At 42.9% G+C, this 72,089-nt stretch overlaps 1 non-coding gene and 1 pseudogene across 1 annotated transcript; both read right to left on the bottom strand.

The window, feature by feature from the left end:
* Positions 1 to 27,016: 27,016 nt before the first annotated feature.
* Positions 27,017 to 27,528, bottom strand: LOC118021368 (annotated as a pseudogene).
* A 26,415-nt stretch (positions 27,529 to 53,943) lies between these two features.
* On the bottom strand, positions 53,944 to 54,049 carry LOC118021426. The gene has a single exon (XR_004682171.1). It is a non-coding gene; the product is annotated as a U6 spliceosomal RNA (small nuclear RNA).
* Between the last annotated feature and the right edge of the window lie 18,040 nt (positions 54,050 to 72,089).

Genomic DNA, 72,089 nt, shown 5'->3' with positions numbered 1-72,089 from the left:
TGTTTTTGTCATTGTTTCATTGAATGTGTTTTTGTCATTATGACCTAATTGTGTGTGTGTGTGTGCGTGCATGTGTGTGTGTGTGTGCTGTGCACTAGGTCTAGAGACCTAAAGTAGATTTACTCATTAGGAACTGGTTAACTGCTCTTGGCCAAGTTAAATAACATCCCTGGACCTTCTTTTCCTCATCTGAAAAATGAGGTAATCACACTGCATATTGGTTTCTTGTAGCCCTAATTTCTTCCTTAATCAGAGGGAAGGCCAGAGCACTGATGGACCTCTTTTCTTCTGAGGCGTGTCCATCACTGGACAGATCTCACTCCTGCAGTGATTAGTCTAGATCAGGAAACTTACATTTGCTTTAGAGAGTTTCTCCCCTTACTAGTGGAATAAATCTTCGACCCTGTGTATTGTTTTCCTGAGGCTGCTGTAACAAATTCCCAAAAACCTCCTAGCTTAAAAGCACAGAAATGTATTCGCTCATCATTCTGGAGACCAGAGTCTGAAATCGGTATCAGTGGGTGGAGATCAAGGTGTCGGTAGGCTATGCTCACTCTGAAGGATTTGGGCACAATCTCTTCCTCGTCTCTTCTGGCTTCTGGTGGCAGCTGGCCTTCCTTGACTTGTATACTACCCTAGTGTCTGCCTCCAAGGTCCCATCGGGTTCTCGCCTTCTCTGTGTGTGACCTCCGGCTGTGCTCTCTTTGCTCTCTTCCCAGGGTACTTGTGATTGCATTTGGAGGCTACCCTGATAATCCAGGATAATCTTCCCATGTCAAGATCGTTAACTGAGTCACATCTATAAAGAACTTCTTTCCTTATAACATTTACAAGTTCCAAAGGTCACAATCTGATATACTTGGGTGACCATTTTTCAACCCATGACACCACCTTATACCAGCCTGGCTAATGGCCATCGGCAAGCAAGGGAGAGGAGTGACTGCAGTGCCATCTCTAGCCTCTCTCTCATCATAGGTGCAGCCTTTGTGAAATCAGCCCCAGAGGGGGGTGCCGATAACTCCTGACAATCTTGGAGAAAAATGCACAGCACTTCCCCAGGCAAAGAAGACAGAGCGTGTGTCCACGGAGCTGGAGTCTGGGCTTCTTTTTGAGGGCGCCATGAAACCCACAATGTCCCAACTTCTTGACAGCTGATAAGAGACAGATAATCTGTTCTAAGAATGTTTTTTCTTTTGTTCTTTTCTCTTCTAGGTCACTGTCTAGAGAGAGGGTGTCATGGGAGGGAAGAAACTGAAGACCCAATGCCATGGACAACTCTTTTATTGTAAACATGGAGACTTCAGATCCAGATCTTATCAACCCCCAGAGCTCCTCTCCCTGCCCTCCAACTCCCTTCACATGGCTGAATGGTCAGATTTTTATTTTTTATTATTTATTTATTTATTTATTTATTTATTTATTTATTTATTTACTTGAGAGAGAGAATGAGACAGAGAGAGAGAGCACGAGATGGGGGAGGGTCAGAGGGAGAAGCAGGCTCCCCGCCGAGCAGGGAGCCCGATGTGGGACTCGATCCTGGGACTCCAGGATCATGACCTGAGCCGAAGGCAGTCGCTTAACCAACTGAGCCACCCAGGCGCCCTGAATGGTCAGATTTTTAATAAGCATTTTTGAATTGATATACATTAACTAAAAGTCCCAATCTCAAAATTTGCTGCCTGTATTTTTCCCTGTATGACATTGGGCAAATCATTACCCCTTCCTAGACTTCAATTTGCTCATTTGTAACTTGAAAGAGGATGGACAGTGAGGGCAGAGGCAGGAAGGGATGTCTAGTGTGAAAAAGACTGTATAATGTAGTGCAGAAACCCAAGCTTGAGAACCAGGCAGACTTGAGTTAGAAACCTGATTCTGGCACTCTAGTAGTCACCATGCTCTTGAGCAAGTTGCTTTTCTTCTCCCAAGTCCTGGCTTCTCATCTGTAAAATGGGTTAACAACTGGTGTGGGAGATTGTTATGGGTTGAATTACATCCCTCAAAAAGATACACTGAAGTCCTAGTCCCGGGTACCTGTGAATGTGACCTTACTTGGGAACGGGGTTAGTGCAGATGTAATTAGTTAAGATGAGGTCTACTAATAGAGTAGGATGACCCCTCATCCAATATGACTGGTGTCCTTATAAGAAGGGAAAAAGACACATGGGGAGAAGATGGTCATGTGACAGCAGAGGCAGAGATTGGAGCAATGCATCCACAAGCCAAGGAATGCCAGGGGCTACCAGAAGCTTGAAGAAGTAAGAAAGGATCCTTTTCTGGAAGCTTCAGAGGGAGCATGGCTCTGCCAACACCTTGATTTCAGACCTCCAGCCTCCAGAACTATGAGAGAGTAAGTTTTTGTTGTTTTAAGCCCCATCCCCCATTTTGGGGTCATTTGTTACAGAAGCACGTAGGAAATTAAGACTGTTGTCATGTCTGCTTAGGCTCCTCTTGCCTGTAATGGTTTCTTGGGCTTTCACTGCTTCAATGACCTTGACAGTTTTGAAGAATGCTGGTGAGGTATTTTGCAGAATACCCTTCTATTAGGATTTTTCTGATAGTTTTCTCATGATTACACTGAGGTTATGGAATTTTTGGAGGAAGACACAGAGGTAAAGTGGATTCTCATTCCATCATATCAAGGGTGCATGCTGTCAATATGATTTATGACTATGGATGCTGATATGATTTATGACTTGACCACCTGGCTGAGGTAGTTGGTCAGCTTCCTCTACTGCAAAGTTACTCATCCCTTCCCCTTTTCCTACTGTGCTCTCTGGAAGGAAGTCACCATCTGCAGCCCACACTTATGAGATGGGCATTGTACTGCACACCCTTGAGGGTGAAATATCTACATACATTATTTAACATTCTTCTGCATGGAAGATGTGTCTCTTTTCTATTGATTAATTTATTCAATCATTTTTCTGTGAGTATGGGCTCATGGATATTTATTTAGTACCGTGGATTATGATCCAACCCTATTTATTTTGTTGCTCAAAGTATTTCAGCTTGACCATAGCTCTTGCTTCCCATTAGCACAGCCCTGATCACTCTGGGATTTTTTTTTCCTTCCCAAGGACTTCCTTATTTCTGGCATATGAGATGCTCTAGGTTCATCTAGTATATTTCCTGTCCTGGTTCTAGAATCAGCCATTTCTCTAGGGAGCCCTGGCTTTTTTTTTTTTTTTTCTGAGGCTGGATTATTTTATTGCTAATGTATAGTAATATTCAAAAGGCTTATAAATAATGAACATACATTTGTGACTTAGGGCTATTAAAATGCTCAGCAACCAGTTCCAGCTAATCTGATTTAATTGACATTATGTCAGAGGTTTTGAAGTTCTTTTTTTTTTTATAAATTTTTTTATTCTTATGTTAATCCCCATACATTACATCATTAGTTTTAGATGAAGTGTTCCACGATTCACTGTTTGTGCATAACACCCAGTGCTCCATGCAGAATGTGCCATCCTCAATACCCACCACCAGGCTAACCCATCCTCCCACCCCCCTCCCCTCCAGAACCCTCAGTTTGTTTTTCAGAGTCCATCATCTCTCATGGTTCGTCTACCCCTCCGATTTCCCCCCCTTCATTCTTCCCCTCCTGCTATCTTCTTCTCTTTTTTTTTTTCTTAACATATATTGCACCATCAGTTTCAGAGGTACAGATCTGAGACTCAACAGTCCCGCACAATTCACAGCACTTACCAGAGCACATACCCTCTCCAGTGTCCATCACCCAGTCACCCCATCCCTCCCACCCCACCCCCCACTCCAGCAACCCTCAGTTTGCTTCTTGAGATTAAGAATTCCTCATATCAGTGAGGTCATATGATACATGTCTTTCTCTGATTGACTTATTTCGCTCAGCATAACACCCTCCAGTTCCATCCACGTCGTTGCAAATGGCAAGATCTCATGCCTTTTGATGGCTGCATAATATTCCATTGTATATATATACCACTTCTTCTTTATCCATTCATCTGTTGATGGACATCTTGGCTCTTTCCACAGTTTGGCCACTGTGGACATTGCTGCTATAAACATCAGGGTGCACGTACCCTTTCAGATCCCTACTTTTGTATCTTTGGGGTAAATACCCAGTAGTGCAATTGCTGGATCGTATGGTAGCTCTATTTTCAACTTTTTAAGGAACCTCCATACTGTTTTCCAGAGTGGCTGCACCAGCTTGCATTCCCACCAACAGTGTAGGAGGGTTCCCCTTTCTCCGCATACCTGCCAACATCTGTCGTTTCCTGACTTGCTAATTTTAGCCATTCTGACTGGTGTGAGGTGGTATCTCATTGAGGTTTTGATTTGGATTTCCCTGATGCTGAGCGATATTGACCACTTTTTCATGTGTCTGTTGGCCATTTGGATGTCTTCTTTGGAAAAATGTCTGTTCATGTCTTCTGCCCATTTCTTGATTGGATTCTTTGTTCTTTGGGTGTTGAGTTTGAGGAGTTCTTTATAGATTTTGGATACTAGCCCTTTATCTGATATGTTATTTGCAAATATCTTCTCCCATTCTGTCAGTTGTCTTTTGGTTTTGTTGACTGTTTCCTTTGCTTTGCAAAAGCTTTCTATCTTGATGAAGTCCCAATAGTTCATTTTTGCCCTTGCTTCCCTTGCCTTTGGCGATGTTTCTAGGAAGAAGTTGCTGTGGCTGAGGTCGAAGAGGTTGCTGCCTGTGTTCTCCTTTAGGATGTTGATGGATTCTTGTCTCACATTGAGGTCTTTCAACCATTTGGAGTCTATTTTTGTGTGTGGTGTAAGGAAATGGTCCAGTTTCATTCTTCTGCATGTGGCTGTCCAATTTTGCCAACACCATTTGTTGAAGAGACTGTCTTTGTTCCATTGGACATTCTTTCCTGCTTTGTCAAAGATGAGTTGACCATAGAGTTGAGGGTCCATTTCTGGGCTCTCTATTCTGTTCCATTGATTTATGTGCCTGTTTTTGTGCCACTACCATACAGTCTTGATGATTACAGCTTTGTAATATAGCTTGAAGTCCGGAATTGTGATGCCGCCGGCTTTGCTTTTCTTTTTCAACATTCCTCTGGCTATGTGGGGTCTTTTCTGGTTCCATACAAATTTTAGGATTATTTGTTCCATTTCTTTGAAAAAAGTGAATGGTATTTTGATGGGGATTGCATTGAATGTGTAGATTGCTCTAGGTAGCATTGACATCTTCACCATATTTGTTCTTCCAATCCATGAGCATGGAACGTTTGTCCATTTCTTTGTGTCTTCCTCAATTTCTTTCATGAGTATTTTATAGTTTTCTGAGTACAGATCCTTTGTCTCTTTGGTTAGATTTATTCCTAGGTATCTTATGGTTTTGGGTGCAATTGTAAATGGGATCGACTCCTTAATTTCTCTTTCTTCTGTCCTGTTGTTGGTGTATGGGAATGCCACTGATTTCTGTGCATTGTTTTTATATTCTGCCACTTTACTGAATTCCTGTATGAGTTCTAGCAGTTTTGGGGTGGAGTCTTTGGGGTTTTCCACAAAAAGTATCATATCATCTGCAAAGACTGAGAGTTTGACTTCTTCTCTGCCGATTTGGATGCCTTTTATTTCTTTTTCTTGTCTGATTGCTGTGGCTAGGACTTCCAATACTATGTTGAATAGCAGTGGTGATAGTGGACATCCCTGCCACGTTCCTGACCTTAGGGGGAGAGCTCTCAGTTTTTCCCCATGGAGAATGATATTTGCTGTAGGTTTTTCATAGATGGCTTTTATGATATTGAGGTATGTACCCTCCATGCCTATACTCTGAAGAGTTTTGATCAAGAAAGGATGCTGTACTTTGTCAAATGCTTTTTCTGCATCTATTGAGAGGATCATATGATTCTTGTTCTTTCTTTTGTTAATGTATTGTATCACGTTGATTGATTTGTGGATGTTGAACCAACCTTGCAGCCCAGGGATAAATCCCACTTGGTTGTGGTGAATAATCCTTTTAATGTACTGTTGGATCCTATTGGCTAGTATTTTGGTGAGAATTTTTGCATCCATGTTCATCAGGATATTGGTCTGTAATTCTCCTTTTTGATGGGGTCTTTGTCTGGTTTTGGGATCAAGGTAATGCTGGCCTCATAAAATGAGTTTGGAAGTTTTCCTTCCAGTTCTGTTTTTTTGGAACAGTTTCAGAAGAATAGGTATTAATTCTTCTTTAAATGTTTGGTAGAACTCCCCTGGGAAGCCATCTGGCCTGGGCTTTTGTTTTTTGGGAGATTTTTGATGACTGCTTCAATTTCCTTAGTGGTTATAGGTCTGTTCAGGTTTTCTATTTCTTCCTGGTTCAGTTTTGGTAGCTGATACATCTCTAGGAATGCATCCATTTCTTCCAGGTTATCGAATTTGCTGGCATAGAGTTGCTCATAATATGTTCTTATAATTGTTTGTATTTCTTTGGTGTTGGTTGTGATCTCTCCTCTTTCATTCATGATTTTGTTGATTTGGCTCATTTCTCTTTTCTTTTTGATAAGTCTGGCCAGGGGTTTATCAGTCTTGTTAATTCTTTCAAAGAACCAGCTGCTAGTTTCATTGATCTGTTCTACTGTTCTTTTAGTTTCTATTTCATTGATTTCTGCTCTGATCTTTATTATTTCTCTTCTCCTGCTGGGTTTAGGCTTTATTTGCTGTTCTTTCTCTAGCTCCTTTAGGTGTAGGGTTCAGTTGTGTATTTGAGACCTTTCTTGTTTCTTGAGAAAGGCTTGTTTTGCTATATACTTTCCTCTTAGGACTGCCTTTGCTGTATCCCAAAGATTTTGAACAGTTGTGTTTTCATTTTTTTTGTTTCCATGAATTTTTTAAATTCTTCTTTAATTTCCTGGTTGAGCCATTCATTCTTTAGTCGGATGCTTTTTAGCCTCCATGTATTTGAGTTCTTTCCAACTTTCCTCTTGTGATTGAGTTCTAGTTTCAAAGCATTGTGGTCCAAAAATACACAGGGAATGATCCCAATCTTTTGGCACTGGTTGAGACCTGATTTATGACCTAGGATGTGATCTATTCTGGAGAATGTTCCATGGGCACTAGAGAAGAATGTGTATTCCGTTGCTTTGGGATGGAATGTTCTGAATATATCTGTGAAGTCCATTTGGTCCAGTTTGTCATTTAAAGTCTTTATTTCCTTGTTGATCTTTTGCTTAGATGATCTGTCCATTTCAGTGAGGGGGAGTGTTAAAGTCCCCCACTATTATTGTATTGTTGTCGATGTGTTTCTTTGCTTTTGTTATTAATTGCCTTATATAATTGGCTGCTCCCATGTTAGGGGCATAGATATTTACAATTGTTAGATCTTCTTGTTGGATAGATCCTTTAAGTAGGATATAGTGTCCTTCCTCATCTCTTATTACAGTCTTTGGTTTAAAATCTAATTTGTCTGATATAAGGATTGCCACCCCAGCTTTCTTTTGGTGTCCATTAGCATGGTAAATGGTTTTCCACCCCCTCACTTTCAATCTGGGGGTGTCTTTGGTTCTAAAATGAGTCTCTTGCAGACAGCATATCGATGGGTCTTGTTTTTTAATCCAGTCTGTTAGCCTGTGTCTTTTGACGGGGGCATTGAGCCCATTTACATTCAGGGTAACTATTGAAAGATAGGAATTTAGTGCCATTGTATTGCCTGTAAGGTGAGTGTTACTGTATATTGTCTGTGTTCCTTTCTGGTCTATGTTGCTTTTAGGCTCTCTCTTTGCTTAGAGGACCCCTTTCAAGATTTCTTGTAGGGATGGTTTTGTGTTTGCAAATTCCTTTAGTTTTGTTTGTCCTGGAAGCTTTTTATCTCTCCTTCAATTTTCAATGACAGCCTAGCTGGATATAGTATTCTTGGCTGCCTATTTTTCTCATTTAGTGCTCTGAATATATCCTGCCAGTCCTTTCTGGCCTGCCAGGTCTCTGTGGATAGGTCTGTTGCCAATCTAATGTTTCTACCCTTGTAGGTTACAGATCTCTTGTCCCGAGCTGCTTTCAGGACTTTCTCTTTGTCTCTGAGACTCATAAGTTTTACTATTAGATGTCGGGGTGTTGACCTATTTTTATTGATTTTGAGAGGGGTTCTCTGTGCTTCCTGGATTTTGATGCCTGTTTCCTTCGCCAAATTAGGGAAGTTCTCTACTCTAATTTGCTCCATTATACCTTCTGCCCCTCTCTCTCTTCTTCTTCTGGGATCCCAATTATTCTAATGTTGTTTTGTCTTATGGTATCGCTTATCTCTTGAATTCTGCCCTTGTGATCCAGTAGTTGTTTATCTCTCTTTTTCTCAGTTTCTTTATTTTCCATCATTTGGTCTTCTGTATCACCGATTCTCTCTTTTGCCTCATTTATCCTAGCAGTTAGTGCCCCCATGTTTGATTGCACCTCCTTAATAGCCTTTTTGATTTCTACTTGGTTAGATTTTAGTTCTTTTACTTCTCCAGAAAGGGTTTCTCTAATAACTTCCATGCTTTTTTCAAGCCCAGCTAGTATCTTTAAAGTGATGATTCTGAACTCTAGATCTGACATCGTACTAATGTCCGTATTGAGTAGGTCCCTGGCAGTTGGTACTACCTCTTGTTCTTTTTGTTGATGTGATTTTTTCCGTCTTGTCGTTTTGTGCAGAGGAGAATAGATTAATGAGAGAACAAAATGCTAGCAGGGTAACAACGTCCCCAGAAAATATACTCTAAACAAATCAGAAAAGACCTGAAGCAGTGGGAAAAGAAAGGGAAAGAGAGAAAAAAGAAAAAAAAAAAGAAAGAAAAAGAAAAAGATAAAGATAAAAAGAAACAAAAACAGAACAAAACAAAACAAAACAAAAACAGAATGTGATCAAATATGATCAGGCTGGTATATAGATCAGTGCCACGCACTAGATTTTGGGTGTATTTTGGTCTGTTAGAAGAAAGTGCCTCCCAAAATTTTAAAGAAAGAAAAACTAATATATGTACAAAAATAAGGGTTGATATGATGAAGGGATGGAATATGACTGTAAAGATGGAAATTATAAAAAATTTTATAAAAGGAATTGATAAGAAGTTGTTTGAAAAAAGAAAGAAGAGGATTTAAAAAAAAAAGGAAAAAAAAGGGAGAGAATGTGATCAGGCAGGGGAGTAGAAAAAAACCATACACTAGAGATTTAGGGTATATTGTGATCTGTTAGAAGAAACTATCTCAAAATTTTAAAGAGAGAACAACTTATATATATATGCCAAAAATATGGGTAACTACTATGAAGGGATAGAATATGACTCTAAAAATGAAAAATAAAAATGTTTTTTAAAAAAGGGATTGATAAGATGTTGGTTGAAAAAGGGAAATAGAAAAATTCAAAAAGAAATAAAAAGACAAAAAGACAGTTAAAAAAAATTAACTTTAAAAGACTAAAGAATCATGGTAAAAAAGCCATGAATTCTGTGTGCAGTAGTCCCCTAGCGCTGGAGTTCTGCCGTTCTCATTGATCGGTAAACTTGGTCTTGGCTGGCTGTTCTCGCTGATCTTCTGGGGAGGGGCCTGTTGCCGTGGTTTCCAAATGTCTCTGCCGGAGGCGGAAGTGCCCCGCCCTTGCCCCCTCCCGGCTAAGTAATCTGCTCGGGTTTGCTCTCCGGGGCTTTTGTTCCCTGCGAGCTTTCCGTACAGCTTTGGAGGCGGAGAGTGAAAATGGCGGCCTCCCAATCTCCGCCCCGGAGGAGCCACGAACTCCGGGCCCCACTCCTCAGTGCGCCCCCAGAGAAAAGCCGTCAGTCACTCCCGTCTCCCCGGTCTCCGGCCGCACTCCGTGCTCACCCGGCCTGCGACCCCGCGCCTCTATCTCCGGCACCCGACCCGGGTGGAGTCTCCAAACCCCGCAGATGCCTGCGGTGCACTCCCGCGCGGCTCCTCCCGGGGGAGGAAGGTGAGTCTCCCCGGATCTGCCAGTTGTTGGGTCCCTGCTGGAGGAGCAGGGGCCCGACTGCGCCACGGATCACGGTTTATGCGAACCCCGAGCTGAGAGCCCGCGCCTGGGCTCCGCCTCTGCAGCCGGCTTCCCTGCTCCGATACCTGGGAGCTCTGCCGCCCTCAGGCACCCCCGGTCTTTCTGTGACCCCGAGGGTCCTGAGACCACACTGTCCCGGAGGGTTCCACCCCCCGCTTAGCCACCAGAGTGACGTCCCGCAGCGGAGCAGACTTTTAAAAGTTCCGATTTTGTGCTCCGTGGTTCTATCACTTGCCAGAAGCGGCCGACGGAGGCCCCTCCTCCGCCGTCTATCCTCCCGAATATCGCCTCGGATTCACTTCTCCGCACGTCCTACCTTCCAGAAAGTGGTCGCTTTTCTGTTCAGAGAGTTGTTGCTATTCCTTTCTTTGATCTCCTGTTGGGTTTGTAGGTGTTCAGAATGGTTTGATCCCCATCCAGCTGAATTCCTGAGACCAGACGAAATCCAGGTCTCCCACTCCTCCGCCATCTTCTGGCTTTTTGTTTTTTTAATTAGAGGTTGGTATTAGAAATCACTATGTGCTTGTTGCCACTAGTGTGTCATTGCTTCTGGTCCCCCTCAGCTGACAGAGCAAGGAAATATATGTGGCTTACTAACCGTGTTTTTCTACTTTGCTCTTCACTTTAGATTTGGTGCTTCTTGGATTCCTCCTCATTATACTCCTAATAGGCATCTAGCCCCTCTGGTTGTTGGGTCCATAAGCAGGAAAGGTCCTGGTAGAACTCACATAATGAATGAATCTGAATGGACATTCTTTCTTTATCTTATTGACCCACGTTTGTCAAGCCTGGATTCTCACATCCTCTCCAGTCCACCTCATAAGGTCCTACATTGGGACTTTGATTCGTGTTGCTCCTCTCTCCTAACATGCCTGGCTGGCCTTTGACTTCTGTTTCTCCACATTTTCCCCATTCTTCCAGGTCCAACCCAGGTGGTTGCACGGTGTGTTCCCAGTATCCTAATTCATCAAACTATACCCCTGGGATTGGCACACATTTTTATGAATGCTGCATTTCAATAAAACACTTACTTAAAAAGATATCTTTGATCCAGGTACAAGACATCAAAAACTTTGCTTCTGTGAGGTTGCAAATAATCTTCATGATACTAAAAATAAAACTTATTCTTATGCTTCAGTTAAAATATGTTGGCCTGTAAGAAACAGAAACCCCATCTCAAGCTGGTTTAAACAGGGACTTTATTACCTCAGGAACCAGGAGGTGGTGAGGTAGGCAACTTCAGGGATAGCTGACTTGGTGGCTCAGTGGGCTCTGGCCAAGTCCAGACATCAGTCACTTCCTGTGCTCCCCCTGAAGTGCAAGAGAACTTTCTAGCAACTTCCCCCTTTCAAAAAAATCTTCCCTTCACACCCCCTCAGGCACAATTGAAGAAGAGACGTGAGGAATCTTTGAATCTTGGTATTGGTAACAAGACTGTTGCTCCTTCCTGAGGAAGGAAAGCTTTTTTGGGGCTCTTCTCTGCCATGGCTTCTGATATTGTTGAAATCTGGTTGGAATGGCCATAAGACTGGTAGCCTGGACGAGGAGAAAGTGAGCAGTGAAGGGTCAAGCAGTGGCCTTTATGAAGGAGGGCTGCACCCCCCTGGTGCCCTGCGGGGATTATTATCAAGGGAACAGCTTCAGCACCCAGCCTAGGCTGCACGGTGGGTAAAATTGATCCTGGCCTCTGGCTCCCAGTTTTGAAGGTGGTCGAACAGTGCCAAGAAAGTGTTCTCTCAAAGCATTTAGCACCGTTCCAATTTTATATTTTCTTTGGTGATTAACTGGTTAATATCTTTCCCCCTACTCTGAGAGCTCCCCAAGAGTAGGGAACATGTTTATTTTGCTCAGCTTTCTATCTCCAGCAACCGCAACAGTGTCTGGAACATATAGGAGTTCAACACTATTGGCTGAGTAAATGAATATAGTCAGAAGGACATGGGTTTTTAGATCAAACCAATGTGGTTTCAATGCCCAACCCAGAAACACGTCAGCTTCCAGCTATGACAGGCTCACTTATCTTCTCTGAGCCTCTGAATCCCCCACCTGCAAAATGAGGATAATGCCACCCTCCCTTTAGAAGAGCTTCACACATGTTAGCTTTCCTCTTATTTTTCACTCCTCTGACTCCCAAACACCCCTGCAGGTTGTTTCTTTATGAATCAAATGGGAACCAAATGTTTATCTCATAGAATAGTTATGCAAATTAAATGAAGTAAAACGTGTAGGAGGAGGTGCTTTGTAAAAGCTGGTGTTAAAATTACAATAATCATCCTGTAAAAAGGAAGGTAGAAGAGCATTGAAGTCAGCGTCCACCTCACAAGATTGTGCATAACACACAAGACCTCTTACCCTGCAATCGATTTTGCTCTGTGTCATTTGAAGACCTGAGTAGCATTTTTGGGGGTTGATTTGCTGTATTTAATATTTTTTCTGTATTGCTTATATTTTTGAAATGTTCTGTATTCTTTCTGCTCTAGCATTTAGGGCCTCATTCCAGAGAGACTGCCCCTCCCTGGGCTAGCTAATGCCTCCAGGGAGCAGATGACTTCCCCTGAGGGTGCATCTTTGGTACACAAACCAACACGTCTGGAGCCCACACCCTCAACCATCACCTTCATCAAACTCTCCACACCAAGCCAGTATTCCCCTTGCCCTAAACCACCCCAGGGCCAAGTTCTAAGGACAACTAGGGACCATCCCCATAGCCTAGAGCCTGCTGAGGTTATTCAAACTATCAAACCCTAAGCTACTCAGGGCCTTGCGCCTACCTTACCTTGCACCTTCTGTCCTGGGAAAACCCCAGTAAGCGCTCTGGGCTGTGCTCTCCCCTCTCATTTCTTTCGCCTCCTGACTGACCCTGCTGCTTCTCTGTGTGGTCCTGCATGGTATGGTGTGTCTGCTGTTTCTTGGGATCTGTGAGTATAGACTTCCTCCTTCATGACAGTCATATCTGTTTCTACATCTTATCAGACTTGATTAACACAAATCCTGAGTACATTTTAACATAGAAACAGACACCAGAACCAAATGCTCTGGGTGGGGGTGGGTGCCTGTGTTAGAGAAAGGAAAACAAGAGAGCCCCCTCCCATGTTCTGAGAGGACACCCATGGCAGAGGCTGCCTGGACAGTGGGCTCAGAGCCTGGGGACCCGGCCTCGAGGATCCTCACAAGGCTGGGGCTTGGCCAGGGAAAGGTTCATGTATTTCATGCTTATACGGTGAAGAATGTCTATACCCCTCAGAAATAAGTGGAAGAGATATTATTTAATGCCCTGGAGACTTAACTAGAATCGGATCTGCAGGAATTTCCAGTAAAGGAGTCAGGAAAGAAAATATTTTGTTGAGTTCCTACATTGAGTTCTGTGCCAGGGACACGGCAGCCTTCTGGAGAAGGTGTTATTTAGCCTCATTTACAAATGGGGAAACCGAGGCACACAACAGTGAAGGCCCTTGCCCAGCTTGTAAGCGGTGAGACGAGCACTGGGACGAAAGCATGCTGCTTCAAGGCCTCCCCGACCCCAGCTGCCTGTTGTCCCTAGACAATAGTGCGATCTGTCAGACACGTAGGGACAAGGGAGCCCGAGGTCGCCCCCATCTTCTGGGTGTGAGAGCAGAAGTGTGATGAGGGAAGGCCCTCTACAATGCTCTCTGCGCTGCGTGAGCCTTCCCCAGGACGGTGGTGCAGAAACAAGGCCATGGCAACCCCTGTCCTTATCTGGGCTTTGTTGGGCCTTTTCCCAGGCTCTCCCAGGGAAGCCCTCCTCCTGCCCTCCCACTATGTAAGCCCATCTTGAAGGCAGGGAAGGCGCGTTCCGCGAGGGCCGTCGTGGGCCACGTGCCACACGGGGCTTCTCTTAAGTTTTCATCACCATCAGCAGGACTTGGCGGTGGGTTTTCCTATTCCGTTTTGCAGGTGGGAAAATGAAAGGAAAAGCATTTCACTTGGGCACCTGATGTTAAACACAGCCAGGAAGTAGTCGAGCTGGGCTCAAGCCGGATCCTCCCACTTCCCGTCCCAGTATGAACAACGGCAGAGCTGGCTCTGGCATCCGAGGGTCTCGGGGAGCCCGGGAGCTTCCCCATAGCCCCAGCGGCACTGCCGTGCTGCATTGGCATGCTGATGTTAGCCTCAGTTTCCCTGCCCAGTCCTGCCATTTCCTGCGGACTGGAGCCCTGTCCTGAATGCAGGCCCCGGTCCCTGACCTCCTCCTTAACTCCTGTTAAAAACAAAACAGTCGATATATTTATTTAATGCAGTGAAATGAGTGTTTGTTCATTTACAAAAGCCAGCCAGGCCGTCCACCAGTCCGGACAAAAAGAGTACCCTGAAGCAGACATCTGTGAACTCCCTCCAGAAGGAAGGAAGGAACAGCACATCTCTCTGGGAGGCTCCAGTTGTAGGAAACCCACACCGAATATGTCACAATCTGCTCCCCAGCATTCACAAAAGCACATATTCATTACGAAAGAAATACGTGTTTCTTGTAGAAAACCTAGAAAATTGAGAGAGGCATAAAAAGAAAATCCTATCACCCCACCACCTAGTATCTATGTATCTGTGTGTGTATTTACAAAGTTCACGTTATACTATTTATTATGTACTACAAAGTATATATATAGATACATACACACATAACTGGAGTTACACTGTTCATAATACTGGCATCTAAATGCCTTTTGTTAACATCCTTTCTAACACATAGTAGCAGCATTTGGTGGCAATCGGTACTTTACTCCAAGTTTGGCGTCTTCACAATCGCCGTGTTCGGGGATCCTTGGGCTCTTCCCCATATGCTACCGCGGCAGAAGGTCTAGGTTTAGAACTCGGCGTTCTGGGGGGGCCTCCCCGGTGATTCGGACACAGCCTGGCCTGCTGGGACCCCTTTTCGGAGCCCCCGGGGACCGGGAGCTGCGGTAGGCAGGCAGGAGTGGCGCCGGGCACGCGGCGGGGGGTTGGGGGGGCGCTGCGGCCCGTGGGAAGGGGGCTGACCGAGCTCCTCCCGGGTTTTCTCCCTGAGGGAATGGCAGAGCCGGCCTCCTGGCGTTGACATGGAAAGGAGCCCCCCGCCCGGGAAAGAAAGATGGATCGCAGTGGATAAGGCCTGGGTCTTCCTATGTGTGAGCTCGTTTGGGGGAACTCCTCATACCACATAGCGTTCACCCCCCACCCCCGTTTTTCACCTTCTGACTACTCCCCCCCCTCCCCGTTTTCTCCCCCTGTGAGCGGCTCTGATTATTTCTTTCATCCTCTTCAGCTCCTTCGCCACGGCTGGCCCGTGCGGCTCCAGCCGGGGGTCTGGTGTGAGGACAACCGGCTTCCCCACCTCCTGCAGCTGAGAGGCTCCCGCACAGGAAGGGCACACACACCCCTGGGGATGTCCGCTCTCACCTCCCCGCTGGGGCCGAGCAAGCGTCTCAGCCTTGCTGGTGGAAACGGGGCCTCAGACCTAGAGGCAGAATCTCAGGCTGAATCCAAACCTGTCTTTTCACAGGATCCCAGGCGATGCCTGTACACACTGGAGTTCGAGAAGCCCTGTCCTAAGGGGGCGCTTCTTCTTTTTTTTTTAAATTTTATTATGTTATGTTAATCACCATACTGTACATCATTAGTTTTTGATGTAGTGCTCCATGATTCATTGTTTGCGTATAACACCCAGTGCTCCATGCAGAACGTGCCCTCCTTAATACCCATCACCAGGCTAACCCATCCCCCCACCCCCTCCCCTCTAGAACCCTCAGTTTGTTTCTCAGAGCCCATAGTCTCTCATGGTCCTAAGGAGAAACTTCCTTCAAAGAGCATTGCTGCCCTACGCTCCAGGGTCTGATTTGAGGGATGAGATCACAGGCTGCAAGGGCAAGCAAGCCACTGAGACCTGGCCCTGCAGCTCTATTCCCAGTCTGTCCTCCAGCCTGGATTGGTCTGGAGACCCCAAGTTGAAGGGAAGAACACAAGCCGTTCTCCAAGGGGCAATGGAGACCTCTGGCTGTGGCGCCCCCTGGCTGCTCTGTTGGGGGAGAGTAAGGACCAGAGGGGACGGTGGCGTTGCAAAGGCTGAATAACAGGGTGAAGCTCGGATCCTAGCTGCTTTTGGAAAGACGGCCCAGTTCTGTTTGGCAAAGAAGCACAATGGCTCTTTATCGCTGGGTGTTACAGGATTTCAATAGCAGGAGGCAGCCAGACAAAATGCAAGGCATTGTGAGCAGGCCACGCTTTGCGCAGCCCCAAGTCCTATCATAATAGCCATTGTTCACACAGCCCCTGCCTGGGCCCACCTCCTTCCTCAGAAATACTGTGGGACAGGGACATGGGTCTATTAATCTCTTCTCAGGAAAAGGGGGGTGAAGCAGTAGTAAACTCTGGGGTCTGGGAGGATGGATGGGGAGGGGGACATGAAAGGGGGGAGCATGGGTAGGACAGAAGGTGACAGTGAGGGTTGGTTAGCGCATAGACCACGGCGGATCTGGGAAGGGATGTGGGGGGCAGGAGCAATTAGTGTTGCACTGGGGCTTTGAGGAGCCAACAGCAAGTGGAGGGCAGGGGAGGGCAGGGAAAGGCTGCTGCTGGCCCCCGCCATGAGACAGGATGTCAGGAAGACTAAGTTCAGAATCTGTGTCCCACTTAATGGCTACGTGGCTTTGGCATTTTGCGTACCTTTCCCGCGTCTTATTTTCCTTGTCTGCAAAATGCAGATACTGACATTTGCCTCAGGAGGGGATGTGGCAATGAAATTAAATGAAATGAAGCATAAGAAAGTACCTAGTGCAGCACTTGGCACAAATCATGAGTTCGGGTTCAGAAAGATGTTGTTTCCTGTTGCCTGTCAACGAATATACCATACGCTCAGCCCTGCCAGTTCTGTGATGCCTCTCTCCTCTGAACCTAAGAAAGGTTCAAAGCGTGATTCCAGAAAGCAGCACATGGGGAGGGGGCAAGGTAAGGCTGAGGGTGGTTAGACTACTGCAATCATCCCAGCGCTAGTTCATTATGGTCTGAGCTAAGGCAGGGTATGTGGGACTGGGGAAAAGGCAGTGATTTTAAACAGGATCTGATATCACCAAATTTGCATTTTAGAAGAATGACTTTCAAGCGCTGTGAATGACTGGGCCTGTATTTTCTCCCCTTGAATTATTTTATTGTTTCACTTGAATTGTTTTATTGTCCAGTCTCTGTCTGATTTTTGCCTTCACCCGTTAATGAAGGACACTTTCCCCCCTGCATTTGCCAGAGGGTGTCACTCGGCAACAGATCTGTCTGCTACCACACAGGGTGGTAAGATGGGCAGTTTTCTTCCCATGGTCGTCACCGGACTCATTTTCATGGAACCCTGCCCCTAGAAGCTAACTAGAAATTGTTCATGTGATGTCTGGGGGTGCTGAGGGGTGCAGCCCCCTGGTTCCTCCCCAGCTTTCCAGTAGAGGATGCTAAGGGGTTCCAGACCCCTTCTCAATTTCATTTCTGGCATTCCCCTAGGGCTTCTGAAATTTGCCTTTCTTCTGCTGACTCCTTGCTCTTTAATACAGGAAATTCACCAGGGATTTATTTAATAACATTCTAGTATGTGCACCAGATTATTTGGCCAGTTGGCTAGTTGAACTGTCAGTTTTAGCTTCCTCTCATTTGATTTCCTCACTAACTTCTTTGTTTTGGTGAGGATTAAGATAATTCAGTATATTATAGCTTCCGAAGTTACAAATTTTAAAGATTAAAAGTTTTTAGTAAAACTGGCTGAACTTTCTGCATTTGGAGTAGACGTGCCTCATTAGTTTATACATTCCACAGATTTCCGAGTGCCTCCTTTTCATAAATGAATTCTCTTAACTGAATGCGAGACTGTTTTGGACTCATCTTGGAACACAGGCTGGGATCACTATGTCACAAGGAGACCATTGAGCAGGGGGAGCCACTTGCTTTAGAATTTCTTAAGAGATATTACTTCTTGAAAAAGTTCCATTAATGTCCCTGGTGACCCTTTTCTTATTTCCAGATCAAAATCAATAGTCATTATTTCTCCTTGGGTGATAAATGGGAAATCTTCAGAAAGAAAGATGGCCCTCCTCTGCAGCTATAACAGCTATCATGGGGACTTGGACGTGTTTCTCTAGTAGGACCTATAATGTTACTGGCAAGTGGGCATAGCCCACAGACCTACATTCTCTGGATAAATGACCTGATCTGGTCTACTGTCTGACCCTCCAGCTCCTGGCTTTGGGGCCCCAAATAGCCTCAAGCCTTTCCTGAAGATGGGGACAGAAGGTGCAGTATGAGTCATCAAGTGCCAGGATCTCCTGTCTCATTTGGGGATCCAATCTTGCAACCTTCCCAGCTACCACTTTGCTACTCCCTCCAGGGCATGGCTCGGGGCTAAATTCTTCACACATCTCTCCTCCCATTCACCCTGCTTTGGAAGCTTGTCCACTAAGCCTCTTGGCCCTTGCAGCTCTGTCAGGACAATGGCCCCTTTTCTTGGGGACATCTGTTGGTCTTGATAATGGATTGAAGTTCTGGGCTCCATGTGACTGCAGCTCATGTCTCTGGGCTCTTGAGACTCTTTACCTTCACTTAGAAGGGTCTCACCCAGGCCTCAACATCCCATAGTGGGAAGGGATCAGTGTCTGTCCTGGGTTGAAAGATGACAGTGAGGATGTGATTTGGTTCTCTCCTTCTCAGCAGTAAAAAAATGCCAACTAATTTTTTTTTTTACCAACACCATGATGTCCTTGAAGAAACCTCGTCATTTCCTCACATGGTCTGGACTGGAGAATTCTTTAGTCTGGCATGGATTTTCCTTTGGGTGACTTTTACCCTAAACTCCAAACCTCATAGAAGCCTAAAAAATACCACAAATTCACCTGTCTTGTTCTTTCTCCCCAAAGTGCCAGTCTTGCCAAACTCTCTGTTATTTATTCACAGCTTCTTCCCAAAGTTTGTAGCTCAAGGCATCTGACAGGTAGGAAGGAAGAGGAAGAAGCTCATATGAGCATAGTTTTCTAGAGAATCACTCATCACAGTTTGATAACACAATTATGGAAATGAATTGTTCTAGTCAGACAAGGCACTGTGATGTGCTCAAGTCAGGTCAAGGAAAAAGGAGGTTATTATAAGGATAGACATGGAGAGAATTGAACAACTGTCAGGATCCAAGATATCTCCGTGGATGGATTCCTCCAAATTGTGTTCTCTCTTTCTCTGTCTCTCTCTCTGTCTCTGTCTCTGTCTCTCTTTTCCCCTTCCCTTCTCATGTCTCCGTTTGCATTTCTCTGCATACCTGTTCCATTGTCCTTTCTCTGTTAGTCAATTTCCTCTCCTTACTCATGGGTGTTATTGTCTTATGGGCTTGAGATGGTCCATTGTGTTCAATATCATGAACTTTGGGTTGCAATTCCCACTAAATGGCTTAGCCTCTTGGCCATAGTTTGTGGATCAGTCTGTAGATGAGCCTCCATGGATTGGGGGGCTACCTTGGTCTAATCTGCTTGGCCAGGAGGTGCTAGGTCACATGGTGCTAGGCCAAATGTTGGCCTAAGCGTTAAGTGCTGTGCAGGACAGTGTCCCTCAGAAGGGACTGTGGGTGTGGCAGGTACACTGAAGTGGGCCCACCCCAGCATATATTCTTGCTATGGTGAGGATTTGAGTTTTTCTCTTTCCATTTCAAGTAAAGGTGCAAGAAAGGTAGTTCCCAGGAAGGTGGACTCTGGAGGTGCTAAGAGCACAATTTTTCCCCAGAAACAGCCTGATGACTTATAAGCAAATGCCACCATCATTTAAAAAAAAAAAAAGTGCCAAAATCTCCTGTTATATCTACTGAGCATAAGCCTTTGTGGATCCTGGAATCTGGAGCAGGTGGGGAGGGAGGGTCAATAAGCATTGTTTTTCCTTTAATTTTCATCTAACTTTGCCCAGAGGACAATTTGCCTGGGCTCCCATGGGCCAGTCTCAAGAGAGAAGCAAAGGCAGTTGCCCTCTGTTTTATACCTGTTAAGGAGCCTGGGGTGGGAGTGTGTATCTTGGAAAAGAGCTAATAGAATCTGGATGGGGAGCAAAGGAAAGATGTCAGCCCCTCTCTTTCTCTTGGGCTTGGGCTGTCCACTGGGTGCAGAAGTTTTTTGTTTTTTGTTTTTTTCTCATGATCCTCTGTCTCACTGAAGCAGCTAACTCCCTGCCATAGGAAAATCCATCCCGGGTCAGTGCTTCCAGAAACTGGCTGGGTATATCAGGCAGAGCAAGTGAAGGACTGGAAGAAGCAACTTCTGGAAATTGAGCGGCTTCTCCCTTTTCTACGCCCTCAGAGTCCTCTCCAATCAGTCTGCCGATGGGGGTGGGAAGGAAAGCAGGAGAAAATTCAAAGGCAGTGTTTATGGATCATGGTAGGAGGGTGTGCGTGACTCTTCTCACAATCCATTGGCCAAAACTCATATGAGCAGAGATGCCTCTGAGAGAGGCTGAGAAATATATAGTGCAGCCAGGGCTGCAAAGATATTGGTGAGCAGCTGTATATGCCACAGCCAGGATGTCTCATTCTAGAATTCATTATTAGTAGGCTCTCTTGCCTGCAGGCGTAAGCCACATTTATTTGTTATAAGGATGTTTTATTCTCCCTTCTGTCATCCTTTGTTTTACTTTATAATCTGCTCAAAGCTCTCATGGGGAAGAGAGAGACTATTTTTTTGGACCTCTCAACTCCAACATTTGGTGCATGGCCTTGGAACACTGAGAAATAGAACGTAGGAGTTGAATATCAAATTGGGAGGAGATTTAGACTTTAATTTTCTTTGAACCTTAAATCAGAAAGGGAAGAGAATATGATTTTGGACTTTAAATCCTTTGGACTTTAGTATCTTTGGACTTTAACTTAAACATTGAACTTTAATTCCTTCCCAGAAAATTCATGATGAGCAGGGGTCGATACTCAAATTTGGAACATGTTGTAATTGGTATTTTATTGCTTGCGTATTTTAACATCATTTGATTTCATTGCAGAACATATAATGGTCATATTTAGAGTGCCCATATAATTTATCACCCAAACTAGGGTAGTTTTGAGAGAGAAAGGAGGCTCTATTAATAATTAAGCACAACAATAGGCACGAGCCTGGACTGTTTTGGATGAAGTTGGATGTGTGGTCACTCTAGCTATACTGAACAAAGTTGAAAGACATAATTAGGAAAGAGAAATGGAATAGAGAATGAATTTCCAGCAATGTAGTAGATTTAATTAATGAAGATTTTCTGACCCATATAAAAGCCCTCTGGGGATCAATTCTAACTTGTCCACCAGTGGTCCCAGGGGGATCCACAAAGTAGCATAACCAGTAAGGGGCCATCCAGTCAGGCAAGAGGAGCCACCATAGGTATTTCAGACAGAGGGGACTCAATGCAGGGAATTGGGTGCACAGGTGTTGGAGGACAGAAGGACAGAGAGAGAAAAAAGGAGGAGTAGTAGAGACATGAGTAATGACAAGAAGCTGCTACCATCCCTAAGACTGGGGGAGCAAAAAGTAAGAGATGGAGTCATCCTGGGAGACCATCCTAGGATCCAAGCTCCAGGCAACTGAGGAGAAGTACAGCCTGGATGTTCCTAATAACTCTAAGGAGGTGGTGAGGCTGGTGCTTGGGACAGGAAGAAAGCCCCCCATTCTCCCCAGATTGTGTTCTTTCTTCCATTGTCCTGCCCTCTGCAGACCTTACCTAACAGGAACCAACTGCCAAGGGAGTCTGGGAAATGCAGTTTGCAGAGTCCCAGCCCCTGGATTAAAGGTAGAGCCGAAGGGTGGGCTTGGAGCTGAGAAGCAGTAGGGAGATGAAGGGCCTACATGCAGTGGATGGCACCGGGGCCGTGCCTGAGGAAAGAGGAGCAGAAAGGTCTCCACAGAACTTCTGATCTCCTTCTCTGAGTACGGCCGCACTCTGCTAACCACAGCTTAATAGTTGAGCACAAACAGTTTGAGAACAAACAGTTGAGGAAAGTCACTGTGGTGGCTGCTTCTTTATTCCTGATGTTTCCTTTCACATGGAGATGTCACATTCCCAGCTTCTCTTATTTGTTATTATTTATTGGCACCTGCTCTATTTCAGGCACCGTTCTGGTCGTGAGGATGCAACAGGGAATAAAATAGACAAGATCCTTATCTCGTGGCATATGCAGGCAATAAACAATAAACATAATCGATAAGTACACCGTACAGTATATTGGAAAGTGATAAACACGGTGCAAAGAAAGAACCGAGAACAGTGAAGGGGGCCCAGGGTTGCTGGATCAGCACTTGAGGTGCTCAAGAGGGTGGGCTGGGTGGCGTCACTTAGCAAGCCCCTTTGAGCACACGGGAAGTGCTATTTGTTGCTGACACTCAGAACCCCAACAAATGCCCTAGCTTTTGAGGGGAATATTGACCATTCTGTTCCTCAGTCTAAGCAATCACTTGTCCCCAGTCCCGAACATGCTGTAAGACTACGAACCCAGCCCGCAGCAAAGACAGGTTTAATCCCCTCCTGAGGTGTTACTTGGAAGCCTCAATCAGAATTGCCTATAATCAGTGCCTTACCCAGCTTTGCAAACAGGTGCCTACGGTCCCTTACCCTGCCTACCTCACCCTGTTTCTGATTTGCCTCCAAGACAGTGGTAATGGCTGGTGCTATTGGCAAGCAAGCCAACACTGGTTTTCTTGAAGACAACAGTCCTCAAAGTGTGGTCCAGAACCTGGAGGGTGGAAGGCCATGTCTTCCAGAACCTTTCAGGGGATGGTGTGTGAGGTCAAAACTATTTTCCTAGCAGCACTAGGATGCTATTTGCCTTTTTCATTTTCATTCTCTCATGTGTACGGTAGAATTTTCCAGAGGTTATGTGGCATGTAATAGCACAACAGATTGAGTGCAAAAGCAGATTAAAATACTCCTTTTTTTTCCTAACTACATATTTGTGTGAAGCCTGATTTTCTTTATACGTTTCCATCAAAACAACATATTGCAACAGATTGAATGCAGAAGATATGAAAATCCAGCTGTCTTCTGTTAAGCCAAACTTAAAGAGATTTGCAAAAGTTAAAACAATGTCACCCTTCTCACTAATTTTTTTGGGGGATGGTACAGTTACTTTCCATATAAAAGATATTTATGTTAATATGGAATGAGCTTGTTATTGTTACTTGTAAATGAATTCATAAATATTAAATATTTTTTCATTTTAATTTTTAATGCAGTAAATATCAATGAGTATAATCCACATAAACAAGCATAAAGGGGTCCTGAGACAAATAAGTTTAAGAAAGTCTGTTCTAGAGGGCTTTGTTGTCATATCACACCCACATATTTTTAGAGCCCCCAAAATACCTCTTCAGAGACATCCTTCCTTGTGTCCAGCCATCACATAAATACATGGCCATCCTTGGGTGCCTGGGTGGCTCAGTCGGTTAAGCATCTGCCTTCGGCTCAGGTCATGATCTCAGGTCCTGGGATTGAGTCCTGTGTCAGACTTCCTGCTCAGCGGGGAGCCTGCTTCTCCCTCTGCCCCTCCTCCCACTCATTCTTTCAATCTCTCTTTCTCTCTCTCTCTCTCAAATAAATGAATAAAAATCTTAAAAAAGAAATACATGGCCATCCTTGCTGACTTTTGGATATCTACATGCATGCAGAACTAATTTTGACTAAGTCTATCCTCTTGGGGAAAAAAATGCCATTAATCCAGAGTGGAAAGAAGAAATTCGAGCTATCCTGAGTTTACCTACCAGATACCTGAAGAGTTGCAAGGTGATGAAGTTGTACTCTTAGAAGAACACATTTATCCTCAGGTCAGACCCAGGGAAACTGGATGGAGGTAAGCAAGGGGATGGAGTCCGCACACTTCCAGCCCTGAGGCATGTGGGCTCCTGAATTCCCACTCACGGAAGGGCTGCCCTGATCTCCCAGAACCACAGTCGCCCGAGGTGCTTGCCATTCATATGGAGTTCCAGGCTTTCCCAGAGCCCAATGAAACAAAATCTAGGGCTGGAGATCTAGCAATCTACTTTTTTTCTTTTTTTTAAACTCCTTGGGTGATTCTGTGAGGTAGGTTTTTTGGGACCATTTGATCAGTCTCCTTAAAGCCAGTCAGGGAGTTATGGGGATGTGTGGGTTACAGGCTGCTGGCCCCAACTATTTCTCCCAGTTCCCTACTCTGGGCTCAAATCACATACCTGTGGGGATTAGTTCTTTGGGGGTTAGGGCAGCACCATCTCCAGTGTTCCTTATTTACATGTAAATCTCCCGGGGAATGGGAGTTGCATTCAGTTGCGCTCTGGGAGTAACGTCTTAGCAGGTGTCTTATACACCTGCTCTGCTCTGAGGGATGAGGAAGGGCAGAAAGGATGGGCACAAGGAAGAGAAGGAGACTTTGGGGAAGGATACAGAAGTGAGAAAAGCTTAAGGACTCCAGGCCCCCTCGAAGGCAAGAGGAGAACAGAAGATGAATATTGATTTCTGCTGAACTGACTCCCAAGGCTCTGTGAAGGAGCCAAGACGTTTCTGCAGATTTTGAAAAATGTTGGCATCAATATCCCTATTACTGGATGCTAATGATACATGTTGGCTCTGAATAGAGAAGGAACCCAGAAGGATCTTTCAGCCGTCTTGGCTGTTTCTTGTGTGTAACTGATACCCAACTGATACCTATCTCCCTGTTTCCAGTCTGGTTCCCTTCTCTGCACTGTTTCCAGAATAACTGTTCTAAAGGCTTTTGAAAGATGGTTTTAGAAACTCCTTTTATTGTGAAATATAACACACATTCACAAAAGTGCACAAAACATAAATATATAGCTTAAAGAGCAGTTAGAACATGTAAGTGCCACCCAGAGCAAGAAATAGAGTGCTGTCCATCCCTCTTCTGCATGCCGCCTCTCAAAGATAGCGCTTCCCTCCCCACAAAGGTACCCTGGTCTTAGCTTTTATAAAAAGTAGTTTTCTTGCTTTGCTTAAGAATTGTATCATCTAGGGGCGCCTGGGTGGCTCAGTCGGCTAAGCGGCTGCCTTCGGCTCAGGTCATGATCCCAGGATCCTGGGATCGAGCCCCGCATCGGGCTCCCTGCTCAGCGGGAAGCCTGCTTCTCCCTCTCCCTCTGCCTGTCACTCTGCCTACCTGTGCTGTCTCTCTATCTCTCTGTCAAATAAATAAATAAAATCTTAAAAAAAAAAAAAAGAATTGTATCATCTATGTGTGCATCCCCAAACACAGTAGTTTAATTTTGGTTGGCTTTGAATTTTATATGAATCAAATTATATATAATATCTTTTGGTATCAATCTTCTTTACTTTTATGTTATGTTTTTTTCATTTTTGTTACTGTAAAGTTTCCTACTGTGTGAAATATACCATCATCTGTTTATTCTACTGTTGGTGGGCATTTGCTTTGCCTCCAATTGGGGTTCTTATAATCACTGCTATTATGAATATTCTTTCACATATATCACGGTGCGTATAATTACACTCTTCTGTGGCGTGTGTACTGAGGAATGGAATTTCAAGGTCATGGGATATAGGCATCCTTAAGTTTACTAGTTAAAGGTACATAATTTTCTGGAATGGTTGTACTAATTACTCACCCACTAGAACAGAATGAGAATTTCTGTTGTTCCATGTGCTCACCAGTACTCGATATTTGTCAAAGTTTTACATTTTTGCCAGTCTGGTGGGTGTATATTATTTTCCTTTTGTGGTTTAATTTACCTTCTCCTGACTTTTAATGGGATTAAACATTATAAATGTTTACTGGCTATTTGGACCACTTCGTTCCTGAAGTCCAGTCTTGCCCATTTGCCTGTCTTCCATTGTTTTTTTCTTACTGATTAGCATGAGTTTTTTTATATTCTAAATACTTGATCTTGCTCAGTTATATGTGTTACAAACATCCTCTCCAGTCTACAGCTTGCCTTTTCACTCTCCCTATGATGGCTTTCGATGAACAGAGTTTCTAACTTTAAGTAATCAAATTTATTGCTCTTTTTCTTTATGAGCTGTGGTTTTTGTTTTGTTTAAGAGCTATTTCCCTATTCAGAGATCTTCAAGATATTCTCCTACATTATCTCCTTAAGGTTGTTTTCTCTTCACAGTCAGATCCATAATCCACCTAGAACCACTTTTGCATAAATCCACTAGGCTTTCATTTGAATTTTCTCCCATGTAAACACCCAACTGTCCTAGTATCATGTATTGGAAAGAGCACCCTTTCCCCATCTCTCTGAAATGCTGCCTCTAAAAGAAATCAAGTTTTCCAAATGCGGCCATCCTCTTCTGGACTCTTTTTCTGTTCCATTTGCTAATTTGTCCACCCTGGAGACTACCACAGCCTTTACTATTATAGGTTTATGATAAGGTTTGCTATCTGGTTCATCAAGGTTTTCCCTTTTTTTCGTCTTGGTCAAGAGTGTCTTGGATATTCTTGGCACTTTGCATTTCTATATACATTTTTAGAGGTACCTCGTCAGGCTTTACAGAACTCCTGGTGAAGCTTTGATGGTCACTGTATTAATATTGTACATCAATTAGAGAAGAATAGATAATTTTATGGTATTCAGTCTTCCAAACAGTATTAATGATATATTTCTTTCTTTCTTTATATTTCTACATATTATATCTCTCAATAATATTAAAATTTCCCCATAGAGATTTACACATCTTTTATAAATTTATTCCTGGAAACTTAATCCTTTAAGTCTATTGTAAATAATAATTGAAAAGTTTATTTTTTTTATTTGTTGCTGTTATGTGGGAATGATAGAGATTTTTGCATATGGAATTTGTATCCTGTTACCTTATTAAACCTTGTGATTAATTCTGATCATTTATCTGCATATATTATTTTGTATATTGCACTACACATATATATCAATAATATTGGTTTTTATCATTCATTATTAATCCTTATATCATTTATCTTATTTATTTTGTTTGCTTTACAGCATTGGCTAGGATCTCAGGACAAGGTTGAGTAGAAATGATGATGTTAGCATTGTTAACTCATTCTTTATTTTATTTTATTTATTATTATTATTATTATTTTTTACAGTCTTGAGGTCTTTTATCTTCTTTACATTTATCATGCCATAAATTCATAGGGAATGGGTTCCAGCAGTTCGGGCTCCTTTCCATTAGTTCTCACAAAGTGTGCTTCTCTGGGTGGGGCAGGCTGGCACTTCAGTTGAACCCAAGTACATTTCTCTTTGGCTTCCTTCTTTTTCTGATCATTTTCTTTCACACGCTTCAGGAAGCTATCTCGGCTCTTTGAGTGTTTAATATGCTCAATGCGTACATTAATTCTCTTGGCAAGAATCTTGCCCTTAACTTGTTTGTTTACAACAATGCCAACAGCATGCTGAGTAACATTGTAGACTCTTCCAGTTTTGCCATGGTAACATTTGTGGGGCATTCCTTTTCGAACAGTGCCCATTCCCTTGATGTCCACAATATCACCTTTCTTATTGATTCACATGTATGTGGCCAAAGGAACAACTCCATGTTTTCTAAAAGGTCTAGAGAACATATAGCGGGTACCTCTCCTCTTTCCCTTTGTGTTGGTCATTTTGGCGAATTACTGGAAGATGGTGGTTCCGCTCATTCTTTATTTTAAAGAGAACACCCTCAAAGTTTCATCATTAGATTTTGGGGTACATAACCTTTAAAGTTATTTAGGAATTTCTTTTTATCTCAAGTTTGTGAATTTTTTTTATATGCCTGGATGTCAAATAATTTTATCAAACATTTTCCCTGCTTCCATTAAGTTGATAATACATTGTTTGTTTAATCATTTCATCTATTAGTGTAATGAGTTATTGAATGATTTTCTAATGTTAAGCCAACTTTGCATTCCTGGAATGAATGGAACCTGGTCACAAGTGTTAGTCTTTATTTTTCTGGATTTGGTTTGCTAGTATCTTATTTGGAGTTTTTGTATTTATTTTCATGAAAAAATTGGCTTGTAATTTTCCTTTTTGTAATGTCTTTGTAGGACTTTGGCATTAAGTATTTTTAGTCTCAAAAGTAATTTTAAAATTCACCCTTTTTCTACTTTCCTGAAGAGTGTGTAACATTAGGGGTTGCTTTGTACTTAAATGGTGGTTGAACTTCACAGTGAAGGCATATTTTTTCTTTATGGTACTACTCAGATTATCTGTTTCTTCTTATGTCCATTATGGTAAGTTGTCCCATCCATGTCTGTTTTCCATTTTTTGGCATAAGCTTAATCATGATATACTTTTATTATCCCTTTATTGATTCCAGGACCTACAGTGACATCCTTAAAAAAAAAAAAAGATACTGCTTACTTTGCCTTCTCATTTTTTTCCCTTTGACCAATCTCACCAAAGGTTTATTTTTATTATTTTTTCAGTGAGCAGAATTCTACCTTTGTTGAATCTTTTGAATCATGCTTATTTTCCATTTCCTTAATTTTACTCCTACTCATTATTTCCTTCCTTAGCTTTCCTTTAGGTTTATTTTGGTGATTCTTTTTTTCTAACTTCATGAAATAGATGATTTGTTCATTGTCTTCAGATTTTTCCTCTTTTAAATATTATTTTGTCTGTATCCCACACATCTGACATATAATTTCATTATCACTCAGTGTAACGGTTTTCTAACTTCCATATACTTTCTTCTTTGACCGTAAGTTATCGAGAAGTGTATTTCCTAATTTCCAAACATATGGTAACTTTCTTGTTATTGTTCTGGCATAATTGCATTATGATCCGAGAAATTTGACTGTATGAGCTCAGTCTTTCAAAAGTTTTGAAGACTGCTTCACTTGTGCTTTAAAAGCCCGACTACTCTGAGGTGTTAGGGCAAAGGGCTTTCTGTGTTATTCACATTGTTGAAATTATCTAGATCATTTCTAATTTTTGCTTCAGTTACTGGAATTAAGTGTGATAAAATTCCCCACGAGGCTAGGGGTTGGCTTATTGATTTTGTAGTTTTGAGCACTTTGCAAAATAGGTATTTGAAGCCATGTTGTTAAATGCACAGAAATTGAGAATTATTGTATCATCCTATTGAACTAAAACACTGATCATTTGCAGCGTCCCTGTTTAACTCGACTGATGCTTTATACCTTAAAGTTTATTTAGTCTTTGTTAACACAGTCCCACGAGCGTTCTTTTGGTACTGTTTGCATTGAATGTCTTAATTCCTTCTTTTACTTTCACACTTCCTGTGTCCTTGTGTTTTAAGCATGTCTTTTGTAAAGGACAGATTCGTTTGTTTTAAATCCAGCCTGACAATCTTTGATTAACTGGAGCATTTAATCTGCTTACATTTATTACCGTTACTAACATATTTGGATTAAAAAACCCTGCCATCTTCCTCTGCACTCTCTATTTGTCCCAGCTCTTCATATTCCCCTTTCTTTCTTTTCTTGCCTTCCTTCAGACTGCTTGAGCCATTTTATCATTCTGTTTTCCTTCTCTTTTAGTTTAGAAGCTACATACCTCTTCGATTCTTTTATTTTACAACGTGCCTTCTGGAAATGACAATATGCATTGTGGGTGTATCGATGGCTAATGGTAATCTATATTCTACTCTCATTCCACGTAATTCAAGGACTTGTAAGCAATTTCACTACATTTAGTTTTCTCTAGACATATGCTCTTGTGTGTAGAAATGGTAATACTGAGTCACACCTCCTGGGAACCTCTCAGAGGGTCCCTGAGCAGTCCGAAAACCATGAGACTACACCAGCCAAGGCGCTGTCCACATTAACATTCTATAAGCATGGAGCTGCACTTCTAAAATGTTAACTGGACCAGCCCTGTTGTGGATAATGCATTTTAAAAATGCAATCGCAGAGCAATGAGGCATGGGCTTTTCATGATTCCCAAGGCAAGGAGGTTGGCGCCTAAATGGGGCTATCTCCTTTTAATCAAATGCATTGAAAAGCAGTAGGGAACACGGGGAGATCTGCACATCAAATGAGATATATTCAGATGATGATAAAAGAACTGCAGTTGCCAGCAGGTCTGTAGCTCACCTAAGATGATTCTAGAAGTACCCAATCACTTTACTTCGTGCTATAAGTGTTTTTGTTTTTCTGTTTCCTCAGCAGACCCAGGCTCGTAGCCCCTTTCCATACCGGGCATGCAGAAGGAAAAAGCAAAGTCATTTCTGTGGATGTGTGTACAAAGTTGTCAAAATGAAGGGAGGCAGAAAGTTTAAGCTGCATGTTTGTTTGCTTTAAAAGGGGAGACAAACCATAGGAGACTCTTGACTCCAAGAAACAAACTGAGGGCTTTGCAAAGGGAGGTGAGCGGGGGGATGGGGAAACTCGGTGATGGGCACTAAGGAGGGCACGTGATGTGAGGAACACTGGGTGTTATACGCAACTAATGAATCATTGAACACTATATCAAAAACTAAAGATGTACTATATGGTGGCTAATTGAATTTAAATTAAACAAATAAAATAAAAGGGACACTCTTTTTCTCATGATTGATTTCAAATTGAAGCCATTAAAAAGATGTTTCCACTTTCTGGAAAAAAAAAATAGTGGGGCATGTTGCTTGGTGAAATTAAACTTCAATTAAATTATGCTTCACACAAGCCCTGAAAGCAGAGGAGCTTTTTACCATTCATGTTTAATTTGGTTCAGTAAAGTGGACACAGTTTTTCTATAGCACGGCTAAATATATTAAGCACACCTACTCTTGTTATCCTGAATTTTCACCTGTGCCCGAAGCTATGAGATAATGTAACCACAGACCTCTGTGACACCTCGGTGTAGGCAGTAAGCATCTTTATTTGGCATAGCGCCTTGCTGGCTTCTCTGACCCCACTTGGGCATCCACGGCCCCCCACAATGACATCACTGCACTAAGCTTCTCATTTTCTCCAGGAGCTCAAACTGTATTTCTCGATTGGGAAATGTTTCTCTGACTTCATACTGATAGATGGGGAAGTTATAAAGGGCAAATGACTCAGTGTTGAGTCACCAAGTCATTGGTCCCCTGGGGAAAGAATTTCAGAAGGTCTGACTCTCTGGGTGTCATTTAAACCATTTTGGTCTCAGCACTGTATCTATAAAGAACCTACAAGATCCTCTGCTCCAGCCTTATTCTGTTGCCATCTTTCAGATGAGACGATGGAAGCCCAAAGACATTAAATGATTTTTCCCAAGGTCAGAAGACTAGTAATTACCAGTGTTCCCATAATGTTTAAATCGGATTTCCCCAAGCTTAGCAGATACGTGGGAGATGAGGATTCCAGAATCCACACCAGTACAAAGCAAGCTTTGTTTTAGCGACACCTTCTCCTATAGCAATGTGAGCTGTTATCTCACTGATGTCCAGTCTTCTCAGGGAATGAGAGACACGGCATTAGAGCAAACTACAAAATCGCATTCCCAGTTTCTAAAAGAACACAAAGCCCCCTCACTCCACTCTCTCCTTCACTGTCAGACTCTACTGATGGATGAGGTAGGCGCGTAATGTCTCTCGCAGACCAGAACTTGACAGAGATTGAAAGCATCTCTCAGGAGAACCCAGGCCCCTGTTTTGCCACCCAGGACACCTGCCAGATTTTGCTCTGTTAATTGGCTTCCATGCAGGCAGCTATTTTAGCAACGATTCTGTGTGGGTCTTCGGCGGCACGTCCTGATTTAAAGTGAAACGTTGAAAAGTACGTCTCGACCACTCACACCGTCTGGGGTTGCTCACATTTAGCTGGCTGGACAGAAGGGGAGGGAGCCTTCAAAACTATTGTGTCGACATAAAACTAGATTTTTCAGTCTCCTCAATTCAGAGAATAAGTCTCAGAGAGATAGTGACTGAGGAGTCTGATTTCTGCCTAAAGAGATACTTTCCCTAAGGACAGAAGGAATTGGGAAGAGAGTTTGTGGAAAAAATGCCACTGTGACCTTAAACATACAGTTTCTGGGTTGACACCATAATGAGGACTGGAGTGCTATTAAAATATACTGCACATTTTAATGACTCCACTAGAGCGGTAGGCCAAAAAAAAAAAAAAAAGACTTAAGCTCAGAATAATTCTGGGAAGGAGGATTTTGCCAAGGAGATTTTAATGTCAAGAAACTATGTGAGGCTAAAAATAAGGAGCTCACGCACATTCCAGAGCCGTGGGTGGGGATGTATATATAATCAAATTAAATTATGCCATTTCCACTTAGGAAAAAATCTGATGGCAAAAATTGACTAGAAAACATTTAGTCATATTTCACTTGGATTAAGCTTATAAATACCAAACTCCAGACTTGTCAAAATAAACCCCACCAGCACTTTCTGGCCGAGGTGTTAGATAGACAATGGCTGCAATGTGCAAAACCAATAGCTTACGGGAACATCGTGCCTGGAAAAGCCTCAGGGACTCAGCTCTCAACTAAAGAGAGGGTTCAGAGAGGTCAGAGGGGAAGAGGTGACCCTGCAGGATGAGGACTGGAGCCCAGAGTAGCCCAAATGTGGAAAGCTGAGGGAGGGGCTGTCCGGGAGCCCCAAAGACGTGTGAAACCCAGGTCCCAACTCTCAGAGACTGGAGGTCTGGGGCCCATGACTTTTTAGTATTATTATTTTTTCCCATCAGAGAAAGTACCCCTTAATTTTAACCTTCCTCTAGAGGGCCAGCATTGGGTTCTTTTGACAAATCATTGATTGATACAACAGGACTGTGAGGTTAGGTGCTGCTGACACACCCAGCTGCAAACTGAGGCCTTGCGCAGAGGAGATCCAACGTACCTGTGCCTGGGAATGAATTAGTTGCCATTTTAAGGATAAACATCTTCTTGGCTACAACTGCTGAACTGCCAATCCAAAAGTGGGGGGAAAATCTAGGCTTCAACAAGTCTTAATTTACATCTTAAGTTGTAATTAGGAGACTCTTGTAGTACAACCGTACTTCTTTAGTCCCCTCTGCTTGCCCAAGCCTGGACCTTGGGCCAGAGATGCCTCTGTCCATTGGGTTCTGGTGTTGACCAGTGGGAAGGAGGGCTGGGAATCGCGGGGAAGGAGGGAGCATCTTTCTTGGATGGCATGAATAGTTGGTGACCTCACATTGGCCAGTACTTGCTGAAGCAGGTGACACACACTCCTTAGGATGCTTGCCTTGTGCATCTCCCAAGTGATGGAAGGAACAGGATGGAGAAATCAGCTCAAGCTCCATGCACACACCCAAGGTGGTGACAGGGATCCAGAATTGCTGATGGGGCTCAGCCTAGCAATCCTACTGCCCCAGAGTCTAGATAAATTCTGGCTTGGATAGAACCTGCATCTCGTGCCTCTTAGTTCTCTCCTGGAATGTCATTCTGGAATCCCGTGATGTTTGCTTCCCTAGAGAAAGAATAAATCAGGGAGGGAAAAATAATTTGACCTGATGAAAAGGGAAGTAAGGATGTTAAACAATAATAGTTATGGAGGATGTATTGAGGATCAAACACTGTTGAAGCACTTTGCATGTGATACCACCCCCTCCCCCCGACCCCCCCACCCGCCCCCACACACACCTTCCTTCCCCACCCATCACAGCCCTCCTTCCCAATGGTCAGTACCAGAGTCTGGGTAGGCACTGCGACTAGCCCCATTTTATAGGCAAGGACACTGAGTTTTATGGAAGTTAAATAACTTGCTCAAGGTAAACACATAGCTATGAATCAGCAATGGTGGGATTTGAAACTTAGACACGGGCATCAAAACCAAGCCTTAAACCATTTTACTATTCTATCTCCTATGGATCTCTCTACCTACTCTCCATAGCTTATGCAGTAAAACAGCTGCAAAAGAGCAAAAATGACTGAGTAGTTGTGGGAGGGATCTAATTTCAGCGTTGGTACTTACTTTTCATATAACCTCCGTAATGTCACTTACCTTCATGAGCCTTCCTCTGTTTATCTATATATAACATAGTAATAATGCTTTGGGTCCTGCTATCCCCACAGCATCGTATTGAGGAAATTCATGTTGGGAAGCTTTGAGCAAAAGAAAGTTCTTCCATGCATGACCTGATTAAGATGGTTGCTATCGCAGGTGAGGTGGTATAGGAGAAAGAGCATAGAGCATGACCTGAACCTGGGTTTGAATTTGTCACACTAGCGAGCCTTTCTGACCCTCAAGCATCTCAACTATTACCTGAAAAGACGCATGTTGGAGTCCAAGTACAGTGGCTATCTGCATTGGCCCAGGCAGGAGTGCCCCTTACCTGCAGGGAAAGCTGATGGAGCTGCTGAAGACACAGTAGATGAGAGGGTTGATGGCGCTATTCAAGGCTGGCAGGTCCTGAATGATCACAGAGGCAGAGAAGCGTTCCTTGGTGTCTGGAAGAAGACTGAAATTGTCCCATATGTCGAAGAAGAAGTGTGGACTCTAACAGCAGATGAAGGCTGGGGAGAAGAGAGCCGTTAGCACCATAGCAGACTCAGCTGGGTCTCACCACTGAAAGCGGTGACCCCAAGTCGAGCTCCAAATAGGAGGTTCCTTAGCACCTGAGATCTCTCAGAAATATTTAGAACATGTGTGTTAACGTTAATGTCATGTTTACTCACACACATGCACATATACACAGGCATGCGTACACAGCCCACAGATACGTTGCTAGAGTTGAGTGAATCTGTAAAGGGAGGGTTCGATTTGACCCCTGTTGTGAGTCCTATTGGAAAGGTTGGGAACTGCTCGGCATGGCCTCAGCTTCGCATCCCACATAGTGTGAAAGGAAAACCAGCAAAACTCTTTGGAGGCTCTATGAGAAAAAAACAAAACAAAACAAAAGAACAGGAAGCATTTTGACCAATAGTGACTCCTGGTTTTAGGGTATGGCGGGGGAAAAGGTGGTGCCTAACATTTTCAAAGCACAATCTGGCTTCATCACAATGTTCTTAATTTTCTTTTCCATTTCTAAGTCAGCCACTCCAGAAAATAGCTGCCCTCTACCCCTCTCCAAGTCAGTCTGTGTGTGAGCCCCTGATTCTGTTTGTCTCCAAATCCTCAGAGGAAATGGGTGGTATATGGGGAGATCCAGAGCATGACAGTGAATTTTATGGGTCACCTTGACTGGGTCAGGTGGTGCCCAGATATTTAGTGAAACACTATTTCTCAGTGTTTCTGGATGAGATGAACATTTGAATTGGTAGGCTAAGAAAAGCAGACCATCCTCTTCAATGTGCGTGACCCCCTTCAATCCCTGGAAGGCTTGAATAGAACAAAAAGCTGAGTGAGAGAGGATTCATACTGCCTGCTTGACTACCTTTTAGCTGGGACATCATTCTTCTCCTGCCTTCCTTCACACTCAGACTCGGACTGGAACTACACCATCGGCTCTCCTGGGTCTGCAGAACCTGGGACTTCTCAGCTCTGTAATCATGTGAGCCAATTCCTTCTAATAATTCTCTTTACATACATGTATATCTCTTCTTTCTCTGGGGAACTGGACTAATACCCACATGCACCGAGGTAAAGAGTCTTGGGGCTGACTAGACATGGACGTGTCCTCTTCTGCTTTCTTGCTACATCCTCTCCACCCTCCCTCTCCCCCTTTCTCACCCATAGGACTTTTCTTCAGAGAAGTCAGGGTTCCTTCGCCATCTGCTTGCAGGGGCCTACTTTCCCCTGTAACTGTTTGACCGGCGTGTGTTTATTCCCCAGGCCTTGGCAATGGACTAAAGAGGAGCAACTGAAACACAAAGACCACTGAGCATTCTGGGCACTGGCGGTTAAGCTTAGCATTGGCCTAGAATAGTGGTTCTGGGGCATGAAAGGGCAAAATTGCCTTTTGGGGGCATTTTGAAAAAAATGTGCATGTTTATGTATGTGCATGTGTGGGGTTGGTGGGGGATCTGGTTTGCCCAGGGATACTAGTCCTTCTGTGTGGGGCAGGCCATCCCACCAATGTCCCATATGTCCTTTGAATGTCCAAGTGAGCATTTATGTAGCAGAGAACTCTGTTTATAATTACTCCAGTCTGGAAACCTAACTCTGTTTTATATATGAACACAAATATTTTTAAGAAATAGTGAATTTTCCAGAAAGGCAATTCTTTTGCAAAGGGAGGAAAGATTACTTTTTCTAATTTGGAACTTTAGCAGGATTTATTTACCTGCTCAGAAAATCAAGTCCCTGACAGCAATGTTGCTTTATTTTCATGTCTTTATGAAAACACACCTGTATTGATTTTCCTTTGTAGCTGTTATTACATCTAGCTGCCTACTTCATTATTCTTCTAGTGTAGCTGTGGCCAAGTATTTACATATTGAAATCTGCTCTGTTTTATTATACATTATTTTCTCTCTGGTCCTCCTTTGTGTTCTTACATATTGATATTCTAAGACTTGTTAGGTGGATAGTATTAATTATACATTTCATTTCAGGATGGTAAAGGGGCATTCCAAGATATCTGTTATAGGAAGGGCTGGTTTGGTCTGACTGGGCTGTTAACACTGGCTGACCCTCTTGGGGGCCTCTCTGCTCTCCGACGAAAGGACCCTCAGGGTCTGAGCAGATGGTTCCTGATTACAAATAATTATGTCGGCTCTGGAACACATGTATAACATTTATGTCCTGACTCAACATCCAGGGGATGTGTATCTCTATTTCTGACCATCTGCGAAGGCAAGAGAATCTTTGTGCTACTTGATCAGCTGTTGGGAAAGGACTGTGAGCCCCGGTGGTTGTATCTGCTTTCGCCCCAGCTCTGCCTGCATTGCTGTTTTGCACCTCTATCCTGCTGGCTGAGTCCCTCTGCGCCTGGTCTGTTTGGCATTTTGGAATGGCATCTCAGAAAGGTGAGATTGATTATTTCGGTGATCTGATACACAGCTAAGACAAAAGGCCTGCTTTCTTAGGCTCCCAGGAGCTGCCAGAGGGGTAGGGAGGGAAGTATTTGAGCTACATAAAAAGAAAATCGCACAAATCCCTTTCCTTCTTGCATATCCTAATTCATTTGTTCCCAGCAAATATTAATGAAGCACCTAGTGTATGTGGGATCTTATTTCAAGCTTTGGTGATGATAATATAAGGAACACAAAAGCAAAAGTCATTGCTCTCATGGATTTAAACCAGTGGGGGGACAGACAGTAAGCAGACCAACAGATAAAATGTTCAGGTAGAAGTGGGAGGAGGAAGAAAAATACGGCTGGGTAAAGACTAGAGGAGGGCTATTTAAGACTTGTGAAGGAGGCCTGGCTGAGGAGGAAGCACTGTTGGGAAACAAAATGATGTGAGGAGGGAGCCAGGCCATCTGGAGCAGAGTATTTCAGGTGGTGGAAACAGCACGGGGTCCCCCAGGTGCAAACAAGTGGACATTTTGAAGAAATAGCAAGAAGACCAATGCAACTGGGATAAAATGAGCAAGGAGGAGAGCGCTGGGAGTGAGGCTGGAGACCTGGCTGAGGGATAGATCACACATCTATCCCTCAATAAAACTGTAGGGTTTTATTCCAATGTAATGGGAAGCCAAAGGTGGGTTTGCAGGATAGTGATGATACCTGATTTACAATCTTGAAAGACCACATTGGTTGTTTTGCAGAAAAGGAATAAAGAGAAGACCAGTTATAATGTTCTAGGCAGAAATTTGTAGAAGCTTTGACTAAGACAGGAGTTGGATAGATAGTGAGGACTGGTTGGGTTTGAGAGCTATTTTGCAGGTAGAGCCTTCAGGCCTTGCTGATGCACTAGTCATGTGGGATGTCTGAGAAATAGAATAACAACAGATAGATGACCCTTAGGTTTTTGATATAGACACTGGGTGAAAGATGGTGTCATTTACTGAAATAGGGACAATTGGGGGAAGAGTTACTTTGTGTAGGGGAGGAAAACATGTCAAGAATTTTAGTTTGACATGTTGACTATGATAAGCTTATCAGAAATGCAAATCAAGATCTCAAGTAGAAATCATAAATAGAATTTCTAAGCAAAGGAAGTGTTCTTAAAAAGAGAAACTGATTACATGTTGCTTACAAGTCAAGATGAAGATTGAGAATTGACACTGGCCTTTTAGAGGTTGTGATGACCTTGCTGAAAGTGGTTTCAGGAGTGACAGGAGAGGAAGCGGATGGAAACAGGCTCCAGAGAATGAGAGGTAAAACATGGAAGAGTTGTGTTAGAAGAGACTCGGTGACTCAGTGGAGTTCACCGAGCGGCCTCCTGCACAATATTTACATGCATACGATCTAGTTAAGGGGAGACCTGTTGGGGAGGGGAGATAACGAGAGGGCTGAAATTCTTGAGGAGGCAGCACGGAATGGGATTTGGGGCTCCAGCAATCATTCTGGGCTTAGAAAGAAGCAGTGCCAGTTGATTCACCGGAATAGGAGAAAAGACAGAGCACATTGTAGAAAGGCAGATAGGTCGAGGGATGCGAAGGTGGGAGGATGAAGGGGTTCTATTGTATTTTCTTAGTGAAATATGAAGCAAGGTCATTAACTAAGAGGGAGTAAGGGCGAGGAAGCTTCGAAGGTTTGAGAATAGCAAAGAATACACACCAATCTGACACATATTATGTGCTCTAGAAATACCGTTTTTTTCCTAAGATGAAGTGATGTTATGGGTCTTAGGAGTAGAGAGAAAGGGGAGAAGGCCAAGTGGCCATCAGGAAGGGACTTGTAGTGACCCTGCAATTAAGTATCCAGAAGAAATGGAATGCCACTTCTGTCTTTCTTTGCTCTTAAACTTCAGCCTTAGGGGAGAATATGTCTCAGAGAATGCAACAGGGTCAACTGGGTAATTGTGAGCATCATTCAGCTAGTTATGACTTAATCAACTTTCTCCAAATTATCCACACCCCATGGTCTTGGTGGGCAACTATAGTCCTAAAGGGAAGGATCGGGAACCACTGTCTGCCCTTGAAGGAGACACAAGTGGATGGATAAATTCCACACATTCCTCTCCAGTCAGACAAAGGTAGAGTGCCTGCAGACAAATTCCTTTCTTGTGTGGACTCTCCACCACCAGCTCCTGGGACAAGCTTGCTTTTGGAATGTTCACACGGTTCTGCAACACAAAGAGGGAATTTGCTTACAGAATGATGACAGTGCTATACTTGATGGGCTTTGATTTTTGCCTTTGAGATGAGCCCTCGGTGGTAACTGGTGCACAGCTTTCCATCTGGAGATACAGAAGGGGAATGTTGAAATGGAGTGGTGTTTTTGCCAATAGGAACATCATAGGTTAGATCCACAGCTGTCATGGGACCACTTAGATCCTGCTCACCTCTGCCTGGGAGGACCTCCTTGAGTATTAGAGTAAAGATGGCTTTGAGCCGGATGCTAGAAACTGCTCAGGTTGCAGCTTAATATAAAATGCAAATGCATTGGGACATCCAGACTTTCTCCAGAGTCTTGCCTGAATGCCCTGAATCAGCCAAAGCTGGAATTAGCCTTGTGACCTGGAATTAGCCAGGGGGCAATGCTGAGCTACCCATCCAGTCACTTCAGGAACTTAGGGCAAAGACATTTTCTTAGAATGGTTACCCCAGACTTATTCGTTCATCTAACTCAGAAGATCCACTCTCAACAAAAGCTCAAGCCAGGGATATGAAAAACAAAACAAAACAAAACAACCTGTCCCAAGTAGGAACCTGGATATATAATTTAATTCTACGTGGGCTGTTGTTTGATGGTAAACACACGAGGGGTACGTGTGTATACCAATCTATTAGAGTATAAGCTTGATGGAGGCAGGAACTTTGTTTTCTTCACTGCTGTATCCTCTAAACTTAGTGAGTGATTAATATATATTTGTTGAATCAATGAATACAAACCACTCTCTAGTTAAGAAGTAGTGGTAAAATAAAAGTTGATTAGGGTGGACAGAATTCAGAGTGATAGCTCTTAGTGAAAGGAGTGTGTAGATGGTACATTTGGGAATGGAGATGTTGGACGCAGGGTCCCTTGCCACTGCGGAAGAGTTTTTTCACTGTCAGAGCTTCTGCCAGGCAATATGGCGCCTTTGTGAAAATTGGGAAAAGGTGCCCTTCCTGTGGATGCCCGCAACCTTGCCCCAGCACACCCTTAGTGAGGGAAGCAGGGATGGGATGCCAGACCCATGCACCCTTAGCTGGATGCCACTGATTGGGGCTCAATGAGCACGACCCTAGCAGTGGCCCATGTCAAAGGCCTACCCGGGGCACCTGTCATGTGGGGCAGGATTGTACATTGTACATTGCTGTGCTTGCCTGTCCTCACTACAGTGTTCAGATTCCACATTTGAAATTTATTTTAATCCCAGGGAAACTGGTCTGAAGTTTATCTTTGCAGTATTATTCTAGACCCTCTCCAGTCTAATCCAGCCCAATCTGACCAACATGGCACATCTGCCAAAAGATAAGGACTGAACAGAAGAGGCTAAGATAGAGTTCCTGTTCTCTAGGAGGTTTCAGTCCAGCAGGAAAGGTCACACACTGTCCTGGGTGAGGACAAGCCTGGCTGACATGAGGGAGAGGAAAACCAGCTGTGAGGGAGAGAGCCATCCGCCGTTGTTATGCGGGGAAGGCTGCAGGGCAGATGCAGAGAATCCAGAGGTGGAACTGGGGGGTGTGGGAGTGAGATTGGGACAGACACGTGAAGCAGAGTGAGTGTCCTCACCCAAGACGTGGAAACCAGAAAATGTCAGATGTATTTGGACCATGAGGGAGTCACCTCACTTGGTTGGAGCTTAAAAGGATATTGATTTTCGGGGTGGGGGGTGGAGAACTGAGGCCGAAGTGGAAAGATCTAGAATGTCTTCCCAGGGAGTCTGGGCTGAATTTCTGAGGCGACCGCAAACCACTGGATCTTCTGAGTCTTTCCACAGTGTGAACATTTACTCACTGGAGAGGACAAACGGTTATCAGGAATAATGGGAAGAAGCTTTTATGTTCAATAAGCTGCAATGCTAATTAGAACTGGTGTTTTCTTTCTTAATGTATACCTTGTGAGGCCACTCTTAGGAACTGTTAGAGCTTCAAATTATTCTGTGCATTTCACAGAACCGCAAGACTTCATGGCATAAGGAAGCAAACGTCGCAGAAGCATTTACCGCAGCGGTTAAGCTGGGGGCGATATTGCCCCTGAGGGTTACATTTGCCAATGTCCGGACACATTTTTGGTTGTCTCAGTGTGCGGGGGGGGGGGGGGGGGCTGCTATTGGCATCTAGTGTGTAGAGGTGAGGAATGCTGCTAAACATCCTTAGATGCATAGGAGAGTAAAACAGAATTATCTAGTCCCAAACACCAATAGTGCCAAAGTTGAAAAACCCTGATTTCCATGGTGGTCTCCTGGGAAGGAGACAGGCTCCAAGGTCAGACCTGAATATACTTTCCAGCTCTACCAATCACCAGCTGTGTAACCTTAGGCAACGACCAACCGTTTCCAGCTTCAGATTCCCAGTTTAAAAAACAAGGCATAAAATACCAAACTCAGAGGCTTTTTAAAAAGGGGCAGAGGGAGGGAATCTTACAAGCAAATTCTCCACTGAGCATGGAGCCCCACACGGGGCTGGATCCCACGACTGATCCCACAACCCTGAGATCGTGATCTGATCATGACCAAGAGTTGAACGCTTAACCGACTGAGCCACCCAGGCGCCCTGCACCAAACTCAGAGTTTTGAAGATAAAAACAAAATATGTATTTAAGATGACAAGCCCTATGCTGAGAATGTCAATTCCTTTACTAATTGGGATGAATAAAGTTTTGATAGTATTTCAGGATGTATATGGCCTGCCTTTATGGAAGTGAACAGACAGTCTTACTGCATTTAGATTGTTATCTGTATATAGGAATTATATACATCCCAAAATTCTCCCAGAAGGATTTTACCCAGGGGAGGCAAGTAAGAAATACAGCTGACCAAATTATATCCTTTCAAAATATCCCCATTTGCTGGACTAACAGCTGGCTCTGAAACAATATGGTTGTGAAGACTTGGTTGGTTTTTCAGAAAAGTTCTTGAGAATGACATTTGTGCTCTAACTTTTTAAAATGGAACCTGGCAGTACTTTCCACAGGGCAACTGGGTGACAATATAATCAACTACTTGCCCTTTGATCTCCCAATGAGATCAGTGAAAAACGTCTCTAATCTGACCACTCTAGGAAATGCAAAGCCTCCAGCTTCTAAAGATGGCTCTTCAAAGAGAACTGAGCTACAAAATGCCAGTAATTCTCCTTTATTGGGAGATAAAAGGATTATTTCCACCCAGGCCTTGGTGCTGAGCTGGAGCAAAAAGCAGTTAAATCCAGCCATCCCTGCGCATTAATAGCTGGGGTAGCCTTGAGGCAGCAGGTCCATTAGGTTCGGGACTGGAAGCAGCATGCTGCCTTAGGCAGTCTTAATTCACGGATGCATCCCTAGGGGGGGGCCCACACTGTCCATTTAGTCTCCAGGGGGCCAGTTCCTGCTCCTTACCTCGCCATGCTTCATGCCCCTTGCTGAGCCACTGGGAATCCATTGTTTTTGTGAACTGAGTGCCTGAAGGGGAGCAATTGGTATCTTGGGATTTTTAAATGAGACAGAATTTATTCCTGGTCGGGAGGGGACTATGTCATCTCTGGGCTTATAATGAGTGCAGGTGATTTGTTTGTAACAAGGAAATCTACCCGGGGATGTCTTAAATATTTTTTCACATATTGGGAAGTCTATGTATTTCGGGTTGATTTTAAAATTTTAAACGTTTTTAACAGTCATGCCCGAATTGTAAAATTTTTAAAATTTGAAATTAATTTTTGATTTCCAATCATTGATAGCTTGTTTATCTACAAATATAACCTCAGTGTTAAATATTTCTAGTGCATTAGGTCTCATCTGCTTAACTGTGGGATTTTGACCACTACCTTCCCTTGGGGTTTTTTTGACCCTCTAACAAACCAGAGGTCATAGCTAGATATGAGGAGGTATGACCTAACTCACCTACCTCACAGCTTTTTCCCTTCCTCAGCTCCTCAGCTCAGGTGGAACCAGGAAGCCTGGCAGACCTAAAATAACTGTGGCAGAGACAGGTGAGCTGTCCAGCAAGCCTTTTCTTTTCAGCGGCGTGTAGTCATATGACTAAGCTCTACCTATGGGAATATGGGAAGAATCCATGGACACTATTCTCAGGCCTGGCTCAGATAAACCACCTGAGTAATCCTCCTCTCTCTCTTCCTTCCACCCCTGACTGTTGGATGTTGCTGCTGAAGGATATCTTATAGCCATCTGTTAAGTGCGGCAGAATCTTCACCTTGAGTTTCTGAATGACTGTGTGGAGCAGGGCCCTTCCCTTTGACTTTTACTGTTGATTGAGCTTTAAACAAGGAACAAAGTTCTACTTTGTTAAGGCTACTGTATTTGGGGGTTTCTTTGATATAGCAGCTAGTGTTTCCTTAACTGAAGCAGAAGTTGGTATCTCATATGCAATGCTATCATAACAAAAATCAAAAACATGTGGCATTGGCCTGTGGGCTGGCAGCAGGTGGCAAGGAAATTGATATTGGAAGCTGGGACACTAGAGATCCATTTCATAGAACCATCACATATGATGCCTGGGAAGTCAAATTGTGTGCCTACTGAGCCTGGAGCCCATAGGACAAGCCTGGGTTAGCAGTCAGGGCTCTCCAGAAAATGGAACCAATAGGAAATACATAGAGATATACATAAAAGGAAATGTATTATAGGAATTAGCTCACAAAATTGTGGAGGCTGAGAAGTCCCACAATTTGCTGTCTTTAAGCTGGAGAACTAGGAAAGCTGGTGGTATAATTAAGTCCAAGTACAAATCATGAGACCCAAGGAAGATGTTTGTGTAGGTCTGAGCACAATGGCTGGAGACTCGGGCAGTCAATGGTGTAAATCCTGGTCCTAGCCCAAGGACCCAGGAACAGGAGTGCTGATGTCCAGGGACAGGAGAAGATGGATGTCCCAGCTCAAGCAAATTTACCCTTCCTTTGTCTTTTTGTTCTATTCAGGCCTTCAACAGATTGGATGATGCCTACCACATTGGTGAGAACATCTTTACTTAGTCTACCGATTCAAACGCTTCTAGAAATGCCTTCCAGATACCCAGAAATAGTGTTTTGCCAGCTATCTGGGCATCCCTTAGCTCATTCAAGTTGACACATAAAATTAGCCATCACAGTTGGTAAATAGAATGTTAATAGTGTATGTTGATTGCTACCAGCTGTGTTTAGCAAGGTATTAGAAAAAAGAGATGAATTCAGACAAGAGTTGGTTGGTTTATGAACAAAAATGACAGGAAGTTAAAGAAAGTCTTACAATTTGGGATCTCATAGAGTTGCAAGTTTCCATTGCTTTCTGGCCCCTGATAGTAACAGATACATACTTTGCATGACCTGGTGCAAATTGGAAATGTGAGTGGAGCATTAAAGCAAATGTGTATACCTTCTAAGTGTGCAAGTCTTATGCCAATGGAGCAGACCCTGATCCCCAAATTAAGTTATAACATTGAGAAGTTTTAACCAGCAAAGACCCATTCAGAATCATTCCTGAGGCAAAGATGAGACTAAGGATGTGGCCTCCTGACTATTGTTTCCGATGGCTTCAACCTAGCTTCCATTTAGTTAAAGACAGGGATGGCATGAGGAAGAAAAGAAACAAGTCAGACCTGAGAATTTTATTAAGAAAGACTTTTTGGACATGGTTCCTGGCACATGAAACGGACTGAAAGCAAATGGATCAGAAGTCTACTACGTTTTTGAGGAATGATGTTGCCAAATAAACCATGAGCTCTATATCTTTTTCACCACTTTGAAAGATCAGATGTTAACATTTTTACTAATCCTGTGGGTAGAAAATTGTATCTAACTGAGGTTTAAATGTGCATCTTCCTGATCATCAATGAGGTTGAGAATCTTAGTTTTGGCCATTCCTTTTTTTTTCCCTTCTGTGAAATGCCTGTTTGTGTATTGCTGATTTTTTTCTATTTATCTCTTGTTGTTGTTGTATATGTTTTTTAAAATTGAAGTATAATCAGCATATGATGTTATAAGAGTTTCAAGTGAACAACATACTGATTCAACAATTCTATCCATTACTCAGTGCTCACCATGCTAAGTGTGGTCACCATCTGTCACCATACAATGTTATCACAATATTATTAATTATATACCTTATGCTGTACTTTTCATCTCTGTGACTTATTTATTATATTCATCTTTTTATAACTTCTCCCACTTTGTTCTTGACTTTTTAAATATTTACAGAGTCAAATTTATCTATCATTTCTTTTATGATTTAATATAAAAGATCTTGTTTGGATCTTATTTAAGAAGTCCTTCCTTATCCCAGTGTCATAAAGGTATCATCCTACATTTTCTTTGAAAAGTTTTATATATACTGAACATAAAGGAAACCTCACTTAAAACAGTCAGAAGTGAGGTGCTCACTCACACGTACCACTCCCTGCAGGCTGCCCAACCAACAGAAAGAAGAAACAGAATCATTTTGACAAGGGAGCTCACTTTTCACACAGGAATTTGTCTCCTGCCTTTAAGAAAAGTAAGGAAGATCCCTCCCTGCTCCAGCACCAAGGCACCAACCACCACCTGCTGCCAGTGAGAAACCACCGCCACCTGGAACTCTCATTCTCCAGTGACCTTTTGTTCAGAACAGCCCTCCCCAGATTCCTCCTAAAACCTAATAAAACCTAATAAAAGCTCATCTTCCCTTCTTCTCTTTAGACTTGCCTAAGGTTCGCCATACCTTGCTTGTCCCGAACTGCAATTTCTTTGCTGTTCATGAATAAATACATTTTTTACTTAAAATTGCTCTTTGCTCTGCTTAAAGTTAACAAAATTTCAGTCTCCAATTCACCTGGAATTTATTTTTGCCTATAAATTGAGGTAAAGAGCCAGTTTTCTTTCTTTCCCTATGATCTTCTGACATAGATCAAGTTTTCATATACGTGTAGGTTCTGTTTTGAGGTTGTTTCATTTTCTATTTGTCTATTGTATTGTGTCACTACCATACTCTATTAATCACTCTGACTTTATGATAGATTTTACTATTGAATACAGTAAATCCCCCCTACTTTGTTCTAGTTCTCCAGGAGTGTCTTGGCTATTCTTGGCTCTTGAAATTTCCCCGTATATTTTAAACTTGGTTTGTCAAGCTCAATAAAATGTCCCATTTTAATTTTGACAGGAACTGCATTAATCTGTAGATTGTTGGGGAGAACTGACATCTTCAAGCTATTGAATCTTACTATCCATGAACTTGTTATAAGCTTCATTTATTTATATCTTTCTACTTTTTTTTCCATGAAGTTCTTTATGTCTTTTGCTAAATGTCCTTATAGGTAGAGAAGCCATTTTGCCTACATTTTCCGATGAAGAAAGGTACTCAGAGCAGTTAATGGGCTTATCTTAAATTCACTTAGCTAGAAATGAAGAGGACTCTAACCCAGTCCCTAATCCAAAGCTTTTTTATCCACCTCATTCTGACTCACTTAATTTGAAACGCAGTTTGGACGTGCCATGGATCATACCACGTCTCCCAAGCCACCATGGCCGGATGCAGTCATGTGCAGATAGGTTTGCGCGTTCTGTGGCCGCACCTCGGCATCTCCCGTCCCTATGCAGTTAAATGCTCTATTTTACAGAAGTAGATACCCCTAGGCATCAAAAGCATGCCTGTTTATGAAAGATTACCTACAATATTGAAAATCTCATCCCCACTACTTCTTGCTTTCCGCACTTGTTTGTGGGAAAGTATTTAGATCATTTATTAAACAGTTCTTTTTCTTTTCTTTCTGTCCTCCTTTGAGGTAGAGAAAACAGACATACTTGCCGGTAAGAAGAGTGGTGCATAAACGAATGAGAGCTTGGATTTTTGCAGCCTGTATTTACACGGTGTGCTTCTGTTCACACTAATCATTGCCGATGTCCCCTTGTTGATGAGCAATAATCCTGGCATGCTAACACCACTGGAGATCTATTTACCAGCCAACTCCATAGCTGCCTGGCTATAATAACAAATAGAAAATCAGGTGAGTTCCATTTATGAATCAGATACAGAGAGTACCTGGGCTTTTGACAATACTATCTGCTCCTCATTCTAGAAGGGGCTCACTGGTGTTAATATGGACAACTAAAAAAATAGCAGTAATGGAGATGTAGACTTGGATTAAAGAATAAAAATTGACTGTAGCCATTTTCGCCTTTGGGGAGGGTAATAACATATTGTATACCACTGGAAAAACTGCTCTCTATGTGGCTTTGTACTATTTCAGAGACTGGAGGACAGGGGAAGCCAGTAGTTTAGGGACTGGAAATTCTAGTAGCAGGGAGATATGGGGGTCTCTGGAGAGAGACAGAGCCCAACCACAGTGGTGAAAAGCCTGCTGGAAAAGGGTGGGGAGCAGCTGATAGGATGTGGAAACCTTTCATCACCTCAACATTTGCTTTATTTACTCTTGGGAGTGATAAACTCAAAGAAAGTGATGTGGATCCCATGCTTGCTGGGCCAGGAGCAGAGGGAACAGAAGAGCACTCTGAGGAGGGGTAGGTGAATGTGACAGCTCAGGGGGAGAGTGCAGGACACGCCAGCCTCCTGGAACTGGCAAGAAGCACGGGACAGGGGTTTAAACCAACCTGATTTAAATCTGCAATATAGGAAGACCTCAGCCTACTGAGATAAAATTGGGCCCTTGGCCAGTGGTGGCCACCTTTTAGATTTTAAAGACTTCAAATCAAAATACTTCAGGGGCTGGGGCCAGAATAGTGCTCTCAAGGCAAAACTCTAGGGAGTCGGGTGGAAGAGAAGCCATGCCAAAGAGCCAGGGTTTGGGTTTTTTCACTTTGAGCTCTTTTTGTGTGTGTGTGTGTGTGTGTGTGTGTGTGTGTGTGTGTGTCAGTCATTTACCACCTCCCTTTCTTCAGTGTCCTTCTTTCTGAGAGGTAGCCTGGTATCAGGGAGAAAACAGGCTTTCTGGTCAATTGTTATGTGTTTAACCTTCATGCCTGTCCTCCATTTGTAAAAGAGAGATGATAATGCGCCTTGCAGCGTTGTGTATGGATTCAAGAAGATACAGTATGGAAAGAACTTAGTGAAGTGGCTGGCAGGAGAGGCTCTGTCTGTTCCTCTGTCTCGCCAGCTTGTGTTGATAGACTGAATAAACAAATGGATCATGGCCAGACCATGTATAAAAACAGAGCCCTGACCTCTGCAGCAACCAGGCCAGGAAACCAATCCATTATCTATAGTAACCAGGCCAGAAGGCCAACCTACTGTGTACAAGTCAAATTTGTGGCAAGTCAGTCTCTCTCCCCCTGTCCAGTAAGACCTGTAAAAATCTACCCCAAACGGTCAACACTTGATTAATGACTGACAGCTTCTTTAGTTTTTGTCCCTGTTTTCAACTTAAAACCAATCAGAGGAAGCCAAATATATACCCCTAACCAACCACATGGGATGCCATGCTTCTACTTAGCCTACCTGCAGCTTCCCATGCCAATAGTCACCAGCCAGGGCACATCTGAAGTCTTTCCTTTTTCCACTATAAAGTTTTCCCACTCCTCTGCTTGCTTTTGAGTCTCTGCCAAAATGTAAGGCATGGTGGCTGACTCCCTTGCAATGACTCTTTCGCAAGCTCTGGATAAACAGCATTTGTCTATTCTCATTTGGTTGGTCTTCAGTTATTTCCACAGTGTCTTTTTTTTTTTTTTCTGATTCTCCCTTTTTATGGACTAAGTGTTTGTGTCCTCCCCAACCCCTTTTTACTTTGTTCCCCTTCAAACCCAAAGCTCTGGACCTTCTCAAACCCTCTGGTCCCACCACACTTGATCTGTCCACCATCAAATCAGGGTCATGCACTCTGAGTGACAACTTGATCAGTATATGCTTGTATAGTGCACATTACTCAACCCAGGCTACAAATGTACTGCTCCTGGGTTCTCCTAGAGATAGTACCTTAATGAAAAAGGACTGATTCCATTGGTTTGAATTTCAGGCATCATAGAAGGCTCAGCAGGGAGATATCTGAGGGCAGGCAGAGGCATTTTTTGTATCTCTCATAGCAACCTCTGGGTACTTCCCTATTGCTTGTAGCTTCTGCATCCTACCTATATATCAGGATTCATCTGATCTTGGTCATTACCCATTCACTGAGAATGTAAGTTTTGAATGTTTAAGGATTCATCAGTTTACGATATATCTATATATCTCTCTCTCTATCTATTATCTATCTATCTATCTATCTATCTATCTATCTATCTATCTATCTATTCATCCATCTATCCAGCTAGCTATCATTTATCTATATATGCACATGCATATTCTAATATTTATTATATATTCATATATTTATAAAAGTGATATCACTTTCTCCTTCTTAATCTAATACATAATAGACATCTTTCTATTGCAATAAGTATACAACAGAATACTTTTTACAGCTGTAGTATTTGATTGTATGTCTATATAATTACACTTGATCCCTCATTGCAGGTATTCAGAACTTTTCCCATTTTTCCTGCTTATAAACAATGATTCTTATATTTTCTTTCCATTCTCTCTCTCTTAGATTTAAATCTTTAAAAAAGTTTATTTCCTTGTGGTGTATGAGGTAGGACTATAGTGTATTTATTTCCAAATGAATTGTCTCAACAACACTAATTACCGAACAATCTCTATGACTCTATCAGTTTGAAGCACTTTATCATACCCTAAATTCGTAAGGTTTTCTTTAGAGCTTCTGTCCTGTTCTAGTCCCCTCTTCATGTAATTCTTCGATAGGGATACCCTATTTCAACAATTATAGTATTTAATATATTTATTTGATATCTGATAGAGGAAGGACATCCTCCTCCATTTTTTTTTCAGACAAATATTCTGACTTTTAACCAAAGCCACTCATGATGAATAAAATGAATGCATTTGTGTTTATTCTTTTGGATTGCTCTTGTTCTTCTAGAAAAACCAGGGTGCAGAGACTAGACTGGTGTGAGGGAGTCTGTGTGGAGGATCTGCGTGGAAGCCGGAATGAGTCACAAGTTGAATGAGAGGTATTCCATGGGTGGAAGATTTCCGAGCAGCCTGCACACACGTCTGGGCTACTGTTGTCAGTCCCTGTGGGAGTCGGCTGCCTGGAACTGCGTCTCCCACTGGAGGAGAGGTTGTCAAACCTGGTTGCACGTTAAAATCATCCGAAGAGCTTTCCCAGGGTAATGATGCCAGACCTCACTCCAAACCGAGTGAATCAGAATCTCTCGGACAGGGGTCTCCAGGTATGGGCGCATTTGAAAATTTCCCCAGGCATTCCCAGGCCTTTGTACCGCTGCCGACATGTGGTGGACAGAGCAGAACTGAATTGAATTCAGATGAAGACACCCAGACTTATACGTCTCTACCAATTCTCCTAGAGAAGGGACACAGATGATTAGTGCCCACTTGGGAATCTTTATGACTTTCCCTCTGTCACACTGGGAGAAGAAGCTTCAAAGGGAGAAAAATGAGCATGGTCTTGGTCCAGTAAAGGTAGTAGCTCAACAGTCTGAAAAGAGGAAGCTTCGAGACCATTTAGGCTGTCCCCGTATTTTAAGCTCATGAAGGCCAGAGAGGTTAGATGACTTTGCAAGGTGGCACAGCTCTCGGTGGCACATCTGGAACAGAAACCAGCCTTTTGTATTCCAGACATCCGTGTTATAGCCCACTGTCCTCATGTGAGTGCATGTGAGGGAGTGTGTAAGTGTGGGTGTGAGAGACTGGGTGTGTGAAGGGGTGCATGTGTGCATGCGAATACTAGGAATGGGAGGAGGTGGGGAGCCTGAGCAGAGAACTAGTCGCATTATAATAAATAGAAAACCAGGAGCCCTGGCCCCTCTCTTTCTGGCACGTGGTTCACTGCGTTCTCTCCAGGTTGGTCTCTGGCAGGTGCAGCAGTGGGGGCCTGGGAGGCAGGTTAGGCCTCCAGGGCCCAGCGCCGGCCATGGGGGAGGTGCTCTGCACTAAGGTTTACTGATGCAGAATTTGGGGAAGGGCTATTGTGAGTGGTCTCAGGCTCATTCTGGGGTGAGATGGTGTGTTGGGAAAGCATTGACCATGCTTTGCCTGGCTTAGGGTCCAGGATTGTTCTGTGGATGGATGGCAGTTTTCTCCATCTGTAAATTCAAGCTAAGTAGAAATGTCTATGCTCACATGTCACTGCATGTGTCCTCCTTGGACAGACCTCTTTTCACCCCAGTGTCTTCCAGGGTGTTCCTCTTTGCCAGGCCTAAGAAACCGGGGTGACCTTTGGATCCTGGCACCCAAAGTCCACCCTCCCTCTTTCTTCTTGAGTCTTCAGGGAGGCCACATGGAATAAGCAGTACCTGCCAGGAGAGCCTTTGGTGGGTCTGATCTGCTAGCTGGGTCCTGATAGAAGAGTGCAGGCTTGTTGTGTTCAGGCAAAGCCCAAGCTCTGATTTGCTAGAGAAAAACCACTACAGAAGCAAAATTACCCAAGAGTTGGGTAATGCTGATTAGCGACTTACCCGAGCAGTTGGAGATCACGGTCTTGTGGGCTTTACGCTCTTAATCCAAATGGTTCAGATCACAATGGCATAGATGGCACCGTGGAAAGGACCGGAAGTAATACTAACATGGCTGGTGGGTCCCTACTGTGAGGACTGTGAGGACACATACAGAGGACCACGCCCAGTTACCTGAGTGTGAGGTATGGCTGGGGGGAAGGGGGTTCTCTAAACCATGCCTGGTCCCCATGCTTGCTGATTGTAGAATCCCAGCATGTTACAGTTACCTCTCTTTTAACTGAGGAGGCTAGAATCTGGTGAAGTGAAATGGTTCTCCGAGATAACTCATATGGTTAGAGGTAGAGCTGAGATTAGAATCCAAACTCAGGGTTTGGGATCGGAAATATTTTTATTTGTAAGCAGCTTTACTGCTTGCTGGTTGTATGACCTTGACCTTAGACATTCTTTAATGTGGCTCCATGATTCCTGCCTCTGGTATTCATACCTTTGTGATATCCCCTCCCCTTGAGTGTGGTGGGAACTGTGACTGGCTTCTAATCCTTGCATTGGGCTGAAGGTGATAAATGTCTGTGATCGTGTAAGATTGTAGTGCCTGTCTTGCTAGTGTCTCTCTCTGTTGCTACCATGAGTCCTACAGCAGCAGAAAATTAATTCTGCCAAGAACCCCCGGGAGCCTGAAAGAAGATCCTTCCCCAGCTGAGCCTCTGATGATACCCCAGCCCTGGCAGACACCTTGTTGGTTGCCTTGCTTAAGCAGAAGTAAGCCATGCCCAGTTAAGCCATGTCCAGATTCCTGACCCACAGACCCTGGAGATAATAAATGTATGTTGTTTTAAGTAACCAGGTTCATGACGATTTGTTACCCAGCAATAGATAAGCAATATACTGACTGATACAGGCTGAATGTTTGCATCACCACCCCTAACTTTATATGTTGAAATGTAAATGACCATGGTGATAGTAGTAGGAGGTGGAGCCTATGGGAGGTGATTAGGTCATGAGTGCTCTTATAAAAGACACCCCACAGAGCTCCCTAGCCTCCTCCACCATGTGAGGACACAAGGAGAATTTGGCTGCCCAGAAGAGAGCTGTCACCAGAATCTGACCATGCTGGTGCCCTGTTCTTGGACTGCCAGCCTCCAGCACTGTGAGAACTGAAGTTCTGTTGTTTACAAACCACCCAGTCTGTAATATTTTGTTACAGTAGCCAAAACAGACTAAGGCACTGGGCCTCTGTTGACACTAAAATGGAGTTAATAACACAAACTTCTTATGAAATTTTTTTTTTTGGATCCAGTGTGACAACATTGAAAATGCCAAGCACAGTGCTTGGAAATTAGCAGAGACTCAATAAATGTCATTTTCTTTCTCCTCTTTCTTCCCCATTTTTCACGTAATATTATACCTACTGTAGCATGACATAATCTATACCTAACAGGAAAACAAAGTGTTAATGACTCAAAAGCATCAGGAAATTTTGTCTTTTGTCCCCTTTGATAAATATAAAAATTTATACTCTTCTTTAGTTAGTTACGTGATGCTTCCAATATATTAAGAACCTCAACTAAAAACTTTGGGACAAAGCGTTGCTTTACTTTAGAATAGCACAAACTTCCCTCTTGAGATTTACTAGTTAAAACAAAATCAGAGGTCTGGTCTGCAGTGGCTGATGAAGCACTAATTGTTTTTAATGATCTTTAGAATATAACCTAATTAATGACTGTGTTAAAAACCTTCTGCTCCTTATTGCTTTTCCCATTCTTGCTTAGTGAACCCCTCTGAGTGCTCCAGGTGAGCTTGGAGTCTTTTTGGAACATCCCCAGTTCTTTGCATATACCTGCCCAGGGATTTTTCTGGGATTTGCATGTCTACATTAAAGAAGAAATGAGGAAAAAATTACTTGTGAGTCTATTCTTTACCTTAAGTTGGACATTTGTTACAGCAGAGAAACTTTTTCCCCAGGTAAATGAACTACAAGGAAAGGTTACAGCCAGTATGAAACATTAATTATGTATTAAAATTGCAACCCCAGTGCTAAATCAATCAATAATTCAAATATTTATTGGCCATCAGCCATATACACAATGGAAAATTAAGGAAGGTCTTATGTGTTAGGGGTTTGGGACTAAGTCATCTCTGCCTCATCTCCTTAGGATCCATCGGGCAAGGGGAAAGCAACTCCTAATAAGTAGGGTGTCCCTTTATTACCTAAATCAGGCCACTGCTCAGAGCAGAACAGTTATGCATCAGAGAAATCTCTGAATTATATTTTTCTCCTTCTTCTTCCTTGTTTCTTTCATCAGCAAGTTCTATGGTCTGTCCCTTCAAAATGTTTCCATGATTTGTTCTTTCTTCTCCATTCCTGCTCCTCAGCATCAGTCCAGATCCTTACAAACTCCTTTTTTTTTTTTAAATATTTTGATAGGGTTTTTTTATTGTGGTAAAACAAACATAACAAAATTTACCATTTTAACTATTTTTAAGTGCATGGTTTGGCAGCATGAAGTACATTCACATTGTTGCATAACCATCTCCACCATCCATTTCCATTCTTCCATTTTTCATCTTCCCCAACTGAAGCTTAGTACCCATTAAAAGTATTCAAGAAGGCTTCATGAATGTTTATATCATCCTCATATGGGGCCATACTAATCTCTGTATGATTCCAATTTCAGTATGTGTGCTCCCCAAACGAGCACCCCTTATGACCTCTTGCCTGATTATTGTGATCTTCTAATGCCTCTACTCAGCTACTATCTTGAATGCCCATGCTGCCATCAAGGTGGAGCTCTAGGACACAGAGTAATTCTCTGGCTTAAAACCCCCCAGAGTCTCCACTTCCCTACAAGACGACATCCAGGCTCTTACGCAGGGCATCCAAACCTCCCACAATCTGCCTCTGCCTTCCTCACATTTACCGTCATCATCCTGCTTCCCTCCACCCCACCGTCTCCCAGTGACCTTTCTCCATATCAGCAACAGGGGTGGCCAACAGGAGCAGGCTGACAAAACTAACCTTGACTCCATGCTTCATGTGTGGTTGACTTTGGGTGAATCTGAGTTCCAGTGCCTTTCATCTCTCTGTGTCTGCTTTGCTGTCTTGCTGAAATGCATTTTTAAACCCACTCTTCATGTATCACTTAGCTATGAAACCTTTCTTTTTTTTTTTTTTTTAAGATTTTATTTATTTATTTGAGAGAGAGAATGAGAGACAGAGAGCATGAGAGGGAGGAGGGTCAGAGGGAGAAGCAGACTCCCTGCCGAGCAGGAAGCCCGATGCGGGACTCAATCCCGGGACTCCAGGATCATGACCTGAGCCGAAGGCAGTCGCTTAACCAACTGAGCCACCCAGGCGCCCTATGAAACCTTTCTAAACTGTCCCTGTTCCTCAATGATAACTAGCTCCCACTTCCTTGGGGCCTCCATGCTGGTATAACATCGGTTACACTGAGTCTTGTCTGTAGTGGTCAGGTCCTAAAGATCAGCAGACCTATACATAGCCCATTCTCAGAAACAGAGCTAGAGAATAGCATCTCCACTCTCTTGTTTTAACTTCTTCCATGTCTTCGACCTATTTCCATTCTCCCAACAAATGAAGCTTTTCTTCAAGCTTCTCAGAAATCTGAAAACTGAAAGATCATCCAGATTGAAGAAAATATCCCTTATCTGTAATTGGCTGGCTAAGTTCTTGATTTTATGGGAGACTATCCAGACACAGACCCATTTTCTCTTATTTCCTTTATAGAGGCAGCTCATGATGGAGGTAGAGTGAGAGGCAAGGCAGAGAAAGACCTTGCAGGACTGCCTTAGGAGGATGCCTGAACCTGGTTCCTTAGTCCTGGCTCCGCATTATGTGTAAGAAGTGTCCAGGAAACAGAACAAAACCTTTGCTTTTCCTATGAGACACAACAGACAGCATTCCACTCAGACTGTAAGTGCTCCACCCCTGCAGGACTCAGCACAAGGCTGGGGACTTCATGGATTACAATCTTGAAACCATAGACATTCAGAGCCAGAGGCGATCTAAGGCTCCATCTCTGTTTCACATTTGGGGCCTGAGGATTCTGTCCAGTTGTGCTCTGAAGGTCCCATTTGAGGTGAAGCATAGGGAAGACAGGTAGGAGGAGTTGGTGTTTCACTGAACAAGGCCTTTTTTTCTCTTCTAGCAGGGGTATTAAGGACACTTCCTAGTCAAAAGTGTCTCTCTCCTTATTAATTAATTCATTTCATTATATGTATTTGAGGACTTACTTTGTCCCAGGCACCTAATGAGCCATTGTGGATACTGTGGCAGAAAATACAGAGTCCTAACCCTCATGGAGCTCACATTGTATTTGTGGAGATAGATAATAATAAAATGAGGACACAGTAATATATGCTTATAAAGGAGCAAATTCTATGAAGATAAAATGTAGGGTGACACAGAGTATATAATAGGGGCCCTGACTTGTTCTGGGGCTCAGACTTCAGGTTTGAGAGATTCAGTGATTTGTCTGAGTTCACACACCTAGAGGATGGGTCCTCTGACTTCAAGGGCTGTTAACCAACTTGTTAACAACCTTGTTAAGAAGGGCGCACAAGCTCCTCTGCGAGACGTATTGGGTTATACGTGCTATATATGGTTCTAGTTATTTCCTGAATGCCTTCTTTGATTCCTAGACCAGGTTAGCATCCCTGCTGTGGGTCCCTTAGGGCTCTCTATTTACCCTACCACAGCACTCATCACAGTGTTATAACTCCTTCCTTAATTGGCTGCCTTCTCTATTATACAGGACTATTCTTAAATTCAGATAGCATGTGTGTCTTGTCATTTCCGTATCCCCATTACCAGGTCCAGGGTCTCACAGAGGGTGGGTGCCCTATGGGTATATGGGAAGAGGCAAGGGGTCAGGGACTGAATAGTATCTCTGTATGTAGTTGGGCTCTGGGAGACATGAAGGCAGAACTAACTTTGGGGGGAAAATGTAAAAACAGCTTGATACTTAAGAAACTAAAAAAAAATCTGAGAGTCCTGATATACACAGTCCATTGGCGCCATGTTTAATGTGCTCCCAGGACAGAGAAAGTCAAAGGGATGCCTTTGCTAACTCACTTGGTACCACTGAAATAACTGAGATTTCCTAATGGTCCTAGAAGAAGAGTTCACTCTGATGGCTTCGGTAGTTCAGATGAATTCACTGATATCTGGAAACAGCAAGTATGGACAGTTGGGTATCAGGATATTTTTTGTAGCAACTTACAGAAAACTCCAACTCAAATTATTCTAAGCAATCAGAATATTTCTTATCTCCCATCATTGCAACTTCAAAGGGTCAAAGCTGAACTTGAGAAATCTGCATTCTTTCCATCCCTTTCTCTTTTCTTTTCAGTGTAGGTGTCTCCCTGAGTCAGACTGAAGCAGTTCCAGGTGTCAATCCTGGACACCTATATCCAGAAGCAGTACCCAGAAGATGAGAAGCTGGCCTCTCCTGGACTTGTTTCCTAAGAATGGGGAAATTTTTTCCAAAAGCTCTTCAGAAGACATTCCCTCACATCTCATTGGCTAGAATTGGTCACGCGGCCATTCCCAAACCATTCACATACTGAGGGGAAGGGCTGCCATGAGTGGCTTACTATGGAATGGATATTGGAAATCCCATCACAAACATCTACCTTAACCTAGCAAATCAGTGAGAATGGCTTTTCAAAAGGTAACTCTTGCCACCCCTCAGGTAATGCCGTATGGTATGTCACTTCCTTTGCTGATATGATGGGTCATTCTCCTTGACCTTGGACCACATGCCCAGAGACAGTGCTGGCCAGACCCCTGGGACCCTTTTACACACCATGGCCTTGAACTCTACTGGGCTGTACCAGCCTTAGCATGGGACTTTCCCACAGTCTGATCTCCATTCCCCAAGCAGAATAAGTGGATTTTTTTTCATATAACACGAATCAATGCTCCATGACAAATGCGCTTTTTTCCACTTATTCCTTTGCAATTGTTGGCCATGGATCTTTTATGCCTCCATCTTTATGTCACAGAGATAAAAATGATAGAAAAATGAGAAATCAATTAAGTCACAAGAAAATAACCACTGCTAAAGTAAAGCAATTACACCAGGGCTAATAACCTCCCCAGCAACAGTTAGACAGTTATGTCAAGTAAATTTTGAAATAACAGGAGTTGTATTGACCCAGAAAAACAATGTATTGCCTTTATTGTCAGTCACTATGGTTTCAAGTCCTGGGAGCCTGATTTAATTAATGATGGAAGAGCTAAATCTTTATTCATACACAGCTCTCCTGAGAGTTTGCCCCAGACAATGCAAGTCTTCCTTCCTCTCTCCTTCCCTCCCTCTCTGCCTTTCTTCTTCTCTCCCTTCTTTCCTTTCTCCCTTCCTTCTTCCCTTTCACATATATGGAGGACCTACCATCTGCCAGAAACTGATCTAGGCTCTAAATAGCCAGAAATGTCCATATTAGGTGTGTGTGTATCGGAGTGACACGGCACCTCTGTCCTGTGATTGGTGCCCTTTATCGGTCAGACCTGCATTGTTCATTCTCTCCAACATTTACAGAGTGAGCATTAGGTACTCGATTTGGAATCCAGAAATGAAGAGACAAAGTTCTATACTCAAGAGATACAGCCACACAAGCGGGTGATGACACTACCACGAAGCCTTCATGGCGACAAGGACGAGCTGAGCTTGGAGGCTTTGGGTGAACACCCGAGGCATTACTTGGCCTAGGGCCAGCAGTGGCCGTTCTGTGTGGAGTTGGTATGTGGCATGAGACGTGCAGAATGTGAACGGGGTTGCCAGAAGCAGGGCAGCAAGGCAGGGCGAGTGTGGAGGAGTGCTCGGGCATAAGGAACGATGTGCACAAAGGCACAGGGATGAACGGTGCGAGGGGTGTCCCTTGTTGGTTATGCCTCGAGTAGGAGCTGAAAGGGAGAGCATCAGTAGCTCCCCTGAAATAGCCAGGGGAGCTTTGAGAAACACAGGACATCCGTCTTATGGGATATGACATGTATATAAAGTGACAATGTGGTATTCGTGGCAGAAAAGCCAGTAACTTAGTTATTTGTGTATTCTCTCCTTTCTTCATTATGGCAATTCCTATTAACTGAAAATAAAACCATATTCAAGATGAAGAAGCAAATGACAAACGAGGGACGTATTTGCAACATATAAAAAAAGAAAAAGGTTATTGTATAAGGAGTATGTCTCATGATAGAGAAAAAAGAAAATAAAAACAAAATGAAGAGCCTAACAAGTTCAGAAGCAATGAGAGTATTTAGAATATAAATATGCATATGGTAGAATTGCCATTTCATACCATGTAGAAAAGATAGATTATTCAATATTCAGTAAGTGGTGTTGGGACAAATGACCTGGCATTAGAAAAGTAGATTTAAGTTAGATCTTGAATTCATATGTAACATCGAAAGTAAATGGTATTGGGGCAATTGGAAAATCGAATCAAATGCTTTTTTAAAAGAGATTTATTTATTTGAGAGAGAGAGAGCATGAACAGGAGGGGTAGAGGGAGAGGGAGAGAGAATCCCGAGCAGCGCTGAGTGCGGAGCCATTGCAGGGCTCCATCCTACGACCCTGAGTTCATGACCTGAGCCAGACCAAGAGTCAGACCCTTAACTGACTGAGCCACCCAGGCACCCCAAATCAAATACAGTTTTTAAAGTGACATTTTTTGGGGCGCCTGGGTGGCTCAGTCGGTTAAGCGGCTGCCTTTGGCTCAGGTCATGATCCCAGGGTCCTGGGATTGAGCCCCGCATCGGGCTCCGTGCTCAGTGGGGAGCCTGCTTCTCCCTCTCTCTTTGCCTGCCGCTCTTCCTGCTTGTGATCTCTCTCTCTCTCTCTCTGTGTCAAATAAATAAATAAATAAATAAAATCTTTAAAAATAAAAAAATAAAGTGACATTTTTAGGGGTGCAGAGTCTGCTTGGGATTTTCTCTCCCTCTACCCCTCCCAATTGTGCTCTATCCATCACTCTCAAATAAATAAATCTTTTTTAAAAAAGTGACATTTTTAATGTACTCCCAACACTGAAATTATTTTCCAATAACTAAAATAATAAATCATAAAAACTTAAATCAAAGTAGAAATAAGCAGGCGCAAGGGGCAATTTCCTAAGAAAGAAATGGAAGGCAGCAATGTAAAGAAAAGCATGAGTAGGGGTGCCTGGGTAGCTTAGTCATTAAGTGTCTGCCTTTGGCTCAGGTCATGATCCCAGGGTCCTGGGATCCAGCCCTGCATCCTGGGATCAAGCCCTGCATCCTGGGATCGAGCCCCGCATCGGGCTCCCTGCTAGGAGGGGAGCCTGTTTCTCCCTCTCACACTCTCCCCTGCTTGTGTTCCCTCTCTCACTGTTTCTCTCTCTGTGTCAAATAATAAATAAATAAATAAAATCTTAAAAAAAAAAGAAAAGAAAAGCATGAGTAGATGTGAATACATTACAATGTGAAAGGTCTGTGTATTATAGAGAAGCCTCATACATTTCATTCGTATTTCCACATGCATTTATATAAAGTTTTGCATAGTGTTTTCCTACGATTCTTTTAACTTTTTAAAGAATTTGACTTTCTCATTTCTAATTTTTGGTATCCATGCAGTCTCCCCTTTTCACATTTATGCCAGTCTTATTAACTAAAAGCAAAATAAAACCATATTCAAATGGCAAATGACAAACTAGGGAAATATCCTCAACATATGGAAACAGGAAAAGTTTATTATACAAAGAGTATCTTTAAAAATAAAGAAGAGAGAAAATAAAATTGAGAGAAATTTGAATAAATTTGAAAGAATATGAATAAGTAATTTATTTAAAAAACAAAAATGATAATGTACATCTTAAATTTTTTCAACCTCGTCTGTAATGAAAAAAATACAAATTAAAACAACTATATATGGTTTTTTTGCCTATCAGTTTGGTAAGGAGATATATATATATATGTAGGTGTATATCATGCCTGAAGAACAATGAGGCATGAGGCATAGTTAATAAAGTGAATGAACACCTAATTTGAGTTGTTTCTTTTGTCTTCTTAAGCTTGGAATTAAGAGTTTAACTCTACCTAAAAGAACTATAAGCAACAGAATCAACTTCAAGTGTCCAAAATGTGGTTAAGAAAAAAAAAGAAAGAAAAGAAAAAAGATGAACTTTAACTCTGAGAGATATAAAATTGTAGCAAGTTATCCCAGGAGCTAGCTGGAAAACAAATTCTTCACAAGATTCCATCTGGGCCTGGTCTTAGGTCAAGAGGGAGGAGGAGCTGAGAGGGCTGGAGGATGCCATATCCCCCAAAGAGGAGCTCTTTCTTCATCAGGAGGAGCCTGACCACAGAAGACTGAAGGTCATGACTGTACAGATAGGAAATGCTTCAGGGAAGCTCGAGGTTGGGGGGGGGGGGGGGGGGAGGTCACTCTGAATCTTCCTCATTCTACCACAGCTGGGAGCAAGGAACTCCGGGCAGGATTTAAGGAGGCTGTACTTTGATGAAGGCTGAGTGCAGCTTTTGAAATCATCCCTTTCATCGTCATATTATACTTGGCTTTTTCCAAGGGCACTACGAGAACACACAAGCTGGGCTGTAGGCAAGTCTGAGAGGTCCTGATGGGAAGGAACAGCTTGAATTGATGGGGGAAGATTACGGACAGGGAAAGAGCCACATGATGGATCTGGCCAGACAGCGCATCGGGAGCCATGGGGTCGACATACTGCATTCACCCTGCTGAGCAGGGGTTTGGACTGATTTCATGAGCTGATGGGAAATCAATCAGGAGAGAACAAGGACAAACGCTGCCCACTGAAATGGATGCGTCAGTTGCCTGTAATGGACGGCAGGAGTTGCTTCCCCCCAAAGGCTCACCCCTGCAACTAGCCACCCTCCTCCTCCACGTGCCCCTTCCAATGATGCTATGACTTACCTGTGAGTGCTTGTCTAAATAACCTTCATCTTTCCTCCAGGATTCCTCCCAAATTCAGCTTGGAGGAGAGGAGGCGGTATGTGGAAATAAAGTAGACATCAATTTGTCAAGTCAGCAGAGAGGACTGACAATCTCCAGTCTCAGCAAGGCTGCTGGGCTGGCTATGGAATCCCTCTCCTGCCCAGCTCTACCTCTGATGGAGAGCAAGTCATTTTGCTCCTTTTAGCTCTAAGCCTACTTTTGTGAAAAATTCAGAGGCTGGCCTATGCGATGGATAACATTTTTCCAGTTGTGGTATTTTTTGAGACTAAAGATGAACACAGAGCAAGAACACAGGAGTCCCATAATGTCAGAAAAATACTTGAAACGGATTTAATACACTTAACACATAATTAAAGAAATGAGCATGAAAACAATGAGATACTTTTTTGAAACCTCTATGTTTGGCAAAGATTTCATAAAGAAATGATACCACCTTCCATTGGGTCCGGGGAAGAAAACTCAGAGCTCTTTTTTTGCTGTTGGCAGGAATACACCTTTTCTGTAGGGCAGTTTATGAATATGCATCAAAATTTTAAAATGAGCATCATTTTTGATCTAGCATTTCCAGTAGAATGAGTTCTGAAGGAATAATCAGAGACTCATGAATAAATTTAAACACAAGGATTTTTATCACAGCATTATTTATACTATCTGAAACCAAAGGCTGATGTTCCTTCATCCAGGACAAATTATGGGACACACCATGGCCGGCTTGAGGACACTCAGAAGGGGCAGGATTAGCCTGGCCATGCAAACACTCAACACGCCAGTATCTCCCTCAACCCCCCACCCCATCCACCCAGGCGGAGCCATGCTGTCAGAGGAGATCCTGCCGCATGACAAGCGAGACCCTGCCTTTCCGGGCAGTTGTGGTCTTCCTGCTGAAAGACCATCTGTGGCCACCATTGGCTGCAGGACAAAGGGAGCATCCTATGGCTTGGTTGTTAAGGCCCTTTATAATCAAGGCTCACCCCACCAGAAAGAGCTTATTGCCAACTTCTTCCCTCTCCCACTGGCATGGCCTGCCTGTCCTTTCCCTGTTGCCACACTTACTCAGACCCCCAGTCACCCGGAAACCTGCTTCCTTCTCACCTTTCCCTTCTCCTACCTGAATTCTTCCCTTTTCAATGGCAGCTTCCAAGAAGTGTTCCCTGCCATTACCTGACCTCACTGCATGCACTTTCTAGCATATTTTTTTGTGTGTATTGCCTTTTTTGCTCAGTTTTGCTTCAAGTTTGCCTATCATTTCAGTTATCATATAAGATCTCTAAAACTGGTACTATGTCTTATATTTGAAAGACTACATGCAAAAGGAGAAAGAACAGGCTATGAACTCAGAAAAACCTGTGTTTAAATCCTATGTGATGTTGGGCAGGTCACCTAACCTCTCTGGACCTGAGTTTTACCATACATAAAATGGGGACAAGAGTAGTTATTTTATAAAGTTGTAACGGGGTTACTGGGATCATTGTTAGCCACTTAGCACAATGCCTGCTCCGTAATACATGCCCAGAAAATATTAGTTCCTTCCTCCTTACTCTACTTTGGAGAAGTTGGGCTTAATACATAGTAGCTTTAGATGAAATCTTATGGTCTGGCCACTTGCCTTAAGGACACTAGGAACAATGAGGGGCCTTGTAGGGGAGGAGAGCAGGAGTTGGTGAACCAGGAAAGCCTCTGTGTGAGTCTGGCCTGTTGGCCTCTTACCTGATGATTGTCAGGGGGATGAAGTACACCAGGAAGGCCGCGATGGTCATGTACGGGGTCCAGTAGGAGTCATCAGGCCATAACACCCAGCACTGCACTTCACCATTAGAGAGTTTCCTTTTCCCAAATATGATCAGGGTGGGAGTGGAGAAAAGGAAAGAGACGCTCCAGGCAATCACGATGAGAACCTTGGCTTGCTTTCTGCTCAAAGGAAAGAGAAATTGGATGATTTGTCCATGTAGACATCAAAGTCACCCAAGATGGGGACAGTATGAAGGGTGAGAGAGAGACTGAGAACGGTGTCTGCCTTTCCAGTGGGTTAGGGGCATGGCCATGTGGTCGGACAGAGAGGGAACATTGTAGAAGGTAATCTAGTTTGATAGCATGAGCGTCAAAGGAACAGATCAGCGCACAGGCAATAACGGAGGAGAAATGGGTTGGAAGGGGTCCAGGGAAGTAGGAAAATGTCTATACCACCCCCAGGCCTTGAAGTTCTCAGAAGGAAGTTCTGAGATGTTAAGAGAACCAGGGATCTCAGGAGGCAGGAGGTGGAGGGAACCTACCGTCATGTGGTTGAGGATATAAGGGAGTTTTTTCCTGAAGGAATAGAGGAAAGTTTGGGGTGGAAAAGAAGCCATGGGTGTTTGGGAGAGGAAACAAACACAGAGCAGTCTGGCATTTAGAGAGCAACTGAGGATGTTTCCTCTCGACCACAGCGATGAGATGTGTACTGGGTTTCTACAGATCCTGCTCATGCATGGTCTCCTTCTTTCACTGGTTAAAATTCAAATTTTGTCTCCCTCTATAGGTCCTAGAGCCTGGACTTTTAAGGGTGATCTGCAAGTCCGGGGCTCCACTCAGATTCCACTGGATGGGTTAACAGGCATTCACTTTTGAAAGAGATGGGCATGGAAAGAATCAGATTAAAACAATATGAAACTGTGTGAGGGTTGCTAGAGTGGAGGGGCGTGGGAAGGATGGGGTGACTGGGTGATGGACATTGGGGAGGCTGTATACTATGGTGAGCGCTCTGAATTGTGTAAGACTGATGAATCACAGACTTGTACCCCTGAAACAAACAATACATTATATATACATTTTATTGTTAAATATATATATATATATAAAAAAAGAATTCATTCTACCAAGGTACTAAAAATGTTTCCCCAATGTGCACCCAGGGCAGATGCTTGGAATTACTTTTCTCATACTGGTGCTGGGCTGCATTGGGAGAAATCCCCAGTCTCAGGTGCCTCCGCAACAGGTGTGTGGCCCGCAAACACAGCGGTGACAAGACTGTTGGCCCTTTGGCCAGCTGAGCCCGCCTGTCATGAAGAGTGACTGCTCAGGGCTCAACATTCAGGGATGGAACAGATGAAGTGCAGTTTCAGTATTAGGTGGGTGGTCTCCTGTTATCTCCAAAGTGGCCTGTGTCCCCCACCCGTAGAAAGGAAGACTTCCTCTTCCATTTGCTCTTGTCCAATTCTGTACTTCTGTCTTAGCCCTCTTTCATGCATCATATATACCTTCTTTGTTTTTGATAATGAAAGTTACACATGATAATTACAGAAATATAAACAAAAAGAAGGAAAAAGAGTCCATGATGGCACCACCCAGAAATAGCCAGCCCAAATTTTGGTAATACATCCGTATGTAATACATAGATTACACATATAAAAATAAGAACGTAATAGGGGCGCCTGGGTGACTCAGTCCTTAGGCGTCTGCCTTCGGCTCAGGTCATGATCCCAGGGTCCTGGGATCAAGCCCCGCATCGTGCTCCCTGCTCAGCAGAGAGCCTGCTTCCCCCCCTCCCCCTCCCCCTGCTTGTGTTCCCTCTCTCATTGTGTCTCTCTCTGTCAAATAAATAAATAAAATCTTTTTAAAAAATGAGAACATAATATACATGCTGGTTTTCAACCTTATTTTTTCCCTGGAAAAAATTTTTACGACTGTCTTTTTATGTCAAGAAAGTCTTTGTCAAAAAATTTTATGACACCTTTTCATGTCTGCGTCTAGGCAAGCAGCATTCAGACTTTTTCAGTTGGTAAAACGCTTTCATCAAATATAATTGTACTTTGAGCCCAGTGCAGAATGCCAGGGTAGCTCAGGTTGAGGCTGGGTGACAGCCAGAGGCTTCCAGACCTGTCCTGGAGCAGGTCTACAGAATGAGTCCTCCAGGGCCAGTGTGTGAAGTGTAATTTAAAAAGCACTGATAGAAAATATTTTTCCATGGTTACACTAAATTCTAATTTTATCAATAGCCTATTATTATTTAAATTGTTTCCAATTATTACAAATAATTTATGTGTATCTCTTTACAGTGCTGTTGCCTTAGGATAAACTCTGAGAAACAGATTTTGGCAAATATTATTAAATTTCTTCCAAAAGTGTCTACAGCTTATGGCTCCCACCACAAACCTATTTCGTTATGCTCTCCCAACACTGAGAGGATCCTTCCTCTTCCTCTTGTTATTTCATTGATAAGATTTCATATCCAAATGTCTAATCTTGCACTTCTTCAATTAGTGGTCAAAAAGAACATTTCTATATATCATCTGTTCATTTTTCTTTGTTTCTTAATAACTTGCTCCTGTTCTTTGCCCGTTTTTTCAATTGGTACGTTCTTATTTCTTTGCCAGAGTTCTTTAGAAGAAGGATATTATCCCTTTGCCTGTTGTATACAAATATTTTCTATTTGTCATTTTGCTTAAGTATGTGTACAATGTTTATTATTTGTATGAAGAGTTTTAAAGTTTTGATGTAATTTAAACTACATTTATTTTGCTTTTGGTGTTATTCTCAGAAAGATCTTTCCCTCACAAAAATAAAAACTTTTACCCATACCCACACCCTTTCAAGTTTAAAATTTTTACTTTTTCAATCCAGCTGGAATTTACTTGGTGGCAGTATGGCAGATTTAATATTTTGTAAATGGCTAGACAACTATACTAACACCCTCTACTGACTAATTCATTCTTTTCTAACTGATTCGATATTCCATATGCTTTACGTACATTATTCTGGTTTCGGTATCATATTGCTTAAATTATCAAAGTTTTATATTATGCTTTAGTACCTGGAACTACGTATTTCTCTTCATTATGAATAGATGTTTTCCTAATTATTCTCATATTTATTTATCCTAAAGAGTCTTAAAATGTCAGCTTCTCTGGAGTTGCTGGCCAAGGAAACTACCACGTTAGTAAAAAGCGGTAAACAAGCAGTAAGATGTGCCCCCCGCCCCCCACCCCCTTCCGTTGGTTTAGTCTCCATCGCCCTGTGTCTGCTCCACCACGAGTAACTTCGTGTGGCTTCTGTCAGCTCAGTTCTCCATAGAGAGGCTGTGCTGCCTGGTGGGGAACCTCTTTCTGCTGCCTCCTCTTTGTTCAGTTGCGTGAACCCTAAGCCCTGCCCCTCACGGCTGCCCTTAGATTCCGATGAGCTGTAGCACCGAGTGACTCTAGCATAGTGTTCCCTGTTCTCACCTACCACCTCACCCCAAAACTCCTACACCGCCATGCCACCTTCGGGGTGGGGCATGGCTTCCGCGTGTAATCAGCTCCCTGTGTGCTGGGAATTCCGTGACGTTCTGGTACTTGGACAGCTTCTTTCCTTGGCTCCCACCCAGCTGCACGTCTCCTTTATTTCTATGTTTCCTCCATGACTTCAGTGGGATTGGGCAGAGAGGAAGGGAACATGGCTAATGTCTACTTCCAAGTTTTCATCTTTCCCCAAAGCTATTGGAGATGATTATTTTGCAAGTGCCCTCCACCGAACCTCTATTAATTTTGTAATGAGGAAATAAATTGCTTTACAGCTTTAAAAGAACACTATAATATTCATTGCTGCCTTTTCTATAATTTAGGACCTTGTTCATAATATTTCAGTGTCTCCTAGAACTAGTCATATTTGCCATGAGCTAAAGAGTTGATATATATATATATAGTTGAGATATATATATATATGTATATATATATATATATATTTTTTACCTAATGAATATGGTGAGATGGGTAACTGACCATGTTTCCCTTTTGGCTATGGATTCCCTAAGCCTCCACCTCTGGCAAATATCTGGGGACACCCCTTACATTTCCTTATACCTAATTTCCCTTCACTCATATTTCTGCACCTTGAAACACTCTGCTGTATGTGTTTTTTTGTATGCCCCCATTCAATCCTTCCTGGGGCCTGCTGGGCATAAATAAATAGATGAATGAATAAGTATATCACACTTTTGTATAGATCATAAAATGTCTCTCCCATTTCCCTTCATCCCACTCCCTGCTCCCTTCTTTATCATAATCACTGGGGCAATGGAAATGCCCAGAAAGCTTGGTGCTGGTCACATACTTCACACATACACGCACACACACACACACACCCCCCAAAACAAACAAACAAAAACAACCCTAGAAAAGCCTATAAAACAGGTGTAAATTCTATTTTTAAACTAGTTTTAATTGCGCACAACACATCAGTATACCTTCTAGTATGTAAGTCCCTGTGATCACTATGGCTAGTCCAAATTCTATCCCCAGAAGTGAGGACTAGTTGGTGCATGTCTTTGCAAGCAATTGTTTATTATGTTTTCTTTTTTTTACTGTCCATGGCTATCCCACCTCCCCATTGAGAGGCAGGATATGCAGTAGTCATAGATACCTGAGCTACACCCAGACCGTCTTGGGTTCAAATCTTGCCATGCACCTACTAGCTGAGTGATCTTGGGCAAGTTACTTTAACTCTCTGAACTGTAATTGTCCAAACTATAAGATTCAGATAATAATAGGACCTATCTCACAGAGAGGTTGTAAGAATTAAAATACTTAGCATGCTTAAAGAACTTATAATCATGAGTGGCATCTAGTATGCAATCAATAAATCTAAGCTACTGAAATGTCTACATTCCTCCAATGAAGGAATTCCTATCCTAAGCAATGCTACAATAAAGAACACATGTGCATACATGCATACATGTGGGTGTTTGTCCAGAGAAGATACCAAGAAGTAGGATTTCAAGGTCAAAGGACTGCACATTTTATATTTTAATTAGATGTGGTTAACTTACCATTCAAAGGATCTGTGCCAATATTCTCTGATATATTCAATAGTATCTGATGACATTAATTCTACTTATTCTAAAGTTCTGCTTGTTAATTTGGCTTTCTTAGTTGTAAATGCCACAGAATGGTATTCTGAAGGGTTATCTATTTTCCAGTTTGGCTTTGCCCCATTTTCCATGATATTTGATTACACCCCATCTTTGTAGTCAAGATTTCATATTAGTTCCTCACTTTAACTTTTCACAGGCTCCTTGGGAGACTGTGGTACAGATCACCAAACATTGGGTTCTTACTTGCTTTCAGGGTTCATGGAGGAAAGTGGGCTTTGCACATGGGCAGAGTAATGGACAATTAGTCTGTGACTAGGTACCCACCATCCCTCCAAGGAGTCATTGCTTCCTAGGACCCCACCCTGTCTCTTCAAATCCAGCACTCCCACTACTAGGAGGAAGAGACCTCTATCCTTGCTGTCCCTCTGGGAAGGGGGAGGACAGAGGGAAAGTAAACATGCAGTGATGAACACTCTTCTTTGTGCTCCAGAAATCACCCTGCTGGTTTCCTTGAGTCCTTCTTGCTCTGGGCCTTTACATGATCTATTTAGGAAGCACTCTTAACACTTCACCCATATTACTGTAGTGTCGTCTGTGGGTATTGTAAGCTGTGTGGTTTCAGCCTCTCCTCTGACCCATCTGCTTTCTTCTTCTGGAGATTCCTCACTATCACTGGATCAAGGAGAATTTTCCAACTTCCCAGTATTCGTGTCAGTTAAAAACATCTTTCCAATTATCTCTATGGTTTGGAATTAAGGAAGGCAAGGTGCTTGTTTCTGGAAAATGAGCAAGTTGAAGTGGGAGTATTCATTTCTTGAGAGAGGTACAATGTGTCAACACTGCTCTAAAGGAAAAAACCAGAGGCATTAGGGTCAAAGTAAATGACCACAGAGTGGGTCCAGCAAACTGCCTTCCCTAGGAGCTCTTGACCATCCATGGGTACCATCCTCATTTTCCTAGGCATCCTGCTTCTCTTTCTACATCTTTTTGGACAATCAGACCCATGAAGTAGAAAAAAAGTAGAGAAGAAGAGAGCGGGAGGAAGAAAACCATTATTAAGAGGATAATATTAGTGAAAATAATCCTACCCTCACCCAAGGATGATTTCTTACAGGATAGCCATTGGTGGAGCCATCTCACCTCCTTGCAGGAACGTCATAGGGTAGACAATGGTCTGGTATCTGTCTATGCTGAGGGACACCAGCACATAGGTAGAAGCATAGAGCAGCACAACCTGAAGACAGAAACAAGAGGAGGTGCATGACTTCATAGAAATGAAGGAATGCGTATCATAGAAAGAAGAATGTTTTGTGCTATTTAGAAACCTATGCACTGAACCTAGGGAGGGATGAAGTTTGGGCTAGGGAGAGAAATGACTGACTCCTTATGTCTAGAAGCAGATTATTGTTCTTGGAATTGGACTTGTCATCGCTAGTGGTGACCAGTGAGAATACTTCTAAGCTCACCCTTCTTCATTCATTCACTTGGCTTCTTGGATACCACATCTCAGGATCATTCTCTCTTGACATCTGCATGGTACATTTGTGTGTAATTGACTTTTAAAGCTAAGCTAATTTTCCCTGCCACAACTGACATTCCAGAATAATTAGAAAGAAGCTTTCATTTACCATTTATCAGTGTGAGTTGAGAGACAGTGGAAGGCATCTGGTTTCCAGGAGCCCATGTGTGGTTTAAAATCATTTATCACTATCTGCGTTGACAGTCCCAGAGCTCACTTCCTCCTCCACTTCTCTAGCAGAGCTGTTCATTAGGGTCAGTCCTTGGGTCCCCCCTTCCTCTTTCCCACCGCATCTCTTATTAACCTTGCCCAGGCCCTTTAATTATCCTAAGTATAGTGTTATTTGTAGAGTTTGCAAAGAAGGAAATTGGGATATAAGAGGTTAACAGTTCTTATGTGAAGAGCATAAGCAAAATGTAATTAAGTGAAATATCTCTGAAAGGATGAATAAGGTGGAAAATTTTGGGGTAATGTTGAGCCTCATTTCTACCAAGAGTCCAGACGTATCTCTGTTTTGTAACCTTTGGGCCAGTTCCAGAGCCAGGAAGAGTAAATCAAACACCAAAGTCTAAGGGTGAGTGTCTGAATCTCTTCTAAAATGAAAGAGAAATACCATGACTTTGGTAATAATTTTGTCTGAATTTATACCTTATTGTTCTTTCCCTCACTCAGACAAATAATAATCAACTATATTGTTGTTCTTTATTATTTTTATTTCCAGAACACTACACAAATGCATCCCAGCACTAACATTGTAGAAGGTGCCATAGGGAAGTGGTTTCTGAGGGCTGATTAGAGATTGAAGGTTCTCCTGAGGGATATAAGAAGAGATTCTCTTCTTGCTAAAAAGGTGCTATATGGATGGCGAGAAGAATGATGTCCAAGTTTAACTAAAAAAAATTAGACAACTGTCTTCTTAGAGAAAACTGGGATTTCTATGGGTGATCCAAGAATTCAGAATTACTACAACTGGCCACACACAGCTCAGGAGGTGGCATTCGAGGAGGATGGGAAAGAAAGCTCCCAAGGGCAGAACTCTGTGGGATGGAATGTCATGGTAAGAAGGTCACAAGAATCTCAGCCATCTTTTGCTGTGTTGAGTGAGGTGGCCGACACAAGTTCAGAATTTGGAGCAAGAGGAAAGTACAAAAAAGAGTGCCTGGAAGAGCAAGCAACATTAACAAAAAGAGATGTATTTTGAGACACAGTCAAAAAGAGTAGTTAATTTCAAGGGTCTTCAAACATCTAGGCAGGGTAAAAAAAAATTAAAGGTTACATAAAAGAAATGCATTTCAAATTGTCATGCCTCTTTTTTACAAAAATAAAATGCCAGAAAACAGCATAAAAACATGTTCAGAGTTTTGAAAGAAAAATTATGATCCAAGAATTTTGTAAATATCACTTCTGTGCCAAGGCACAGAATGATTTTCTTAGATGTATAAGAAAGAAGAAAGCATAACATCACATAATCTCCTGAAAATCTTCGGTGAGGAAAATATTTCTGCTGATTGTGCGTTGTTTCAAAATTAAGAACTCTAGAAGAGGGACAGGATTGAATAATAACAGCTATGATAAGCAATGAGTCCAAAAAACCCCACAACATGTATACAAAATAACTATGATTATAGTTAGGAAACATTCCAGGGAAAAATCTGGGGAGTTGAGTGAGAGGAGAGAGAATAAGGAAAGAATTCATGTCATATATTTCCATTTGGACATTTTAGGCATTTATTTTGTTTTTTACTTTGATAGAGACATATTAAATTTAAAAATTAAGATAAGCTATGATAGTGAAATAAAAATGGAGAAAAAATAATTTATTAGCTTCTTATGGTAATTGTAACAAACTTTGTGGTTTAAACCAACATAAATTTATTCTCTTACATTTCTAGAGACCGGAAGTCCAAAATCAGTTGTACTAGGTCAAAATCAAGGTGTTGGCAAGACCACCCTCCCTCCACAGGCTCTAGGGGGGATTCCTTCCCTTTCCTCTTTCAGCTTCAGGTGAGTGCCAGCATTTTTTGATTTGTGGTCACACCCATCCCATCTTAGGTCTACGGTTACAATGCCTCTTCTGTCTGTCAAATCTCCCTCTGCCTCCCTTTTATAAAGGATACATATGATTACATTTAGACTTATTAAGATATTATCTAATAATCTCCCCATTTCAAGATCTTTAACTTAATTACATCTGTAAAGCCCCTTTTTGCCATATAAGGTAATATACATAAATTTCAGGGATTAGGATTTGGATTTGGGGGGGCATTTTTCAGTCTACCACAATTAATAACCAAATAGAAAGGAAAAAACATGTAAATAGGAAAAAAATTAACCAAAAAGATTAAAATGAGGTGACTTAAATAACACCAAACACTATTTGTCTCAATAAATATAAATGGCTTAAGCTCCTTGACTAAAACAAAGAC

Source organism: Mirounga leonina, unplaced genomic scaffold (assembly GCF_011800145.1).
Source record: "Mirounga leonina isolate KUSES-001 unplaced genomic scaffold, KU_Mleo_1.0 Mir_174, whole genome shotgun sequence".
Taxonomy (NCBI): domain Eukaryota; kingdom Metazoa; phylum Chordata; class Mammalia; order Carnivora; family Phocidae; genus Mirounga; species Mirounga leonina.
This window is presented reverse-complemented; position numbering and strand designations above follow the sequence as displayed.